We start from the raw sequence: 72,089 nt of genomic DNA, 5'->3' as shown, positions 1-72,089 counted from the left end.
AAATGTTTTATCTGCAAAGAGGAAGGCCACAAGGCCGCCGATTGCCCAAGGAACAAAGGTCCTACTATTGGTAGGACCTATGTTATGCATGCAGAGGAGGTGGAAGCAGAGCCAGACTCGACATTGATCACTGGTAACATAATTGCTTAATATTTTTTTAAATTTCCTTGATTGCATGAAATGTTAAGTTGGTTAGTAGAACTACTTTTGGAGCCAAAAACTTTGAATAAAATAGGTTCCATGCTCTAATTAGATGGATTTAATGGTTGAATTGATTTAATTTAAGAATTGTTAAGGTTAAATTCGAATAACCGAAAGGTAAGGACTTAATTGCAAATAGCCAAAAACTTTAGGAGCTATTTTGGAAGTTCTGGAATTTCAGGGACTATTTGTGTGATTTCGGAAATTACAGGGCCAAACTTGAAATTTTCAAAAATTGTAGGTCCTGTTTGGTGAGAAAACCGAAATTTTTAGGGACTCAAGTGCTAATTTTCGAAATTTTGGTTGGGTAAAATGTGAAATTTCGGGAACTTTTAAGGGTTAATCGGAGAATTTTCGAAAATTATGGGTTTCATTGATGGAATTCCTTGCATTTATTAGGCTTGAACCATTTTGATGGTATATTTTGTCGCAGGAAGGATATTTATTTCAGGTGTAGCCACCTATGCTGTAAGGCCCGAGATTTTGATTACCGTAATCTGAAATGATTTGGTGATAATTGATGTGATTATAGACGAAAAGAGATTAGACCGGAAAAGACGAAAGAAAACACGAAAGATGTGCGAGGACAGAACAACTTGCGCATATGCGAGACAAGGAGCCGCGCATATGCGCGACAGTGGCAGAAGACCTCGCGCATATGCGCGAGAAGTGTGCGCGCATATGCGCGAGTTGTGCAGAAGCTAAATGTGATGTCCAGAGAACCTCGCGCATATGCGCGGCGATAGGGCGCGCATATGCGCGAGCTACCGAGAAGCTAAGGACCGAGACCGGTAGGTCTCGCGCATATGCGCCGGTTGAGGTCGCGCATATGCGCGAGACGTGTTGGACAAAGGGGAAGCCACTTGCCCTTCTTCATGCAAGATATATATACATATAACCATTTCATTCTTCAGAATGCAAGAAACAAGAAACGAGACTCCAGGGGAATTAAATTTTCTTCGAAGACTAGAAATTGAATTGCGAACGATCCGTCCGTCAGATTTTGAATCCGAGCTCAGTAATGCGTTCCTAGCGATGATAGCTACAACAAGACGTAAGTTTTGTTGAATTCTGATATCGTTTGAGATTATGATATTGGGAGAATTTGATTTGACTGATATTATATATTCTGGATATACTGATCAGTATATAATTGAATTCAGATCGAAGAACAGACTGTGTATGTAATTGTTATGATTTTCAGAAGTGATATGACTTAGATTGCGCAGATTTGATATTACGATCTGTTATTATTGAGATTATGAGTGTATTGATATCGATTATGAGTTGTGATATTATATCTGTGATGTTGAGATTGACGGGGTTATCGAGATTGTATTATTATGCCGTCGAAACATCACTAGATTGGTATTGATCAGATTCAGTATTGATTGAGATTGTATCGTTGTATCATTGACATTGATCAGAGTATGTCTTGACTTGATATTGATCCGAACAGATTTTGAATTGAGTTGCATATTGATATTGTATTTCTCGATACGTCATTTCAGATTGAGTGACATTGATAGCTTCGACTTCGAAACTTCGACAAAACCAGATCGACAGAACGAAACGAAAGGTATAAATTGATGTTGATGCGGGATTGCACAACTCGAGTTAGATTCGACTTGAGTTTCCCAAAATCACATACGTTACCTTATTGCATTGATATTTGCAATTGAATGAGATTGATATCTTTGGTCTATTGGTTTATGTATTGATTCATAGGCGGATGCACCTAGTCGTAGACGATTGATCTTGTGACAGAGGTGCCCGATAGTGATGGAATCGTCACTAGGCCATTGCACATTGTCACAAAGGTTTGGCAGATATGCCAGGGCGGATGTGCCTAGTCTGTGGCTGATTCGCCAAGACGTCAGACGTTTGATCGTATCGATATGTTGGGGAGTAGAGCAGCTCCTATCGCTGAGATTCGATACAGAAAGGGCCAAAGTCCGTGAATGAGAACGTACCACCACCCCGATCGGGAGTGTAGGTGGGTGTATGTTCTTATTCAGATCGGGATCCCTAGATTAGGAGGAGTCGAGTCAGAGTCTAAGAGTCACAGAGTGTGATTCAGAGTTTGTATTGATTCATGTTATTGATATTTATTTCATGCTTTTATATCTGTTTATATGATTGCATGTATACATGATTTATACTGGGAATGTAATTCTCACCGGAGTTATCAGGCTGTTGTCTTGTTTGTATGTGTGCATGACAACAGGTGGGACAGGGTCAGGATCAGGAAGAGGATGAGATATTATAGTTAGCGTGGAGATCCGGGCCCAGAACCAGAATAGGATTCAGCACTGGATGTATAGTCGTTGAACCTAGTTGAGATAGAGACATGTAGTACCTGAATTGTACTTTGATTTTGACATGTATATCAGATAGATTACTGTTACGTTTCCGTATTTATAATTTAAAAAAAAAATTAGTCCCAATTTTCTTAATTGTTATAATTGACATTAATAATGATTAAGACATGAATTAGCATCTGGGTCCCCACAGCAGGTGGTATCAGAGCGATAAATCCTTTAGATTGAGATAGAAGCTAGTGAGCGGGGTAGATTGAGTTTTCTTTCCTTGTTTTGATTGCTAGCATGATTTACTGCTTTGTAATACATGTTACTTGATTTATCTAATTTGATTGGTAATATGTATTATTAAAGTGAATCAGAACCGATTCTTGATCAGCAGTAAGATGATCGGAGGAGGACTGAAACAGGTTTGTTGTATCTGGTTATTAACCCTTTTGATAATCAGATTTATCTCCTCGAAGAATCCCAGAATAGGGATAGTATCTTGATTTATCAGATGGATGTGTCAGAAACTCCGATGGAAATACAGTTGAAGAGGTTTCAATCATTGACACCGCCGATTCTGAGGTGTACTGAGATGACTGTTGATTGTGAGAGCTGGATAGATGATATAGAGATATTGTTTGATTCACTTGAGTACTCGGATGAATGTAGAGTTAAACTGATTGGGCATCAGTTACAGGAGGTTGCAAAGAGCGGGTGGATTGCAACCAAAGAAGCCTTAGAACAGCGTGGTACGGTGATTACATGGGAAATCTTCAAAGTGGAATTTTATCGAAGGTTTTTCCCAGTTTCGTACCGAGAAGATAAGAGGGCAGAATTTGAAAATTTGAAACAGGGTCAACTAAACATTGAAGAATATGTTTCTCAATTTTCTACCTTGCTACGTTTTGCGCCTCAAGTTACTGAGAATGATGAAGCTGTGACTAATCAGTTTGTTAAGGGATTGAATCCTGAGATATTGACATTGGTAAACACAGGCCGACCCTATAATTTTGCTAATGCTCTGAGTAGAGCCAAGAGAGCCGAAGCCAGTCTGATGAGACAGAAAGGAGCTTCGTTTGTGCCTCCAGCATCGAGACCACAGCAGCCACCTCTCGGACTTGAGACTGGTAGTAGCAGTGGTGGAAAAAAAGACTATTTGAAAGCCCGAAAGAAACAGTTCAAAAAGTTAGGAAGCGGTTCGTCTAGTTCCAGTGGTTCTAGTCAGAGTTACACCGGGGTCTATTGTAGCACTTGCGGAGGGAGACATCCCATTGAGCAATGCCAAGGAGTAACTGATAGTTGCCGTATCTACAAACGATCAGGACATTTTGGGAGAGTATGTCCACAGAGAGGTTCTCGAAGATTCCAGGGAGCATAATCATCTGGATCAGTGACTCAGACTGATAGACCATCATCTGTTGTTTGCTCTTTCCAACCACCCCCTACTCAGACACAACCAGGTCCAGAAGGAAGGCAGAGTAGTGGCAGTGACCGAGGAACAGACCCAGGATGCACTTGATGATATAGTGGCAGGTAACTGTTCTTTTATGATTATTCCGTGTATGTATTGAGAGATTCTCATACACCCTATGTATGATTTCTGAATGAACTACATTGATGTATGCTTTATCTGTTGAGTCAGTGTCTGCTGTAGTATTTTATCTCTTTACCGTTTGGGGGAGAGTTTTGATATCAGTGAACTCTGTGAAACATCGTATACTACAGTGAGATGAGAATGAGACTGAGTTAGCTTGTATTGTACTTGTGTTGTCTGAGTATGACTGCATTATTGATATTGATATACTGATCAAGTACAGAGTTACCATAGATTGATTCCGGAAGATGGTAAGATTCAGACCTGAAATGGCCGAAGAAGGAATATTGTACGGTAAGGATTCTAGATTTAGAATTCCTTTGATATTCGTATTATCTATGACTCGATCATTACAGAAAGGAGCAGAGGGACTCCTTATGTATTCAGTTGACTTACTGAAGTTGAGTCCATCATTGGTTGATTTGCCAGTGACATGAGAGTTACTGATGTTTTCCCCAGATGAGACTCCGGGTTTGATTCCAGCCAGGGAGATTGATTTCAGCCTTGACTTGATACCAGGTACTGTTTTAATTTAAAACACCGTACCGAATGATATCGATTGAATTGAAGGATTTGAAAAATCAGGTAGAAGATTTACTAGCCGAGAGTTACATCTGATTGAGTATTTCTCTTTGGGATGTATTAGCTATGGTTGTGAGTTGATAAACTCTGTGTTCATAATATTTTGATGATTCTCTGATTAGTTGATCTATGATATTCTTGTATATTCGAAGAATATGACTGATTTTGTTGAATATTTGAGTATTGTATTGAATATTTTGAGAATTGAAAAGTGGTATACATAAACTATTGAGATGTGAATCTTGATTAAGACAGATTGTATTCCGGGCTTGTTATATCTGAAAATGATATATCTGTTGATCCTAGCACAGTGAAGCCGTGAGTAGTTAGCTGAGAACGACATCAGTGTCAGAAATTTGTAGTTGCATGAGTTTAGCAGGCTACTGTATATGATTGTTATTTTGAATTGCTTGAGAATGATTATTTTCTGGAGCAGTATTTGATACAGATTGTATACAATTGAGACTTGATACCGTTCAAGTCGAACCAGAGCTGATTTTGAGAGTTAAAACAGCTCTAAAAGTTGATCAGAATGTTCAGAACTCGATATCGACAGTCAGAGCAGGGCATCGATCCGAATATCAGGTTTGTGACAGCGTGTTAGATGTTAGTAATCGTCTTGTTGTGCCAGATATTTCAGATTTGAAACGACATATATTATCTGAAGCGCACAGTAGTCGATTCAGTATTCGTTCTGGTGGCAGAAAGATGTATAATAGTCTGAAAGGACAGTTTTGATAGAAACAGATCAGATCAGATGTGGCAGAGTTTGTACTGAAATGTCTGAATTGCCGGCAGATGAAGACAGAAAGAAAGAACCAGGAGATTGGTTATATAGCTTATCGATTCCTGAATGAAATGAGATCACATTTCCAGGGATATCGTGATGAAGCTACTACAATACTCCCAAGATTGAGTATCGATTTGAGTTAAGAATGAAAGACTGATCAAGTCTGCAAGTTTTATTTCGTACATGTAGACGTACAGATATGACTAGATTACTGAGATTTCCGTTAGAAAAGTGATCAGATTACACAGAGTGCCGAGAGTTGATTATATCAGACCATGATTTTGGTTAGCCTTACACGTTTGGCAGAGTGTATAGCAGGTTCTTCCATATATCACCCACAGAGTGAGGGATAGTCAGAGCGGACTATCCAGATACTGGAAGATATACTCAGAGCTGTAGTGCTTGATTTTAGCACTAGTTGACAAGATTCGTTGTCGTTGTGAGAATTATCCTACAACAATTGTTATTAAACGAGTACTGAAATAACATCGTTTGAAGTATTGTACGACAAGAAGTGCAGATTACCTTCTTTATTAGAATATTATCGCTGAGGTACCTGAGATTGGACCTGACATGATCAGAGATATGACAAAGAAAGTGCCGCTGATTCAGAAGAAAATGAAAGCAGCACAAGATAGACAAACCAAATATGCCAACGTCAGATGATGACTGTTGATATTTGTAACAAGAATTTGAATATTGAATTGATTTAGAGTAAACCGATTTGGTAGCCGGTAATGGTATTGACTTGCTATGAGCTCTGGATTGATGGGAATCATGAATCAATAGAAGAAAGATAATTCAGAATGAAGACTATTCCGTTGTTGAAAGTTCAAGGGAATGGTTAGGGCATCAAGGAAGCTATTTGGAAGACAGAATCTGAGATGAGATAAAGATTCTAGAATTGTTTCATTGAGGTGAGTTTTCTTCTTAACTTCTGTATATCTCCTTCTTGTATCTGATCTGGTATCTGATATGATTACCTGTGATATACGAGTTGATTACTTGTGATTTCGGGGACGAAATCATATCTTAGGGGGGGAGAAATGTAAGGCCCGAGATTTTGATTACCGTAATCTGAAATGATTTGGTGATAATTGATGTGATTATAGACGGAAAGGGATTAGACCGGAAAAGACGGAAGAAAACACGAAAGATGTGCGAGGACAGAACACCTCGCGCATATGCGCGACAAGGAGCCGCGCATATGCGCGACAGTGGCAGAAGACCTCGCGCACATGCGCGAGAAGTGTGCGCGCATATGCGCGAGTTGTGCAGAAGCTAAATGTGATGTCCAGAGAACCTCGCGCATATGCGTGGCGATGGGGCGCGCATATGCGCGAGCTACCGAGAAGCTAAGGACCGAGTCTAGTAGGTCTCGCGCATATGCGCCGGTTGAGGTCACGCATATGCGCGAGACGTGTTGGACAAAGGGGAAGCCACTTGCCCTTCTTCATGCAAGATATACATACATATAACCATTTCATTCTTCAGAATGCAAGAAACAAGAAACGAGACTCCAGGGGAATTAAATTTTCCTCGAAGACTAGAAATTGAATTGCGAACGATCCGTCCGTCAAATTTTGAATCCGAGCTCAGTAACGCGTTCCTAGCGATGATAGCTACAATAGGACGTAAGTTTTATTGAATTCTGATATCGTTTTAGATTATGATATTGGGGGAATTGTGATTTGATTGATATTATATGTTCTGGATATACTGATCAGTATATAATTGAAGTCAGATCAAAGAACAGACTGTGTATGTAATTGTTATGATTTTCGAAGTGATATGACTGAGATTGCGCAGATTTGATATTACGATATGTTATTATTGAGATTATGAGTTCATTAATATCGATTATGTGTTGTGATATTATATCTGTGATGTTGAGATTGACGGGGTTATCGAGATTGTATTATTATGCCGTCGAAACATCAGTAGATTGGTATTGATCAGATTCAGTATTGATTGAGATTGTATCGTTGTATTATTGACATTGATCAGAGTATGTCTTGACTTGATATTGATCCGAACAGATTTTGAATTGAGTTGCATATTGATATTGTATTTCTCGATACGTCATTTCAGATTGAGTGACATTGATAGCTTCGACTTCGAAACTTCGACAGAACCAGATCGACAGAACGAAACGAAAGGTATAAATTGATGTTGATGCGGGATTGCACAACTCGAGTTAGATTCGACTTGAGTTTCCCAAAATCACATACGTTACCTTATTGCATTGATATTTGCAATTGAATGAGATTGATATCTTTGGTCTATTGATTTATGTATTGAGTCATAGGCGGATGCGCCTAGTCGTAGACGATTGATCTCGTGACAGAGGTGCCCGATAGTGATGGAATCGTCACTGGGCCATTGCACATTGTCACAGAGGTTTGGCAGATATGCCAGGGCGGATGTGCCTAGTCTAAGGCTGATTCGTCAAGACACCGGACGTTTGGTCGTATCGATATGTTGGGGAGTAGAGCAGCTCCTATCGCTGAGATTCGATACGGAAAGGGCCAAAGTCCGTGAATGAGAACGTACCACCACCCCGATCGGGAGTGTAGGTGGGTGTATGTTCTTATTCAGATCGGGATCCCTAGATTAGGAGGAGTCGAGTCAGAGTCTAAGAGTCACAGAGTGTGATTCAGAGTTTGTATTGATTCATGTTTCAGATTTGATACATGTTATTGATATTTATTTCATGCTTTTATATCTGTTTGTATGATTGCATGTATACATGATTTATACTGGGAATGTAATTCTCACAGGAGTTATCCGGCTGTTGTCTTGTTTGTATGTGTGCATGACAACAGGTGGGACAGGATCAGGATCAGGAATAGGATGAGAGATTATAGTTAGCGTGGAGATCCGGGCCCAGAAGCAGAATAGGATTCAGCACTGGATGTATAGTCGTTGAACCTAGTTGAGATAGAGACATGTAGTACCTGAATTGTACTTTTATTTTGATATGTATATCAGATAGATTTCTGTTACATTTTCGCTTTTATAATTTAAAAAAAAAATTAGTCCCATTTTTCTTAATTGTTATATTTGACATTAATAATGATTAAGACATGAATTAGCGTCCGGGTCCCCACATATGCAATGCTAGATTCAGGAGCTACGAATTTATTTATATTCAAGACTTTTTACAAGTGACTGAGAATTGTACCAGAGGCCATGTATACTTGGGTTTTAGAGTTTCGATTCTTTCCGGTGATCAGATGTTTAATTCAAGGATAGTGAAGATTTTGGAGCTTCGTTTGCAGAAGAATGATGTTCAGACAGATCTGATTGTATTACCGATGCCTGAGTTTGACATCATTCTGGGCATGGACGAGCTTTCGTCGAATGGAGCTTCGATAGATTTCCGGCAGATGTCGGTATCTGTTCGACCGCCCACCGATAAGTCCTTTGTTTTTGAGGAAGCAAGGAACAAGCAGATGCCGCACATCATTTTTTGTATCTATGCGAGAAAAATTATGAAGAGAGGTTGCCAAGAATTTCTGGCGAGTATTGTATCAGTATCTGAGCCAGTCAGTCAGAGACTAGAAGATGTCGAGGTTGTCATAGATTTTCCCATTGTCTTTCCTGAGAACGTTTCTGGCATTTCACTAGACCGAGAGGTGGACTTTTCCATTGACTTATTCCAGGTACACTGTCAATTTTTAAGGCACCCTATCGTTTAGCACCTGCAGAGATGAAAGAAAAAAGATCAAATTCAGGATTTGCTGGACAAGGGTATTATTTGCCCGATGTTTCTCCATGGGGAGCACCGATACTGTTTGTGAAGAAGAAAGACGGAAGAATGCGACTCTGCATCGATTATAGAGAGCTGAACAACCAACCAACCTATTATTTGAAAATCCAAAAGAACGCAATTCAAAACATAAAATCGTAAACGTCACCAAACCTAAAAGTAGCATTCTTCAAAATAAAGCATAAACTCTTAAATCCTCTAAAAAACACTCAAAAGCATAAAAGTCATAAAATCTTTAAAGTAACTCAAATCATAAACGTAATTTTGCGGAAAAACTAGCAAAGATCTTAGGGTTATGTTGGAACATTTCATGTTCACAATCTTGATTTTGATGTTAACAAAACTTGTTGTTTTGTTTCTAACAAATTTACCTAAGAGCGCAGAAAGCCGAAATTTATCAGGCTTTGAACTGATCAGTTACCAAGGCAAAACTGAAGCTATCGAGATGCAAACTAAAAGTGCCGACTGATTGCCCAAATTTAACCAGTCCAACTGAAATATCAAAGACCAGTTCCACTGATTGTTTAACTGATAGGTGGTTCAGCAGAAGACCATCAGAAGCCCGACCAGCTGATGAAGAGTTCAACTGATGAAGAACACAACTGGCCAATTCAACTGAATCAATGAAATAATTTCAGCTGACGAGCCAACTGATTTCACCAGACTAGTTCAAGATCAGTTCAGTTGTCTAGTTCAGAGCATCAATTAGGAGCCGATCAGGTTGCAGAATAAGACAAGCTTATCTAAGTGAAATCCATCTTTGCACAAGGGTATGAAAGAAATTGTCCAATCAAAGGACAATAATGAACGTTGCAGCAGAGCTTAAAGTCTAGACGTTCCAGAATGACCGTCAGAAAATACAAGACACAAATATCGTGGAACAAATTCAAACTGCAATGAACATATTTGATGAGTCTTGATGCACGGATACATTCCCCCTATATATACAAGATCAAAACCATCATCATACAGGTGTGGAAAAACAAGTATGTGCGGATGAACACAGATAAGAGAGGGCACGCATAGTGCATATCAGCTTACAAGAAGCAACTACCCAGATTTGAGGGAACACTTCAATGTGTTATCAGCTTAGATTAGAAGCACAATTCCCTCAGTGTGTGAGACCACCTTCGTATTGTATTCATAGATCAGTTCTCACACACGCACACACAATCACTCACATATACACACAGAATTGAACTTATCGAATATCTGAGTGGGTCTTGCACAAAGACATTAAACTTGTGTATGTAGTCTTTAACACATAGACGTTAAACAAGTGTTGGCTGGAAGGTGTTGCCTTTAGTCTTGGCTACGAGTTCGGTTAGGCAGTAGCGTAAGTCCTAAGCTGAGTGAGTTTGTACAAGGTGTTGTATAAATCAAAGTTTTCTAGTGGAACCTACCCCAGGAGGTAGAAGGGGTGACGTAGGAGGAGTTGAAGTCTCCAAACATCCATAAACATATCTTGTGTTTTTAACTGTTTAACTATTGCTTTAAAACTGATTTGATCGGTTCAGCTGATATCGGTTCAGTTTTCACCATAACTGAACTGATACAAGCTCGAACTGATCTCCCTTATTTCAGTTATTCAGTTTACACAAGCTAAAAGCTTTAAACTGATCAGCTTTCTTAACGAATGATTACTTCAAGTATTTTCCGCTTGGTTTAAAACCAAACTCGATTTAATTCATCGGTATTAACATTCTTAGAACACGAGTTATTGCAGCTCATTGAGAATATTGCGTTTGAAGCATCCTTGCAGGTGCCTAGAACCGATCCCATCAAGTTGTCAGGGCATGCCAGGACTGTTAACATACTCAGTTGCAAAAATGACCTGCTCCCAATCACACTTATCGAATGCCTTAAAAACCTAATTGTAACCATTTTTTAGACGTAAACTCGAGCTCAAACCTTAACTTCTATAATTCACTTAAAACTTAGATCGGAGTCCCTGTTTTAGTCCGAATTTAACCAAACTTAAACCATATTTCAAAGGCTCCTAACCAAACCCTGTAGGACCCAATTAAACCATCAACAACCTTGAACACAATGACATATCAACACCCAAAACGAACCATGCTCCTCAAAATCAAATACTCTCAAGTGCAGGACTAACGCATAGGCGCTGGCTTAGTAGCGTCGCGGCACTTGTAAGTGCCTAGGCTCCATGCATCAGCATTTCGGTGCTACAAGAGCCGAAGTTCAGCGCCAGTGTGCTAATCATGTGGACAAAAACTCCAATTATCCACCTCAAAGCCAAACCATACTACGCTCATCCGGCCCAGACTAGGCTTGAACCAACCCATCCCAGACAACAACCAAAGCTTCTTGCACTGCCCTAGCCATTACCTCAACCCCATACCCTCGAATACACTTGAACCACCCAAACTCTCCAAAACCAAGCCACCAACACGGAAATTTCGATCGGTTATCATACCAACACAATCCAGCTATGGTATCAGCAGTTAAAACTCCTTAAACCTTCTTTAAATCGTCCCCCACCCTCAAAGTTGGCCGCCCCTTCAACCATAACAAAAAACGTGAGAAAACAAGTGAAGAAACCTCATATTTTTCATGTAAAAGCCATGTAAATTCGGTGCATAATGGTAGATCGAAAAAATATCATGCATAAACATTCAACATGCATATTGTGATGTGATTGATGAGAAAAAGGGGTATAAGGCGTGCCTTATTGCAAAAACGTATGCAAAATGATGACCAACTGAGCGAGGGACGAACACCGAAGGACGGGGCGACGTTTTTACCGACTTTTCTTGCAAAAATGGGAGCCAAAGCTGCTGGTGTTTCGAGAGGGGAGGGCGGCCGTGTGACACACTTCTTATATACTTTACAAGATTAATGATACTTATACTCAGAATCCAAATAGGGTTTGAATGATATACCTATATTATGAAGCAATTCAAACAAGGGGTATCAATTTGACGGTTATAAAAAATTTGGCATGATATCCCTATATTTTGTAATAACCAAAAACTCAAGCAATAACATCTATACATACATATAATCATCATATAAAAACATACACCGTATCGTTATACATATAGTCATAAACGATGTGAAACTTGTTTCAAACCCTGACATAAAATCCACTATAATACATATACGGAAGCTATACAATAAGACGTCCAGGTTCTTGTCGAGGTAAGGCACATCACAAGCATCCATTGACGAACCGGCATCCTATGCATCTTCACTACCTGATCATATAATACATGAGCTACGTGAGTTTATAAAACTCAATAAGTTGGCACTTATACGTTTCAATATGCATCGAAGAATTATACATATCAAGTTGTGATCAACAATAAATCTTTAAACCATGTGATATCATAGCATATATTCATATACATTTCAGTACTTGAGCCTCATTAGTTGACCCGTACTACCGTGCTCGCTTTATTATATAGCTATTACTGTGTTGGACGTCAAGGTTCCCTGTGACAACCCCACGCCCCATGAACATATATTGGCCAATAGGTTTGGTGGACTTAAAACCACCCATGATGTCAACAAGTTCATATATCATATAAAAATTAGTCATTTTCCTTTTCTTTCATGTTCATGTTCATGACATAACACGTATCTTCAATATTCATGAATGTCTTTCATATTTAATACATAATAATTGAATATGGTGCTATTTTTTCATCAATAAACATACTAACAATGTTTATATAGCAATGATCAATGGAAATCATTTGAAACTCGTAATATTACTCATATATTACTTCAAGAACATGCCAACTTACAGTCCAAGCGTATGAATACTGGTTTGAGACGATGTTTCTCGCTCCTATACTGTTATACATATCAATAATTCAGTCACTATGTCTATACTAGGTGAAATTCATCCCTTTATGCTCCTCTACATATATAACAACCATTAAAGATGAACAATTACAACTCTAGGATGATCTTGAGGTGGAGAATTCAATTCTAGCTTCAAATGAGGAAGAAGAAGAATCACTTGGATGAGGTTTTCTCGAGTTTCTTGCTGTGAAAGGAAATGGAGTAATAGTGGAGATGCTGGGAAAAATCGAAACTTATCTTTTAATATGCAAAGCGGCACTCGGGCGGTAAGATCTTACCGCTCGAGCGTGGAACCTTCAGTCCAAATGCTGAAAATATCATGCAGTGGCACTCGGGCGATAATATTCTACCGCTCGGACGTCGAAATTTCTGTAAACATACTGCATTTGTGGTGCAAGGGCGCTCGGGCGGTAACATCCTACCGCTCGGGCGCTACACATTCTGTCCATGCACACTGTTCATCAAAGATCTCTCCAGAAACGTCTCTTACTTCAATATTCTGAAAAAGTAATGAACATGAAAGTTGTAGTCCTATGTCTTCGCTTGCATCTCCAACTAGTTTCATATCATTTGGAGGTTTGAGTGAAAAGTTATGCTCAATCTATCAAAATGTGTCATTGTAGGAATGACGATACACACGACACACTTCGGGGCGCTTTTGGCTTGTCTTACACAATGATTTGGACAAAACCCAAAAACTTAAAGTTGTAACCTTATATCTTAGCTTTCTAATGATTGTAGCATCGCACAATTTGGATCAATATCCAAATCATTATTCTAAAACCCGTAAGAACTGTCATATTTTTCATCTCATTTCATGCATTTCCATATCAACTTCCATTACAATACTTTATCTACACATCTTACTAAACTATTTAGACATATATTCATTCTTAATACACCATGGACAATATATAAATCATATTCAATCTCACTATCGATACCTCAATCAACACGTGAAGCATAATGAGTCAAATAACCACATACTAAATTACATAAACGCATTATTAATCATTTGTACGAGTAATTAGACATTATAGGCCGGGTGTGTGAGGGAGAGATTAGGGTTTTGGGGGTAGGGTTTGATATTAAAATAAATGTATATTGGGCCCATAATTAAAATTAATGAGGATGTGTAGGAGTCTAAGCCCAAAATATAATAAAATATGCCCACTAAGTCCAATAACACACTCGTAAAATATTTTGTTTAAATTCGTTTTCAAAAATATTATTCAAACCCACCCTCAAAAATTAAAGTCATCCACTTTGCTAAAAATCATCTACAGGTTAAAGATAAGGTTCAACATGTAAAAATATTTCAAAGGGTCGATTTTCGAAATTTTCATAACAAATACACCATATATTAAATAATTAGAAATAGTTATTTAATAAAAACATTTGTCTCAAACTGTCCCCGGTCTCCGTTCCTTGTTCGAGCGTTAAATACTGCAAAAAATCTAATTAAATGCAATCTATTAATTCATGAAATAAAAACACATATTCATGTCATAAACATGCATTTAAAAATCATTAAATAAGAATTTTAATAAAACTCTAAATTCGCATGTAATCAGATTACGTCATTTGAATTTCTAGACCTTATAGTTACAGTTTGATCTTTTTATTTTTTTTAAAATCTATAATTTTTTAAAAACCGACTCAAAACATTTGAAAAAAATTTAAAAAAATTAAAAAGTTGAATATGTTTTTCCTCCGCGCATAAGATTATATAAATAAAATGAAGTTAATGGAATTTTTAACCATCTAAACTAGTAAATCCAACATATTTACATGTAAATTAATTAATAAAATATATGTTAATATGTAGTAAATTTACTTATGAAAAATGATACTAAGTAATTTTTTTTAAGTTAATATTTGAATAATAATTCTATTATTTTGATTTCTTTTAAAAATGCTATCGTGGTGAGATGATTTGGAAAAGGGAATTTGATATTTGTCAAAATTTATTTATCATTAATAAATCTCTATAATATTATATATATAGATGTGATATATTTAATAATTATTAATATAAATAAGAGGAGGTTTTTGTGAGATGGTTTTATGAATATTTATCTGTGAGACGGATTAATGATATCGATATTTACAATAAAAAATAATATTTTAAAAAAAAATAGTGCTTGATAACCAAAATGAAAGATTATTCTCACAAAATAAGATTCATCAGATCCAGTATTTACATCAAAGTACAGTAGTTGAGCGTTGTTTATTTGTGCCATAAATCGAATCTAACTACGACCGAACTACTGTTTCATCTCAGCTGAGGAGAACCCGGCGCATGTTATCACTCACCACAAACCCACCAGATAGCTTCCCCTTGGATCCGGCGGCGATGGCCTTGCCGAATCTCGGCTCCTTCTCTTCTCCCGGGGTCTCCAATGCCATATGTTCGCCCGACGACCCGAATAAGAAGATCCGAAAGCCCTACACCATCACCAAGTCGCGCGAGAGCTGGACGGAGCCGGAGCACGACAAGTTTCTGGAGGCACTACACCTGTAAGTTTGGAGGTTCAAAATTCCCTTTTTCACTTCAAAGTTCCGTAATTTATTGTTCTAAATATGAAATTAGGGTTTTTATTTCTGTGGTGTTTGTCGAGAGATGAGGGATGAGGTCTCCTTATTTGGATTAGTTCGAATTGAAGGCTGCGGTTTGTGCGGTTGCATTAGGGTTTATGAGTTGTGCAGTGTCGATTTGAATTGGAATCACCTGAATTGGGAAATATGATTTCAGAATATCACGAGTTTTGTGAAATTTCATCCTTTTATCTCTTGTGGTTTGAGTTATATTTATTTTTCGTATAACGGTGCAACATTTTAGAGATTAAATGAGTTCAAATGAAGTGGTTTCTCAGCTAAATTACGAGTATATTGTTGATTCAACTAGTTATTTTGACGTCGAGGGAAGGTTCATCGACCTCGTGACTTGCTCAATTTCTTCGAATTGAAAATTGTATACTTGTGGGCACTTCTGGATGCAAGATTAATTGTTATGGAAAATAATGATGGGATTTTATATGTTACCATGTTTAAGGTTGTGAGTTGCTTCATTACATTGTCACTGTCTATTGCACGATGTTTTTAGTTATTAAAGTGTTCTCGTTTTTTACCTTTGTGGTGCAATTATCGGATTATGTTTGTTTTTGCTGATAACAGTTTTGATCGTGATTGGAAGAAGATTGAAGCATTTGTTGGATCAAAGACAGTCATTCAGGTTATTTCTTATCTTCAGCTAGCCTATATACTCTACAGCTCCATTTGATCGTTTTGTAACGCAAATAGTCAATGCATTATTGTCCCCATTGCTTCTATATTCTTCCTGGACTATTTTTTGAGAAGTTTTTGGTGTGAAGGAAACTTATTTCCTTGATTGTTTGTGGGTCGAGAAAAGTTTTTGTTTTATGCAAGTACGTCCTTGCTAGGTTTAATAGGAAAATTAACCTTTTATTCTCCGCTGCCGAAATTCATTTTTGTTTTATAGGTTATACTGCCACTGGTTTTTCGCATGTTTTGCCATATTGAGTCCAATATTTATGCATTCGTCATCGAACAATTTTTTTTTAACATAGTTATGGCTAATATAGTAATATTTTGTGACGTTGGACTTTAAAAGCAAAATATTTCTGTCACTGTATATATGAGATGGTTAATAACTTTTTGTAGATTCGTAGCCACGCACAGAAGTATTTTCTGAAAGTTCAAAAGAGTGGAACAAGTGAACATTTGCCTCCACCTCGGCCAAAAAGGAAAGCTGCCCATCCCTATCCGCAGAAAGCTTCTAAAATTGGTATGATTTTTCTGTTCAACTGTGAACTGTGAATGCTGGAAGCTGGGAAGTATTATAGCTTAAAAATTGGCTTGATATGTTTTTAGCAACGGCGGTCACGCAAGCAGTGTCAGCTTTCCAGTCATCCCCTGCTGTTCCTGATCCTGGATTTGGAAGGAGGCCCAATTCTTCACCGTTATTCATGCATTCTGATGCTGCAGCATCCAACCATAACTGGACAGACAATTCTGTGCACACTACCAGTTTGTCACATGCAACTAGAGGTCCGTTATTTTTTGTTGCTTATATGAAAAGTTATTTTATTGCTTTAGCGTAATAGTATTGGTAGAGAGGTCCAAATATCTGTTGTGTTGCAGATGATGTAAAATTTGCTACACAGTCACTGCCCAGTAATTACTATTGCAGCAGCAATGAGAGCACTCCACGTACAAGGCCAACAGGTGAGGTGACAGAAAATATTGATATAGACTGCGAATGAATGGTGATGTCTATGTTGTATTGGGTTTTTGTTTCATTATACATCGACCGAATCTATCTTGGTCATTTCTTGAATATCTCGTGAAATTCATTTGCTGCTTTTTTAAGTTGATGGTATATATTGCTCTTAAATTCTTGCACTGCCCGATGTCTAAATCATTATTATTTCCTGGATACCAAAGTACACTGTTTCCTTTATAGGTGGATGGTTTTCTGGTAGCGATTATCCACTGTTTCGTCTGATATTCCTCACCATTGTCTGTGTCATGCATTCTGCTTTTCCTTTGAACTTGTTCTTTTTTACTAATAATAGGTCCGAGCTTTTCATTATCATGTCTGTCATATCTGAATATGATCGATAACTTATTGATTAAATGGGATCCATTGACCTAGTGGTATCGATACCATCTTTAAACTGATGCCTTCAGTTGCTTATTACCTTTTAATTCTGTCTTATGCAGTTCTTCCTGATTTTGCTCAAGTATACAGCTTCATAGGAAGTGTCTTTGATCCAAATGTGACGGACCAATTGCAGGAATTGAAGAAAATGGACCCAATTGATGTTGAGACAGTATGATCTCATTTTTACCCAATTGAATTTATTATTTTGATAAGTGAATGTAAAAAATTCCATATAAATATGTTGTTCATCTGCATTTAAAATGTTTCAAAGAAGTCATGAGTGACACTGTAGATGGAATCAGGAACAGAGAATTGAATTTATTAAATTCTCAATGTTTATTTGCCTATGATAACATATTTACAACTTGTCATTCCCTCGCTCTGTCCGATAGATAATACTATCATCTTTGTCAAATTCCAAAATCAATGCTTTAGTTTTTTTGTGAATGCCTTAGCATCTTACAATCCCTTGGAATCTTGAGCAGGTGTTATTGTTGATGAAAAATCTATCCATCAATCTGGCCAGTCCTGATTTCGAGGATCATGTAAGTGCTAATTTAGCATTTGATTCAGCACAAGTTTATCATGCAGTCTCTCCTTCCTATTTCCCTATACTTGCATATGCATCTTCCGTCTCTACTATTTGTGCTGTCTTCTTTTGGTTTCTGTTATCAATTAAATCTTCAATGCGTAAGATGTACATGCAATGTTTGCCATTAATTCGTCTCCATCTTTCCTTGAAGGCATGTATTAAGGTATAATGAGCTGGTGATATTTTTTACTCACAATATCATTTTACTATTGCAGAGAAGGTTACTTTCATCATACGAGATCGACTCGGAGAAAGATAGTGCTTATGATGTAATTGATCACATCCTTGGTAGTGAATCTGAGGATGCGACGTAATTTATGATTGTATTGGTGTGCGTATGCTCCTTTGGTCATTTTAGAAGTGAGGTGCACCATGGATCCATCAGTGCATGAATGGCGCATTCATCTTAATTGGATGCCAACTCTCTTTAATGACAGGATAGGGGCAAACTTTTGGAGACTCCCCACTCCGTAGAAAAGTTGTCAATATTATGTATTTGTTTGTATTGTTTCTCGTCACAAGTTTTGTATCTCTACTATGTATTTAATGGTTATGTACATATTGTAGCGTACATATAAATTATTTGTCTATAAATGCAAATTTTGCGTTGGTACTGTAGTTAAATTGATGTGTTCAATTAGTTTGATTGTACTAACAGGCAAATTTCAAGAAAATAGGCGACGTTCTACATCACCTTCCCTGGGTTTCGATTTTTTGCCTATAACCTAAAGGCAGCTGGGATAAATAATTGTAAAAACACCTCCCCCGTGGATGTCATTGTAAAGTTCACCGCATTGCGGTTTTTCAGTCGCTACCCAGATGGTAGTATCTTGAGGAAGTATCCAAGATTCTTATTATTTTCCGGATATAGGGAGTCATTTTAATTCTTTCCTTAAATCAAGTTTTTCAAAACCAAATCCTTTGATACAAATCTATCGTAAGTGCAAACCATCCTTAATATCACGAGGCAGAAATGTCGATGTATACAAACACATTATTGTAAGTTCTCCCTATACATTTCAGTTTCCGAATCTTCGATCTAGGAGCTTATTGTATTTTAAACCTTTAGCTGTATATACTCCTAATATTCAGAACCAAGATACGTAGGACCGAGTAAGGAGATTACTTAGCAAAAACAGCAACGAAACGCCGATCATTGTTGTAGTGATGTTCTACCGTCTGGTTGTGTTCTTGAATACGGAATACTACAACAGAATTTGTCAGCATATAGCATGCTAGACGCCTTTTGATCATCAAATCCACCTGTAACAGCACGATCGGATCAAACGGATTGGGTGAAGAATCTAAGTTCACAATGCATTGATGACATGGAAGATGCTTGACGATCTCAAATCAACAAATATTATATACCTGAAAGTGATTACCCAAAGCCCCGAAAGGTTGCTTTATCTGAAGAATTCCACACATACGGTCGCTTAATCTGATTATGTTGCTGTGGACAGATATACGGTTGCTGTGAGTAATGTACGTCAGAGTCATTAGCTTTTGGTTTTCTTAGAGCGGTTCCGTGGAAAGACGTTGGACCAGCATTAGAGCAAGTATGGTGATATGGACTAGGTGGTAAATATCGGGTGATGGTTGGGGAGGTTAATGGATGGTGAAAGTTCACTCGATCATTCCCTAGATGGAAATATGGCATTTTTGAATGGAGCATATCATGTGATTGATGTTGCAGAGAATGCAGCTTCCCCCAAGTAACCAATCTTGGGGCGTCAAGGAACGGTTGAACTTTAAAACTGTGTTTTGAAGAATTTAGAGCTTCTGGATTTTCTGTGATATTAGCCGCCAAATGTGATGTTGATGAATCATCTTCCCCACAATTACAGTTAATTGAAGATGTTGGGAGAGGAGGAAATATGAAATCATCGTTTGTGATCAAGGTGTCTTCATCTGGCAAATTGATTTCAGCACCTGAATTGGCTTCTTCATCTGAATTGTACAAAATATTGAAGTCCAAATTTTCTGGTGAATGGTTTTCAATTTTTGAATTTGATATGTGATCATAGACTCGCTCCAGTTGGAGAATTTGTGATATTTCAGCCCATTCATCATCAGAGGGGCATTTGTTATCCTTGATTATTCCCAACTCAACATTGTCTTCCCCTCCTTTATTTGTCCAGGAGGCTTCACATTCACCAAGAATCGAATTTAAGTAAATTTCTACATCTGAGAAAGGAAATTCATACTCAGAACTGTCATCTTCTGTTGTGCAACGGACTAAATCTCCTTGGTTATTCTCTATTGTGGAGAAACATGGTTTCATAAAGACTTCCATTCCATGTTCTGAACAATAATCCAGAAGTTGTGGTGTCTTCTGCATTGATCATGAAAGAGGGAATGGTATATCATCATAACGAGCGATGAAATAGCATAATGCCTCACATTCTTGGTTTAATTTCTACTCCTTTTACACCAATCTATTGTGATAGATCAGTTACAATGTATTTCTCGAAGGAGCGAATGCACTGACAAAAAATGGCGATTATATGATAGTATAAAGGAGAGAAAGTAAAGAATAAAGCAACACCTTGGAGTTTTCTTTACCTAAGTAAAAGACCTGCTATCAGTAATGTTTCTGAAACCTACACTATATGATAACCACAAAGATATATAACACAAATAATGAATCTAATAAGGCAAAAAAGCCAGAGACTTTATCCAAAAGAGGAAGTATGAGTACCTCAATAATATTTGTAGGGCAACCACTATTAGTTTGCAAATGACTGGGGGGAGGATTATTTGGCGGTGCTGTAGAGCTTCGGTTGCTGGAATCTGTAACACTAAAACTCCCCATAATTTGGGTAGCGCCAGATCCTTTGCTGCTATTTTCTTGAGCAACACAAGCTTCTAGAAAATTAAAAGCAACATCAGAAATTTCCACAAATCCCATAAATCTGTCAAAGGTTACTTTTGCTTAAGCATGTTCTCAACCTTACCGGTCTTATCCAGCACAAAATTATCAGCAGTTGCAGCCTCACATTGCTCAACGGTCACTGACCGCGATTTCTCCAGGAAGCGTTCCTTCTTTTTTGCCAAATCAGTTTCCTCAAGTGAAGCATTAGAGTGAAATTTCACATTATCAATCTGTTCAGCCAAAATGATCTCAGCTCGTCTCAACATTATATATATCATGGAGCTCACATTCATGTTTATTTAAACGGAAATTCAATAAAAAAATGCCCCCCCACCCCTCAACCCAGAACAATATGCATCTATGCTGGGGATATGATATCTGGAATTTTCTTTTTAAAAAAAACAACTTAATCCGTCTGATTACGACTAAATACAGTGGCAGCAAAACTTTATGTTCGAGGTTCTTAAATCTTTTGCAGGCATTTCCTTTCTTCAGCAGTTAGGGCCAGAGAAAGCATTTTCCAAATTGTATGTCAGGCCCAAAAAGGTACAGCGACAGGGACAGAACTCGACGGTATCAGGATTAGTTGAACAGATAGAGGCTACTAAGAAAGCTTCAGAAAAAAATACCAGACCTTGAGACAATGCGGAGGGCGGTAAGGGTTGCCACTCTTTCGGAGTTGAAATTGGTCACATTTAGGGGACAAACTTCCAGCCTGATATCCACTTTGTCCGAGTAAAGGCTGAAATGTGGCATCTCTCTTCTCTGTGATACGGATTAGATAAATTCGTAACCAATGCTATCAGAAACCCATAAGAAAAGATAGCTTCCAAACCATGCTGAACAATATAACAGTTAGGTAGGTATCCAAACGACTGCTTTGATTATGCAATTGTCAAACATTACAAGCAAGACTTATTTATAGAATCATAATAATTGTTGAAAGAAATATGTTTCTTAACAATAGGCCTTGGTGACTTTTTGGTTCTTCTACAATAAACATGAGCAGTCTGGGCCAAATAGATTCAGATACTTAGAATTCGTGGCACACATCGTACAAAAACATATTTATCATTAAATCATGAAAATATCTACCATTCCTCGAGAAATATCCAGAAAACCTGGTAAAAAATTAAAAGTTCTACAGATATTATTACGGGACATGAAAGTTCTACTATTTGAAAACTGTTGTTGCAGGTGATTACAAATAATTGCTGACCTGAAGGGAAAGTTATTTGTGATTGACTCCCTTTACTAAGAACGAATGTCTGACAATCCCACCTTTCAGCTGGTAAATTAAAATTCCATCTCTTGGACGGCAACGGACACCAGAGTGATGGATTGCTAGATCTCCTTTTGCCTTCTATTTTATCCTCAGATGCACCGTCTAGTTCACTACTTCAAATGAGCGTCAAATTAGGAATCATTAAATAACACAGCCACTACATTTCTAACACAACTCCGGCGTCAACTACGAATACTGCTACAAAGTCTGAATTCATAATCGTTCAGATAAAAGCTAACTACTCCTGTGAAGTTATGAAATAAATAAATAAATAAAACACAAAAAGAAGACCATGGAGCCTAGCTAGCGATACATAGTATACAGTTAAACAAAAAAAAAATTCAGCTCAATGCTGGATCCTTAGCATAAATCAGGTCGTTTAATCTAACCTCTGGATCACAAACAACACCATAGAAGGAGTTTCACTTACCGCAAAGTTAACAGATCAAAATCTGGAGGTAATTTGCCGCGAAACTCCGCATCGCAAAATTCCAAAAGAAATGCTCTCGTATACTTATTATTCGACTGTTTGAACCTGCACGGTCAACAATATAACATCTCCGTCCGCGGAATATCGGCACAATTAACCAAATCACAAACTAAGATGCACGCATGAACTCAATACAACGTCATAATGCAAAAAAATTCAAGCATTGCCAACACCGTTAAACTACAATCAATTGGCGATATAAATTACACTGGAAACTGCTCCGAACTCTGCTCCAACCCCGGAGTCTCCAACTCCGGTAAGCTTCGTTCTTCAATTTCTTCGCTCATCTCACGGAGCTCGATTACGCTTTGGAAAAAACGAAAATGTGACTAAAATTTCCGAGCGCGCAGATTTGTGCTGAAAATAGTTGTGAATGGAGTTTAAACAATAGGTTTGATCGTAGCGTTTTGAGGAAGAAACAGTGATGTAGAAAGTAACCGCATGCACCCTGTGATAGCCAGTCTCAAGGTCTGAGTGAAGTTTAACGCATTCTTGCCGAAAATTCACGTGAGATAATTTTTAATTTACGAGAAATATATTTTATTCAAGTTATTCATAAAAAAATATTATTTTTTATATCATTGTACTATCGATAAGATTAATACATCTCAAGATAAAGATTCGTGGACGGCCTGCTCTGCGTTAGTAGTGCATTCTCAATTATTTTGCGAGTTCTCATCTCCACGTCATAAATCAAATATTGCATTTACATTTATAACCCTCGCTGTCATTTTATTAATATTCATGTATATTTATTTCCATTAAAATAAATTGATTGTACATTTTATTTTTTATCTTTAACTTAATATTGAATTTATATATATATTTTTACAAACATCGAGTACAAATAATTTATTATTAATTAAAACTTTATTTTTAAAAAAAAATAGTTCAACATAGCAATACGAAATTATATATATATTACGAAATGATACAAAATAATTTATAAATTATTCATTAACTCTCAAATAATGATAATTTTTTATATGATGTTGCAGGACCCATCATGAATAATGTTTTTCGTTGTGTCTTGGGGGAATGTTATGTGTGTTAGAGTCTACAGGATCTCGAGACATTGTGAAATAAATGAAGCGTTCGGTGTAGAGTTTTTTTTGGTGGGCATTGTCGCATGTGGTCATTGTCCCCGTGATAGGATGGATGACCAAGATTTGCCCATGCATATATAGGACCCACTTTTTTTTTTGAAATTGTATGTGTGACAAGATCTTACCCGTTGAAATGAAGGGAGGGTAGTGCTCACATAGGTAGGATCTCATTAACCAAAAAAAGGTTTATTTCATCCTACCCATGTGGGCATTGTCCCCATGATAGGATGGATGACCAAGATTTGCCCATACATATATAGGACCCACTTTTTTTTTGAAATTGTACGTGTGGCAAGATCTTATCCGTTGAAATGAAGTGAGGGTAGTGCTCACATAGGTAGGATCTCATTAACCGTAAAAAAGATTGGTGTTGAGGAGGTTAAAATGAGTCATAGAAAAAATGATGTATTTATAGAATTTTTCTAAAAAAATATTGTTGTAAAGGGTAAATTAATTGTTGCATTAACGGACAAAAATTGAAGCTACGTTCATTTACCAAATTGAAGGAACGGTCGTTTACCAACGAGTTAAACAAAACTTTTTATTTTTTTAAAAAAAAAAAAAAAAAGCTGAGCTTGCAGCATGGATGGCTTGGCTGCAACTAGTTAGTAGCCACCCGCTGAACGCACGATGCAGCTCACGCTACCTGCTTCGGTTTTTAATTTTTTTGAAAAAAAAACAATGGGAAAGTCCGGACACACAGTGGATATTTCTTAAATTGTTAAATGAAATTAAAATAATAATACTATGAAAATTATACTTATTTTTTAATATAATTGTTGAAAATATAAGACAACTTAATTCTCGGGATCTAGTCTTAAATTTGAGATGCTATACTGGGGAAATAGTGTTTTTCTATCACCACGATTCGAACATCGACATCTTCCATAATCGATTTAGGATTTGTGCCACTTTACCGTATGGGTAATGGCAGCTAATAATTTTTCTCAGAGTTTCTAAATCACTTGGTTGTAGTTTCCTAATTCGTTGCATGAGTTTTTACAATTCAATGGATCTATGTGTTGGAGCAGTATTTTAATTAGGCCCAAAAATAAACAAGCCCAAGTCCAAGGAAAATAGAATGAGCTTATCAATAATTTAAATTAATTTGATTAAGTCAAAAAAACGTGCAAACAAGAGGAGATAGTGGAGCAGATAGAGGAGATCATGAAAGAATGGAGAAAACTGACAGCAGCCAGAAGAAAATAATAGGCCGACACAAGAAAAAAAAACACACAATTCTACGCTCAAAAATATGCAAAAAGCTCTCTGCTAATTTTCAGTTTTCAAGCATTAGTTTTCAAGCTTTTCAGTAGTTGTTCTAGCATTTTAGGTCTTCTCGTTTTAGATTTCACAAATAATTTATTATATTTTTCATGTTTTGATGAATTCCTACATTTTTTGTAAATTCAAATTTATGTTAGGGATTTATTTACATTTTTGCACCTGGCACGCTCGCAAATCAAATATTGTGCAGACAATTTTTGGCACGCCCAGTGGGACCCTCACTATGCCGTCAAGAAGAAAAGAAAACGTCAGTCAGGAGAGCGGGGAGTCTTTGGCTAATCAAGACGGAACTCAGGTTCAACAGCCCGAGCAGCCTGTTGTTGAACCACATGCCGAAGAAGTTGATTTGCAAGTCCCGACTACGTATGATTAAGTTTCAAACAGAGTGATGGAGAAATTGACTACTATAAAGATTGAGGAAATTTCACAGACATTATCTAAGGTAATGTCTGACTGTTTGAAGACTCTACTGAGTAAGCCAAATTAGTCTATCCGTGGGGAGCAAAATACCACTGCAAAAGAGACTGATCAAGGAAGCAACTAGGTCCATGAATTTGACTATGGAGTAGGAAAATCAAGGGCTAGCGATCCTCGCCGCCCAAAGTTCACTCTCACAAGTCAGCCAGAAAGAAGGTATACACCGCCTCACAGGAGAGAAGCGACCTTAGGGGGAGAGACCAGCCATATTCACGTTCTCATGGAGTGGGGAGCTCGAAACAACCAGTTATTCAAGTGTACAGCGTGATAAATCCTCTGTACCAACCAGGACCTTATGATGATATATCACACATGGATTATCCATGAGTAGATGGGGGCTTCCCAGGAGGTAATGTTGGTTTAAGTGTAAGTTTCATTCTCGGGGGACAAATTATTACCATCACCCACTCTCAGCTCGGAACATCAACGTAGTTGATCCGAAAATGGTGAGAGAAACTGTTCAAGAGCTATATGGGGCGGCCTTGAGGCAGATAGGCCGCTCGGAGTTCCACAAACCATATCCAGACTGCATAGACGTGAATAAACCATATCCAAGGGGTTATAGAGTTCATGATTTTAGCTTATTCTCCGGGGAGGATGGCCAGTCCAGCATGGAACATATAGCCAGATTCACCATCCAGTGCGGGGAACTAGCCAACTTGGAGAACTTCAACAATTTAAAGTTGCGTCGATTCCCGAATTTCTCTAACAGGAACTGCATTTTCTTGGTATGCTTCTCTCCTCAGAAATTCAATGGTGAGTTGGCAATAGATGGAAAGACAATTTCACATTCAATTCTATAGAACAGAGCCAGAAGTGTGTATTGCCGATTTATCCAGGGTCACCCAAAAGAAAGGAGAATCTATGGAGTCTTTTATCGACAAGTTCAAAAATATGAAGAATAGGTGTAAAGTGTTTCTACCTGAAATCGAGTTCGTGAAGATGGCACAAAAGGGGCTGGATTTTGAATTAAGGAAGAAATTTCAAGGTATGGAGTTCAAGGATTCCTTTGAGCTGGCTGCCAAGGTTGCTGATTACGAAGAACTGTTGCGAGAAGAGTCGTACAAAAAGAGACTGCTATGGGGTCTTATTATTAGGAGGTGGAAGATGTGATATTGACAGAAATTCGATCAGCTGGTTCTTGTACAGTTCCCATGCTAAAAAAGAAACCATCAGAACCTGAGAAGAAGAATAGCCCCCAACTCCCCAAGGATATGCACTACACGTTTGACATGTCAAAAATCGATGAAGTTTTTGATTTCCTCGTAAAAGAAAAATTCATCACTTTTCCACCGGATCACAGGGTGCCGCCTAAGGAGGAGTTGAAAGGTCGAGAATATTGTAACCACCACAACTCTTACAATCACGCTACTAAATCTTGTTGGGCTTTCAAGAACATTTTGCAGTACAGAATTAACAAGGGAATCTTGAAGTTCCCTGACAAACAAGAATCCATGGCAGTGGATGATGATCTTTTTCCCCCAATAGCTTCTATTAATGTGAATGTGACAGATTTGAGAGATCTTCTCAATTAGAAAAGAGTCTTGAGCCATACCGCGTCCTTGGGTGACAATGGAGCCGACGGCAGATAACGATTGAAAGGATCTTAAGGGCGGGGATCCTCCACACCGGCGGTGAAGAGTATCGAACAAGGGGGAGGTAGAGAGATTGAAGAAAGCGGGCTTGGAAGTTTGAATGTGGAGAGTGAGTAAAGCATGAATGAAAGAAACCAAAAGACAGTGGTGTGAAGTCCAGTAGTGAATGAGCTTGAGTTATTCAGTCCACTATCATAGCCCAACTAACAGACAAATAAATCATGGGCCGCTACAAATAAGGTTGAACTGGGCTGATATACAATCATTTTGGCCCAATAAGCCAATGCTTGCGGGGGCATTTGTTGGAGCAACATTTTAATGAGGCCCAAATAAACTAGCCCAAGTCCAAGGAAAAAAGAATGAGGGCATCAATAATTTAAATTAATTTGATTAAGTCAAAATACATGCAAACTGGAGGAGATAGTGGAGCAGATAGAGGAGATAATGAGAGAATGGAGAAAACTGACAGTAGCCAGAAAAAAAGAATCAGCCGACACAGGAAAAAAACAAACAATTCTAGGCACAAAAATCTGCAAAAAGCCCTCTGCTAATTTTCAATCTTCAAGCAGTAGTTTTCAAGCTTTCCAACAGTTGTTCTAGTATTATAGGTCTTCTCGTTTTAGATTTCAGCAATAATTTATTATATTTTTCATGTTTTGATGAATTCCTACATTTTTGTAAGTTCAAAATTATGTTATGGATTTATTTCCATCAATTTCAAATAGCTTTCTTCATTTTGGCATTGCATTTATTTTAGGAGACTAGAACTAATGGTCGTATTTAGAATTCACGTCGCTCGAATAGTTAGAAGTTAGATTTTTACTGTTTTTCACACAAGTTGGTGCAACTTCGCACCTGGCACGCCCGCAAATATCAATATTGTGCAAACATTATGAGTTATAAATAGACTTGTCAAATTGGGTCGGGTCCGTCGAGCTGGCCCGCCCCACTATAAAAATTGATTGGGTTGGGTAGATAAAATAGTAGCCAGTTTGGAGGCGGACCAAACAGACTGGGTTTTTTTTAAAAAATATTATAAAGTAAAATAATAATTATAAAAATATTGCAAAATGTGAAGGTTTATAATAGTATAACAATCCGCTGCACACTGCAGCGGATTCATCCTTTTTAAAAAAAATTAAAAAAACAAAAAAAAAAGAAAAGTGAGTGGTCACGGATTCTTTGAATCCATGATCCGTGACAGACTGTCACAGATTCTTTGAATCCGGATCTACACCGTGTCCATTCCGCGTCTACACCGTGTGTGTTCCCACTATAAATAGAAATGTTCCTCTCCTCAAAATCGTAACCCTTTCCTTCTTTCTTTTCGACCGAAAATATTTTTTTTCGGTGATAATTCTCGCATTCGGATCTTTTCTAATTCGATATTGTATTAATATTAATTGTTGATTTTATCATCCTTTTCATTTGAAGATATATAAAGAGGTAATGTTTAATTTCGTTGATAATATTATAATTATATATTAAGAATTAATATTTTTTTTGTGTAATTTTTTTTTATAATACTTGTCATTTATTTCAGATATTAGCATCGTCCGTTGATATTATTACAAGTTCCGTACAATTACGTTGGAGAAGGTAATTTAAGTAATTTTTAAATATTTTGTTTGTATTATTTATATTATATTAACATAATTATAATTTTGTACACTAACATTATATGATTAAGTATAATTTAGTTAAATATTATATTTTTAATATTAATCGCGATATTAAAAAATAGTTGGAATATTAAAAAAATAATAAATATGATATTGTGATTTTTGAAATATTTGAAGGATAATATTTTTAATATAATTAAATTAATTTAATATAAGAATGAATTAATATTATTGTACTTAATACTAATGAAATTATAAAGTATTTTGTTATGTTTTTTTAAAAAAATTATATATGAAATAGTGTTTAGTTACTATAACTTTGAGCACGTTAATATAATTTATGTAATATTATAAAAAATTTATGTTAATGCAAAGTAATATAAGAAATTGATAATTCTAATTAAATTTTTTTATCAGATTATATATTTTTTAATAACTTACTTAAAAGTTTAATATAAATAAATTATATTAATTTTTAATTTGTGTTGTTATATACAAAAAATTTTTGAAAATTATGTAATAAAATTACACCGAGTATTTGGTGAATTCATCAGTCCTTCAGATCAAGTTTTCGGCATTCTTCTTGCGTAACTCTTTATTTTTCTTCACTCCGTGGTATTATTTGTTAGTTATAAAGAATCTGTGATTCTCCTCCTTTTATAAATTGCATTGATCGTGTGATTATTGGAATTCCTAATTTGATTTGATATTTTTCTGTCAAATCTTAGAATTTTAGAGAATTGCGCCGAGTATCAACAATTCAGAATTTGATTTCGAAGAATTGTGCTGAGTAACAGAATTTGGGAGAATTGCGCCGAGTCTAAGTCGAATATATATTTTTTCATTCTATATTGAATTGTTTTATGTATATTATATCTGATAATTTTTGTAATTGATTGCAGATATTAAACTCCGGTAGCTCATTTAATTACAAATTCCGCTGAACGACATTTGAAAAGGTAATTTCAATAATTTCTTATATTATAATTTTATTATTTATGTTGTATTAATGCAATTATAATTTTTTTCGGTTGCATTATACTATTTTATATAATTTTTTTATATTTTATATTTTTAATATTAATTATGTTTTATATTTCGCACAGACATGGATACTGTCAAGGCCTTACTTTACGTAGGTGGCTATGTCATTATTGAAGATGGTAGCGTTGGATATAGTATCCCCGCGACCAGGCCCATTAAAATCCCCCGCTCTACTACATTTTCTCAATTGGTGAGTTATGTGCATCGGAAGCTGGAGATCGACCCATCAAAATGCTGCATCAAATTGTCAACGAAATATTGTTATAGCTTGTTGTCTCGTTACATTGAAGAGCATGTCTATATCACAGATGATGATAGTCTACAATTTATGTTTGAGTTGCCGACACTGGATTGCATGTACTTATATGTTGATTCATTGCCAGTGTTACAGAATGTAAGTGATTACGATTTTGATGCATTCATGCCAGTAATAACGCAAGGTTTGGGAACAGTAGGTTTGAATGAAGCGGGACCTTCTATGCATCACGTCGATGAACAGTCAGCTCAGACCTACTCTGGGATCGACACTGGTCCTTGGGATCACCATATCACAACTCACACTGAAGAAGACTATGCATGGGGGATGAATAGAACACGAGAATTGGATTTTACCTCAGGGGGTTGGAATCATCATATCACGGTTCCATCAGGAGTTGATGTTGCATGGGGTTCTAGTAGAACAGGCCAATTGGATTCAAATTCATGGGCTCCTGAAGAAAATACCACAAATGTCAGAGAATTTGATAATTCTGCTGAACACATGGATGAGCAAGATGATTTATTTGGGGACAGTTCGCATCATGTCATTAATAGCGATGATGATTTTTATGCTACATCAAGTGACGGAGAAGATGATCAACAGTTTGAGAATGCAAATGAAGGGACATCGGCGGGTGTGTTAATGTTGGGAGCAACAATGACAGAGAACATTCATATTGCACCAGAGCAACATTTACGTGAAATTCCCCAATTTTTCAATGAAGTCTACGACGAACAAATTCCAGATTCATTTGGTATTCCTTCTTCTTCACGAACAAACTTTTACAATCCTGAAAGGCCAGAGCTCGGTGTAAAAATGGTTTTTAAGAGCAAAGGTGATTTAATAGCTTCAGTGAAGGATTTTTCTGATCGGGTTTTGAGACGTGAATATATCGTTGTCAAAAGTTCTCCGACAATTTGGAAGGTCAAATGCAAGAACTGGTCCGAAGGTGGCAACTGTGGGTGGGGACTTCGAGCATCGTTCAAAAAAAGTTTAGGCTACTTCATGATCACAAAATATGGTGATGATCACACATGCATGTCAACCCAAGTCGGTATAGATCAGCACAACCTTGATGTAAACATGAAAGCCAGCACACTTTTGGGAATTGTGCGTTGTGATCCTGCATATGAGATCAAATATGTACGAGAAAGTATTAAAGAAAAATATGGGTATGATATATCGTACGCTAAGGCATGGCAGAGTTTGAAACGCCCAGTGGAGGTAATCTATGGCACATGGGAAAGCTCTGCAACTGTACTTCCTAAATATATGGGAGCTTTGTCGAAGTACAATCCAGGAACTATTGTAGAATGGAAGCATCTTCGACCGTATGACCATCCACATAAAATTTTGAACTTCGTGTTTTGGGCCTTCAAACCATGTGTAGATGGTTTTCGACATTGTCGCAACATAATCAGCATAGACGGTACTCATATGTACACCAAATATAAGCACAAACTACTCATAGCAGTAACTTTGGATGCCAACAACCAGGTTTTGCCGCTAGCATTTGCGCTTGTTGATGAAAAGAATTATGAGTCTTGGCATTGGTTCCTCAGTAATGTTGCACGACATGTTACTAGAGGGTGTAATGGTGTGTGCCTTATATCTGATAGACATGCGGGTATAACAAGTGAAGTGCAAGATCTCCCTGATTTCAAGCCTCCTCGTGGTGTTCATCGTTTTTGTTTGAGGCATGTTTGCTCTAATTTCAACAGCAAGTTCAAAAACATTCACTTGAAAGACTTATGTTGGGAAGCAGGGATACAACACCAAGTATCAAAATTTAATGCAACAATGGAGGCAATTAGAACAAATAATGCAGCAGCTTTCATCTATTTGTCAAACATTCAAAAAGAAAAATGGTCATTGGCTCATGAGGGGGGATGGAGACGAGGGATAATGACGACGAACATGTCTGAGTGCATTAATGGTGTATTGAAAGGGGTTCGACGTCTTCCAATAATGGCAATAGTGGAGCTGACATTACAGCGATGCGTGCAATATTTCATTCAACGGCGAGCGCGAAGTGATAAGATGCTGGAAAAAAATCAACCATGGACCGACTTTGCGTACTCTAAATTTGATATGTGGTCAAAAAAGTCAATTGAACATCGAGTTGTAAGATTTGACCAAAGGGATAAAACAGCATCCGTCGCGACAGGAGGAAGACCTGGTCGGCAACATCACGTACAAGATATCAACATTTCTACGCGTGATTGCACATGTGGTAAATTCACAATATTTGGAATTCCTTGTTCACATGTTATATGTGCAGCAAAATGGTTTGGTTTGAATCCCGCACAGCTTGTACAACCATGGTTTACACTTAGCGAATACGTGAACACATACGATGGAAGATTCTACCCTATTCATGATGAACAATATTGGGATGAACCTACATTCCAATTACAACACAATAGTGTTCGTCGACAAAGGAGGCATGCTGGTAGAGATCGCAGGACACGCATAAGAAACGAGATGGATCAACCATCATCGAGGGAGAGACAACGTGGGAGGTAAAAGATCTACAATAACGTATTGTACCTTATTTTGAATACATAACATGTGAAGTTATTAATGTAATTACAAAATTGTGCATTAAAATTTTATATTTATTAATAATTGTTGTTCATTGCAGGTAGGTGCAAGTGAGTAGAGCGAGTTATGGTGCCATATACTTATGTTTGGGACGCAGATTTTACATTTTAATAGAAGTAGTAAATAAATAGTATTCGATGTTTTATTGTTATAAAGATGTTTTAATATCAAGTTTGTTGACTTATTTGACTTGATTTAGGAATTATACTTATGTTTTTTCATTATAATAATTTTATCCGTAAATTTATTAGTACAAGAATAATAAATCAAAAATACTACATTTAACACTTTCAAAAATTCAATAATAATTTGTATACACTATTGAAATACAAATGTTGCAGCAACAACTTCAAATGCAAATAAAAAAATTGAAAAACATACGACAATACGACGTAAGTAATTTTGCATATCTAAATAAATAGTTAATGCTGATGGTAACGATGCCCCCCAGTGCCACACGGTGGTCTTCTAATCACTCTCCGTCCACGACCTAACATTTGTTCAGCATCTCCATGCGTACTTGTTTGGGCTGTAGATGTACTTGTATCGGCAATGTTCCCACCAACTTCATACCCTTCTGTCTCAGAATATTGTTGAAATGGTACGGGCGACGTGTTAAATGTAGGGCGACTATCATTCATACCCGGTCGAAAGTCACTTTGTAAAAATTCAGTAAAACTACCAGCAAACAGAGTGTAGTAACCAGTTTCATACGATGGAAAGCTTGAAAACACTGGCGGAGTAGTGTATGCCATATTTGAAGATGACGGTCCGGGTTGAGTGTTGCAACCAGCGGCATTCGATGGAAAGCTTGAAACCACTGGCGGAGTAGTGTATGCTGGGCATGTCTGTGACATAAATGCATATGTTATGTAACATTAATTTAATACAAGAAATTATATTTACGTACATATGTAGACCAGTTGAACATGTCTTACGATAAATTGCCGGTAGTTTGCATCAATAGGATGGTAGCCAATGATGTTCGAAGGTACCACTGGAGGCGAGAGCACTATCTGTGAAATGCGATGATACCAACGAACATACTCCACTGTGATGGCGGGTGTACCAGGTATGACATAATCACCATCAATCACAAAATTATATCTGTTATTCCACATTTCTACAAAATCTGTGTGATATGTTGCCCAATCAAAGTTGTTCCGGCCTTGTTGAGTCAGTTAATTGTCAAAGTTAGTAGCAGGTGGCGGAATACCCTGACGCATTCCAAACTGTCGGAGACACCGCTCTGGTCTATGCATCTCAACTATATGAAAATTGATCAATGCGCATGCCGACCGACATAGATGAATTCTGTTTCCATCAAGAATTCTGCCAACCTCCGGGAACTCCATATCATAAACTGTCCATAGAAACTGAAACAAATAAAACGAAAAAAAGATTAGCAATTTGATAATATATAATTCAGACTGAATTTGTAAAAATATTTCAAACTCTAAACAACTAATTTATATATCTACCTGCCCTTCTACCATCCTATCAAGCATATCTCTCATTATACGGACCGAATGATGGGCCGTGTGTGTCCAAGAAAATCCGCGTCTCCACCTGCAATTTATAAAAGTACACAATATTTTCATTTAAACTAAATAACAAATAAATAATAATAAATGTTAATTATTTCTTATTAGTACCGTGCGCCGTATGGTGGGAATGGTAGACCCTGAAGCACATCCGCAGCCTGCTCTTCTGAAATAGATATCTGTTGCGCTCTATCAGGGCAAAGAAGAGTAATTCTAGACCACACTCAAATCTACAATAACATACAACAGAAATAGTCAAATCATAAGAAAAAATAAGTACAACAAATATAATGACCGTAGAAGTGTGAAAATACCTGCAATATCTGAACTGGGCCACACAAATCGACCTTTAATTTCATTGATGTGTCGCACAACTTTCTATAAAGATATGCCAACACAGCAGAACCCCAGCTATACGTATTCACTAATTCTATTTCCTCAAGGAACTGCAAATACATAAGTTTCACAGTAGCACCTTCTGAGTCCGGAAACATACATCCACCAATGATCAGTAATGCAACACAACGGGAATATTGTGCCACGTCCTCTTCAGTGCTTTGATCATTAATCATATTATTTAGGCAATGGTCTAGCAAAGCGGTCAGATAAAGATGTGCGCCTTTAATCTGAGAAGATGTAGGCGTAAAACCCAACCAAGTAGCGCATCGCTGTTGTAAGGTATGTTTGTTGTACGCGGTATCTACACCAGTGATGGGAATGCCATCAATATTCAACCCCCAAATAAGAGCAACGTCCTGCAGAGTGATTGTTGCCTCGCCCACGGTAAGGTGAAATGTGTGTGTCTCACGACGCCATCTCTCAACAATGGCTGTAAGCAAATAATTATCATATTATTTAATAGGACCACACTGAATGACATCATAGAAGCCCATGCGTGCAAGATATAGTCGGACACGGAGGTGAATCCCAACATTAAGCAATCTCCAAAGACATTTGTCAGACCGTCGTGGCGGAATTATTGCATCTATGTTTTCAGCGTTGATATTATTTGATATGTGTCTACCCCGCAAATACAACACATTATCCGTATTTTCAGCCATCTTGCAAACAAAAAATCATTTGTTAATAGTTATTTATTAGTAATAGTTATTTGTTATAAAATGTTTACAATAGCAATATTTATTTATTAAAAAAAATATAACATGTAATTACAATAAATAAATTAGTAATACTTATTTATTATAATAAATAAATTAGTAATAGTTATAAAACGTATACAATCATTGTAATTAAATTAAGTATACTTATTATTATACAATTAATATTATAATAAGTATTCGAATAAAAAAATTACTTCATGCAATTAATATATAAGTAAAAAAAATTAGGTGAGTCAATTAATATATAAGTATTAATATTATATTATAATTATAATTTTTTATCTATTCTTTTACACATAGGATTCAGTGTAAATAATGGCTTATAATATATACGATAACAGATACATATGACTTCTGTGCCAGGAGTATAATTATAACCATGAGTTTTAACATTTAATGTTAAAGAATCTAATATATTAATATCAGACAAGGATAAAGATAAATTCGGATAAACATCAAAATATACTGGACCATGAGCCAGACTAGATTGAATTATTCCCATAAGGGATTGTTTCCAATTCAAATTTCTACCATCTCTTAAAGCTTCTATGAAGCTTTCTGGTAGTCCTTCTAATGTTAAAGGTCTAAAAGCAATTTGAATTAAACCTATATGCATGAATCTGTAATTTTTCCTATAAGGTAAAATATCTTTATTGTTTAACAATTTAATAACCATCTCATTATCATGAAGAGGTACTGATGATTCTCTAGTTTTAACTACTTGTTTAAAACCAATTTTTTCAAAGGTTCCTAACTTATAGATCATTTTAGATTCTATCTTAGGAATAGTCCATTTATTCAATAAATCTAAATTATCAGGTAAATCATATTCTTCATTCAAACTGTTTTGAACAGTTTCTTTAAAACCGAAAATATTCATTTGAATAAAAAGTGCCAAATTATTATCCAGACTATTTCCATGGCTCTGATACCATCTGGAGCTTGGGATCAAAATGAGGAATCTGATACGCGGCGTTGTTACACCAAACTTTTTCTTAGTGGCTTTCGCACACATGGAGATTATTGGTTTCCAGCCTATATACCATTTTCAACTCTTATTGAGCTAAGAAAAGGAAAAATTTAAATCCCAGAATAAAATGAATATAAGATTCATATTTGGAACTTTTACAAAACATAAAAGGATTTATAAAAGATATACCAAAGAAATTAAACAACAGAGGATTTTACCGAGGTCCACCTCAGAATCATAAATTCATAAAAAATCACCCATGAACGCCTTAAACGCCATTTTTCGGCTAAGCAGGCTAAAGGGCTACAACATGAATTTATTTTTCCTGGTTAAACTCGAACCTTGTGTTTACCATTTCCTGGTTCATCTCTTTACCTTATGTTCTAACCAAAGACTCTTATATTACATTAAATTCCAAAAATTTAAATAGATCTTTTATTATCTCAATCTGATCTCAAGAACAAATAAATATAGATCATGTCATAGTAAGATAATAATTTAGCACGAATACTTTAGCCTGTCATTCAGGCTAAACTTATGAAAAATAAAAATTTAAAACAGTAAATAAAAATAGAAAATAAAAATAGTAAGAACTTACAAAGTTGTTATCAGAACTTCAAACTTTTATTGACAAGCTTCAGAAGGGTTTTTACAAGAGAGAGAATAGAGAGGAGCAAACTCAACCGTGTCCCTCTAAAGACACAGAATGAACCTATTTATAGATAGAAGAGCCGGACATCAAACCCCGGATTCCATCTTAAAATAAAAACAGTAAATGGTTACAAAATTCAAAAAGTAGAAGTGATATGCCACCCACTTTTTGTCACGATATGTCATGATAAGATGTGATATTCCACCAACTGCAGATTCTTCTCCTGATGATCTTAATCATCTTTAATATTGTCTTTTAAAGAATTTTTCAATTTCTCAAAAATGTCATTTATTTGAGAAAATTGAGAAATATCATCCTCCGGGTCTTGAGCATCTTGCATCTTCATTAGATGAATAAATTGATTTTCACTGGATTCGGACGCCATAGATTTATCTGATTTGGAATCAGAACCTCCAAGATTCTGGAAAAGATCTTTTTTCATTTCTTCAATATAGATCTCAATCATTTTGTCTTTTGAATATATTTCAGAATATTTCTGAGTAAGAATCTTGAAAGGACTCATAGAGTCTTTCTCATTTTCTTGTTGATTATTAATTTCTTGTTGATATAAAGAAATTTTTTCCTCCATTTGATGAAGAGTTTCATAACCATATGGTTTTCCAGTTTCTGGATCATCTCTTAATAATTTGTCCCAGAATTTTGTGGAACTGACCCTCCATATGCAAGGGATACCTTCATCAGTGTAACCGAATTCTGGCTGCCATTTCCAGATCCATGGGATACCAAATTCCATGAAAAATAGACATAGAGTCTTACCATCGATCCAATGTTCAGAAAATGATTTTGTAATACTTGGAGAAACATTTAACCAAGTATTCATGGGTTTTATAAAAACCTCTGGCAAATTCTTTGCGGATGGACCAAAAATCTTCCACCATATTAAAAACCAATTTGGAACTGGGTAGTGAAAAACATTTTCACAAATCTTTAAAAACCAAGTATGTTTTCTTTTCTCATTTTCATAAAACAAGGTTTTATTAAAACTTTCAATATAATCCCAAAAATTGAATTTAAAACTCATTTTATAATTTTCAGAATAAAATTCTTTTTCAACTGATGGAGATATACCACATTCTTCAATAGATATAATCTTCTTAATTATAAACTTTGAGAAGTTATAACTTCCTTTCTACTGAGTATTACTGAAAAAGTGAGTTATGTCAACACTTTTTGTAGATATCAGAAGATTTTCATAAAATCCTCTTTGCTTGTAGGAACCATATACATATGATGTATTGGTTAGATATCTTTCCATGATAGTCCATGGAGTTTTTTCCCATTGGGTATCTTTTTCTTCTATAAGAAGAATCAATTCTCGATGTTTTATCTCTGTATATAGAGCTGAATCATTATCATCATCTTTTATGATATTAGCATATGATGCTGAAGATTGAGAATCTGTATTACTTCTCTTTTGTTTCAAGAATTCTTGAAATTCATTGTATAACTCATTATTTTGCTCAGTATTACTGGCTGATGAACTGGATAAGTTTTTGGCTATAAGCCTCTGTTTTCCATGCTGTGCAATGATATTTGGGGGTTTTCCCCTACCTCCTCGCCCTCTATAAGAGGACTCTCCTCTTCCTCGGGAATACATATCTGTAAATGAAAACATTAGGATAAATATTCTCGAGTTAAGAAATCTGGCAAGTGATTATCTTCACCTTTCTTATAAATGATTTCAAAATCAAAAGGAGCTAAATGAGCTTGCCATCTTGCAAACATTTGTTTAGAAACATCATGTTTAAAATCTTTATTAAACATAAATTTTGCAGATTTGCAATCAGTTTTTATAATAAACTTTTGATTATATAAATCATCTTGAAATTTTAAAATACATCTGACAATAGCTAAGATTTCTTTTGCTACTGTGGAATAATTTTTCTGGGCATTATTTCATTTACCAGAATAAAATCTAATAAGATATTTTTGTTTATTTTGGGGATCTTTTTGTTTTAAGATTCATCCAAAACCTATATCTGAAGCATCTGTTTCCACAATTTTATCCCATTGGGGATTAGCAAGCATAAGACAAGGAAGGTTTTTAACCTTTTCCTTAATATTTCTAACAGCTATTGTATGTCTTTCAGACCAAGGTAAAGGATTTTTTTTAATCTATCATATAAGATAGCAGAATCTTTAGTAAGATCTTTAATATAAGAAGAAATATAATTTAAACTTCCTAAAAATCTTTGTAACTGAGTTTTATCAGTTATAATATCGGGAAATTTTGAACCAAATTCTATACTTCTCTGTATAGGAATTATATTTCCTTTCTCAATCATATGACCAAGAAATCTAATATTAGTTTGAAATAAAATCATTTTAGATTTTGAGATAACAAGTCCATTTTGAATAACAATATTTTTAAATATATCTAAATGTTTAAAATGTATTTCAATATCATTAGAAAATACTAAGATATCATCAATATAAACAATTATAAAATTGCTGTAATTATAAAAAATATCATTCATAATTTGTTGAAATTCAGAAGGGGCATTTTTAAGGCCAAAAGGCATTACTGTCCATTCATAATGTCCTATTGGAACATTAAAAGCAGTTTTATATCTATCTGATTCTTTTACCTGAATCTGCCAAAATCCTGATCTTAAATCAAATTTTGAAAATATAATAGCATTAACAAGTCTATCTAATAAATCTTTTTTATTAGGAATAGGTTTATAATTTATGACTAATCTTGGAACACCTCTTTCCTGTTCAGAATGTTTGTTAACATAAAAAGCAGTACATGACCAAGGAGATTGAGAATGTTTTATCAATCCTTTTTCTAATAAAGAATGAATTTCATTCTTACATAATTCTAAATATTCAGAATTCATTTGACAAGGACGAGCCTTGGTAGGAATATTCTTTTCATCAAAATTCTCTTCATATGGAAGAGAGATAATATGCTTCTTTCTATTCCAAAAAGCATTTGGAAGATCATTACATATTTCTAATGAAAACTTATTATAAATAAGTTTGATTTTCTCCTGTAATTTAGGATTCTGTAATTTATCATCTACCGTTAAAATATTAACTTCTTCTTTTAAAGAATTAATCTGAAAAGTTTTCCTATTAATCTTTTCTTGTAATTCATTAAGAATTCTATGAACAGGTTTAGTTATGAACTTAAAGGAAATAAGATTGCCTTGAAAAGTACCTATAATACCTGTTTCATCAACATAAGTTAAATGATAAATTTGATAAATAAAAGGAAGACCAAGTATAAGTTGGCTAGAAATATCTTTTGCTAATAAAAAACTGGTTTGAATACAGTTTTTATATTTGCAAATATAAACCTTTGGTAATTTATAATTTATTTCTAATGGTTCTCCTCCTGCATGAGAGAGAGAATGAGTGGTTTTATGAAAATATTTTGTAGGAATTAATCCTTCCTGTATAACATTTAAGTCTGCACCACTATCAATCATAGCAATGAAATTCTTTTTATAAGAATTTTCAATTAATAATGTTATATTAATGTACCATTTTTGAGATATGATCATGCTCAAAACAGATAAATGTTTTTTATCTGGATCAGGGAAAGAAATATCTTGTAGATTATCAAAACTATCAGAATTATTAACTGAATTATTATTATTATTAGTTTCAATGATTGAAACACGATAATTTAAACTATTATTATTGTGTTGTAAAATTTTTACTTGTTCTTTAAGATTTTCTATTTCTTTAACTAAATCCTGTATAGTAACTGGATTCTGTTTACTATATTTCTGTTGAAGAAGATTTTTAACTTCTTTCATAGAGTAAGCTTGTTCTTGTTTAACAAGAATATTATTATTATTATTGCTAGTTGAGCAGTATTCTCCATTTGATCAATAATTGTGGATTTTAAAACTGGATTCTTAATCATTTTAAGGAATTCTAATATATTATTGTTAGTTAATACATTAATATTTAAATCCTGAAATTGAGACATGAGTTTATAAAATTCATCATTTTTATTTTCTATATGATTTAAACAAGATTTTCCTTGGATACAATTATTACATTCATTTAAATCATTAGAAATATCTGATTCACTATCTATTATTTCTTCTGAAATATAATATTCTGAAGAATTCTCGGTTTCACTGTCAGAATTATTATTTGAATCCATTATTATTTTAAATAATGTTTCTTTTAGATTATCATCTATATCTAAATTATTAATTTTGTTTTTAGCCCAACATTGATTAGCATAATGACCTGGCTTTTTACATTTCCTACAAATTATTAATTTGTTTTTGTATTTTTCTTCTTTCCGTAAATCACGGCTTTCTTTTCTTTTCTTCTTTTTATCTCTTTGTCTATCAGACAAATATCTTTTCTTTCTATAAAGTTTTTCATCTTTTTCTTTAATTTTCTTCTTACCTGTATTAGGTAAGTCCATACCAAATTGATCACAAAATTTACCTAATTGTTTTTTCTCAAGTAAATTATGTCTTTTAATTTGATTATTTAATTTTAATTCATTACAGAGAGCTAAACCCTCTTTAATGCAAGTATTAATTAAATTTCCATAAGTATAATTATCATATGGAATATTAATCTCATCTTTTCTTAATACTTTTCTAATTCTTTCAGCAAAAAGAAAAGGTAAACCATCTATAAATTTAGCTTTCCAGAAACTATTATTACAATCTGGTATCTCATATATACGAGATAAAAAGGTATCTTTATACCATCTAAAATCAGTAAGTGTTTTACATTTTAGATTACTTAATAAAGTACGAATCTTTTCACTGTCATCAGTGAATTTTCCAGTAAAATGTTCAATCATAGTCATTATTAATGAATAAACAACATTTTCTGATTGAATATTATTCTCTATCTTAATAGAATTAATAATATCTTCCTTTTGGAATTGATTTAAATAGTTATCCCACCAACCTTTAAGTTGTCCAGTAAAACCTGATATAATCATCTTAGCAATATTTTTATCAGTATTGCCTGAAGTTTTACACACAGTACTATACATAAGCATTCTGTGAGCAGTATTATAAATTTGTTTATCACTAAAACCATCAATATTCCATTCATAAATACTTTTCCCATTATAACTATTAGCAAATATATATTCTTGTTCTTCAATAAGAACGTCCATGGGAGTAGGTCTATTATAATAATATTTGGTTTGGGTAGGTCTATCTGCCCATTTAATTTTATTAATTTCTTCTTCAGAATGATCATTATCATTATCAAACTCTTTATTAAGAGTATTCAAATTCAGATTTTTAAATTTTTCTTCTAATAATTTTTCTATATCAGAAACAGAAGATTTAAATTTAAAATCCTTGATATCTGGAGGGGATTGAATAGAAGAAGTAGCAATAGAAACTATATTAGTTTCTTCTTCTTTAGTTTGAATATGAACATCTGGTTTAATTTGATTGATAGCCAGAATTATTTTATCAATACGGTTCTTAAGAGAAACTATCTCTTCTCCTATTATCGTAAGATACAAATTTGTATAATTCTGCTTTTCAATTATCTGATTAATATGTTTAACAGTTATCTGTAACATATCATTATCAAATAATTTTGAAAAAGCAGTAAAATTTAAAATTTTATTATTCTTTTCTATAATAAAAGATTGTTGAGGAGGATAGACAGATTTTTGAATCTGTCCTGTAGAAAGTTTATAATTTCTTTCAAGAATAGAAATATAATCTATAATAAATGTTTTAAAAAACCAAGGAACAAAATGAATCAGTTTATTCTGGTTATCACAATATTTATAAAATTCCGCAACAATATAATTAAACTCATCTTCAGAAAAACTTTTAAAGTACCAATTTCTGAAAGATTCCCATTTGGGTAAATAAAATTCTGCATTGATCCTTGCCCTAGCAAGAGATCCTTTAGTAAAATCAATTTTAGTTTTACTATCCATTAAATACTAAAATTCATATCTGAAACTGTATCAGTTTCTCTAACTTTTTGAAAGTTACTTTTATGCACAATATTATTCTGATTAATAATTAATTCATCTACTGTATCTTGTACAGGAGACTCAATATCTTCTCTTATCTGAGAAGTAGAAGTTCTAGAAGTTTGAGGAATATCCACCAAATAATCTAAAGGCGAAATAAAAGAATTACTAGATCTTGATCTAGTATAGATAGAAGATGGCAATAATCTTCTTTGTTCATTATTAAACTGTATTTGTACAGATCCTTCATTATTTTGTATAACTTGTTGTAAATCCCTATTTATTATAGGATTTTTAGGAACAGCTTGTTCAATTATCCAGTTTTCTGGAAATTCAATTTCTTCCCATTTTATAGATCTACGGGTTGTAATATTAGATCTATTAAAATTAGTTTCTATAAGAATAGTTTCATTTAATTTTTTATCTATTCTTTTACACATAGGATTCAGTGTAAATAATGGCTTATAATATATACGATAACAGATACATATGACTTCTGTGCCAGGAGTATAATTATAACCATGAGTTTTAACATTTAATGTTAAAGAATCTAATATATTAATATCAGACAAGGAGAAAGATAAATTCGGATAAACATCAAAATATACTGGACCATGAGCCAGACTAGATTGAATTATTCCCATAAGGGATTGTTTCCAATTCAAATTTCTACCATCTCTTAAAGCTGCTATGAAGCTTTCTGGTAGTCCTTCTAATGTTAAAGGTCTAAAAGCAATTTGAATTAAACCTATATGCATGAATCTGTAATTTTTCCTATAAGGTAAAATATCTTTATTGTTTAACAATTTAATAATCATCTCATTATCATGAAGAGGGATGATTCTGTAGTTTTAACTACTTGTTTAAAACCAATTTTTTCAAAGGTTCCTAACTTATAGATCATTTTAGATTCTATCTTAGGAATAGTTCATTTATTCAATAAATCTAAATTATCAGGTAAATCATATTCTTCATTCAAACTATTTTGAACAGTTTCTTTAAAACCGAAAAATATTCATTTGAATAAAAAGTGCTAAATTATTATCCAGACTATTTCCATGGCTCTGATACCATCTGGAGCTTGGGATCAAAATGAGGAATCTGATACGTGGCGTTGTTACACCAAACTTTTCCTTAGTGGCTTTCGCACACATGGAGATTATTGGTTTCCAGCCTATATACCATTTTCAACTCTTATTGAGCTAAGAAAAGGAAAAATTTAAATCCCAGAATAAAATGAATATAAGACTTCATATTTGGAACTTTTACAAAACATAAAAGGATTTATAAAAGATATACCAAAGAAATTAAACAACAGAGGATTTTACCGAGGTCCACCTCAGAATCATAAATTCATAAAAAATCACCCATGAACACCTTAAACGCCATCTCTCGGCTAAGCAGGCTAAAGGGCTACAACATGAATTTATTTTTCCTGGTTAAACTCGAACATTGTGTTTACCATTTCCTGGTTCATCTCTTTACCTTATGTTCTAACCAAAGACTCTTATATTACATTAAATTCCAAAAATTTAAATAGATCTTTTATTATCTCAATCTGATCTCAAGAACAAATAAATATAGATCATGTCATAGTAAGGTAATAATTTAGCACGAATACTTTAGCCTGTCATTCAGGCTAAACTTATGAAAAATAAAAATTTAAAACAGTAAATAAAAATAGAAAATAAAAATAGTAAGAACTTACAAAGTTGTTATCAGAACTTCAAACTTTTATTGACAAGCTTCAGAAGGGTTTTTACAAGAGAGAGAATAGAGGGGAGCAAACTCAACTGTGTCCTTCTAAAGACACAGAATGAACCTATTTATAGATAGAAGAGCCGGACATCAAACCCCGGATTCCATCTTAAAACTAAAATTGCAAATTGGTTAAATAAAGCTATAATTTGACCAACAACAATACCAGATTAGTAAGGTTTTTCCCTCGACAAAACCATAGCAATATTTACATATTTTACCGAAAAATTTATTGGTACTAAATTGGTATTATTCAAGTGTTGTCAAAGTTTTATTTTCAATGATTTTTTTCTTCTAGCTAATAATTAGAATAGAAAGATTGACAGTCTTTTTTTCCCCAAATATTGTGTTTCTAAGTTCTACGTTGTGAAATTTAGCAATATATCCCTTCTCTGCTTAAATTTTTGTGTATAAATATATAACATAATCTAATTAACTTACCTCTAATTATATATGATCTACGTGGAATAATACTTATTTATAACATGTAATTCCAATAATATAATTTATAATTTTTGTAATAAAATTAAATATAGTTATTATTATTATTTTAAACTACTAACATGCGGTCATAAAGTTCTCTGTATCACAAAAATTCTAAATTATAGTATTATAATTCCAATATGACAATTAATAATAAAACTATTGTGATTACTTAAAACTACTATAATTAACTAACAATAATAAATATAATAAACAAAAATAATAACATTACCTCTTAGAACTTGCTGAATGAATGTGAGGAGGAAGATTACCGAAAGGAAAAAAATAAGGGAACTTGCTGAGGAGAGGAGTATGACCGAAAGAAAAAAAAATTGAGGAGGAGAATGACCGAAATAAATAAAGTGAGGAGGAGTGTACGACCGAAAGAAAAAGAAATAGCAAGAGAAATTGTTGAATGAATGTGAGGAGTTCGGAGGTGTGCACTCATTTTAAAGAAGAGAGTAGCCACGGATTCTAATAATCCGTGGCTACGGGTTAATTTTTTAAAAAAATTTAATTGAATCCGGAAATCTTTCTTCCGGATTGTAATATTTTCATAAACATCTCTATTTTGTTATATTCTAATGCATATTTTTTAAATTAATATTATTTTTTAAAAAAAAACCCAACAGGACTGAGCCTGTTTGGGTTGCGGGCCAAGACAGGACGTGCCTAAATGGGGCCGGCTGGCCCGCCAAATTAGGATAGAATTTTATATTTAGTAAGGAATGATATTCTCCGTTCCTTTGATGTCCTCTTCCTGTTCCTAATTGCCTTTAGTTAATTGTATTAATACTAAACTTATACAATATACAGAACTTTAACAGAAGAAATTGACCAACAGCCACTTGCTAATGTAAGGAATCATACCTGAATCAAAACTTATATCCATCCTATTACACGTTTTTTTAAACTAAAAAAATAATATATTAGCATCATCAACTAAAATAATAGAATTTTATATTAATATCATTTTATAATATTATCTATAAATAAATTTAATACCCAGACCTGAAAAAAACTCAAACAACCCGACGGGGAAAAAATAATATTAATTTATAATATCATTTTACCGTGATATTGTATAATATTAATATTATTTTATATTATTGTTTACTACGATATAATATTAATATCATTTTATAATATCATTTTACTGTGATGATGTTTAGCATTTTTTTCTTAAAAAAATAAGCGGGTCGGCCCACCTAACCCGCGGCCCAAGGTCGGTTGGGCTGGGTTGGCCATTTAGAGGCCTGCCAAAATGGCAGGCTGGCCCGCCCCGCCCCACCTAATGGCGACCCGCCCGCCAGTCCGTTTTGACATGTCTAGTTATAAACCAGAGTAGTTTACTATTGTGACTAAATCTGAACATGATTTTTTTCATAGGGCGTTCGACTTGTTGAAGTAGATGAGTATTATATCAATAATTATGAGTTTGATCTCTCTTACTAACACTTTCTCATGTGAGTTTGTCGCATAGGGTTTGCCCAATGAGTTTTACTATCTAATATAATTTACATGTTACCGTGTTATCCCAAAATTTATCTAGCGCACACCGAAAAATAACGATTGCAAGTTCCATCGTAATTAAAAAAAACTCTGAATATTATTTGATTTGAGAACATATATTAAAAATCTAAATTATTTTTAAAATGAATAGAGTTCTCGGTCTTGATTGGAATAAAATATAACCTAAGGTTGCGTTTGTATCGGAAACTTTAGATTTCATGTAATATTTGAAAGAAGAATTTGAAATTACTTCATATTATATTAAATTTAAATTTAATCTCAATGTCTGAAAAAATATCTGGCTAATTTGAAACACATTATCGAGGTTTTGTCAAACAAACAAAAGCATTTATTATTATGAATGATTTGAAATTTCTAGCAAATTTGAAATTTCTATCGGCAATAGGTGGGGCCAAAGGTGGTAGACTATTTAATAGTCAAAAAAGGAAGCCAACGTGTATTAAATGCGGCAGAAGTTTGATTGAAAATGAGAATAGGCATTTTTAACGCGTATTCACACGGATAAGGGGCTCTATAAATAGAGCTTCCCCCTTCATTCTGAAATCATCATTCTTCGAGTTTTCTCTCATCTTATAAGTATTTGAGTGCTTAGTTCTATAATATTTGTGAGGTGTTTGTTCTCCTGTATTAAAAGAGTGTGTGTTCTCTTTGGAAACACAGTGAGTGAGATGTACATCACAAAATATTATAGTGGAATTCTTTTCATCTTGCCCGTGGTTTTTACCCTAATAATTTTTAGGGGTTTTCCACGTAAATCTCGGTGTCCAGTTTATTCTTTATTTTCGGGTTTTATTATCTCAAATTCCGCACGTGGGACCAACAAGTGGTATCAGAGCCTTGGTTTAAAATTTCTTAAAATTCTGAGTATGCTCTATGGTTACAGCATAGACTGATCTTCCACATCAGAAATGATTTTTTGAGATTTTTTATTAAGGTGGAATTAATTTTGTCCAGTTTACTAAATTCTTGTAGACATAATGGCGGGAAGGTACGAGATAGCAAAGTTCAACGGAAGCAATTTTATGCTGTGGAAAAATAAAGATACAAGCAGTTTTAAGAAAGGAGAATTGCTTGGCGGCTATTGGAGATAGACCGGTGGAGATTACGGATGATGGAAAGTGGAATGAGATGAATGATAATGTCGTTGCCAATTTACACTTGGCTATTGCAGATGAAGTACTATCATGTATCTCTGAGATAAAAACAACCAAAATTATCTGGGATACTCTGACAAAGATGTACGAGGTCAAGTCGTTACACAACATGATTTTCCTAAAGAGAAGGCTTTATACTCTTCGGATGGCGAAATCCTCATCGATGACCGACCATATCAATACACTACATACTCTATTTGCCCAACTCACTTCCATGGGGCATAAAATAGGGGAAAATGAACGTTCGGAGCTTCTACGTCAAAGTCTACTAGATTCATATGATCAACTTATCATCAACATTACCAACAATATTCTTATGGGCTTTCTAAGATTCGACGATGTCTTAACTGCGATTCTCGGAGAAGAAAGCCGGCGCAAGGATAAGGAAGATAGGTTGGTAACATCAAAGCAAGCAGAGGCTTTATCGATGATAAGAGGAAGATTTATGGACCGTGACTCCAGTGGGAGCCAAAGACGAGGTAGATCAAAGTCGAGAAGTAAGAAAAAAAATATTTACTGCTTTAAATGTGGCGGTAAAGGGCACTTCAAGAAAGAATGTACGAGTATCGGTAAAAGTTCTCAAGGAAATGTGGTCAGTACTTCAGGCGGTGGTGAAATATTATTCAGCGAAGCAGCAACTATTGCAGAAGGCAGACACAAATTTTGTGACACAAGGATTATGGATTCAGGAGCGACGTGGCACATGACGTCTCGAAGAGAATGGTTTGATCATTATAAACCAGTCTCAGAAGGATCTGTATTCATGAGAAATGATCATGCCCTTGAAAATCGCTGGGATCGGTACTATCAAGATTAAAATGTTTGATGGCACCATTCGCACTATATAGGAGGTACGACATGTGAAAGGACTGACAAAAAATCTTTTGTCCTTGGGGCAATTGGATGACATCGGGTGCAAAACTCGTATCGAGAACGGGATCATGAAAATTGTGAAGGGCGCGCATCGTCAGTCCTTGGGGCAATTGGATGACATCGGGTGCAAAACTCGTATCGAGAACGGGATCATGAAAATTGTGAAGGGCGCGCTTGTGGTTATGAAGGCGGAAAAAGTTGCTGCAAATGTGTATATAATTTTGGGAAAAACACACAAAGAGGCGGAACTAGCTGTTGCATCAATTGGTTCAGGAGAAGAATTAACAGTGTTATGGCACAGAAAGCTCGGGCATATGTCAGAACGAGGGTTGAAAATTCTCTCAGAACGGAAGCTGCTGCCGGGACTTAAAAAAGTGTCACTACCCTTTTTGTGAGCACTGTGTTACCAGTAAACAATACAGATTAAAGTTTGGCACTTCTACTGCCAGGAGCAAAAGCATATTGGAGCTGATTCATTCGGATGTTTGGCAAGCACCGGTTGTATCCCTAGGAGGAGCGAGATACTTTGTCTCGTTCATTGATGATTTCTGTAGGAGATGTTGGGTGTATCCGATCAAGAAGAAATTAGATGTTTTTCAGATCTTCAAAGATTTCAAAGCGCGGGTTGAACTTGATTCAAAAAAGAAAATCAAGTGTTTAAGGACTGATAATGAAAGAGAATATACCAGTGACGAGTTTGATGCATATTGTCAACGTGAAGGCATCAAAAGACAGTTCACGACGGCTTACACACAACAACAGAATGGAGTGGCGGAGCGGATGAACAGAACCTTGTTGGACAGAACAAGAGCTATGTTGAAGACTTGCAGGTCTAGAAAAGTTATTTTGGGCAGAAGCTGTCAAAACCGCTTGTTATATTATCAATCGTTCTCTTTCAGTGGTGATTGATCTGAAGACTCCGATGGAGATGTAGACTGGGAAACCGACAGATTATTCTCATTTGCATACATTTGGAAGTCATGTGTACGTTCTGTACAATGAGCAAGAAAGATCAAAGTTGGATTCGAAATCCAGAAAATGTATTTTCTTGGGTTATGCTGATGGAGTAAAGGGATTTCGCTTGTGGGATCCTAATGTTCACAAGATTGTCATCAGAGGGACGTTATCTTCGAGGAAGATAAAGTAAAGGGAGACAAATGCACATTGAATTCAGAAACTACTATATTTCAGGTGGAAAATAAGATGGAAGAAGGTCAAGTTTCTTGTGAAGCAGTACCAGAGCACGAAGAACAAGAACATGTTGAGTCTGAAGTTTCCAATGTGAGGCAGTCAACTCGAGACAGTAGACCACCAGTTTGGCTTTCAGATTATGTTACTGAAAGCAACATTGCATATTGTCTATTATCAGAGGATGGTGAGCCATCAAATTTTCACGAGGCTACTCAAAGCTCGGATGTATCCTTGTAGATGATAGCAATGCAAGAAGAATTGGAGGCATTAGACAGGAATAAAACTTGGGATCTTGTCACACTACCACGAGGGAGGAAAGCCATCGGAAATAGATGGGTCTATATGATCAAGCGTGATGGCAATAACCAAGTAGAGCGGTATCGTGCTAGATTGATGGTAAAACGGTATGCTCAGAAAGAAGGCATTGACTTCAATGAGATATTTTCTCATGTGGTTTGGCTTACAACAGTTAGAGTGGAGCTGGCATTGTGTGCGGTGTTTGACCTACATCTAGAACAGCTAAATGTGAAAATAGCGTTTTTTCATGGAGATCTTGAAGAAGAATCTATATGCTCCAGCCAAAAGATTTTGCGGAAAAAGGCAAAGAGAACTTGGTTTGCAGGTTGAACAAATCTCTGTACGGTCTCAAACAGGCGCCGAGCTGTTGGTACAAGAGATTTGATTCCTATATCATGAGCCTTGGATACAACAGATTGAGTGCAGACCCTTGTACGTATTTCAAGAGGTCTGGTGATGATTATATCATTTTGTTGTTGTATGTAGACGACATGTTGGTAGCAGACCCAACAAAGATCAGGTCCAAGGATTAAAGGCACAATTGACTAGGAAATTTGATATGAAGGACTTGGGACCAGCAAACAAGATTCTAGGGATGCAAGTTCACCGCGACAGAAGTAACAGAAAGATTTAGCTTTCCCAGAAAAATTATTTGAAGAAAGTCTTGCAACGCTTCAACATGCAAGATAGTAAGCCAATATCGACCCCTCTTCCTGTTAACTTCAAGTTATCCTCCGAGATGTGTCCTAGCAGTGAAGCAGAGGGGATAGAGATGTCTCGAGTACCATAAGCATCAGCAGTGGGAAGTTTGATGTTCGCCATGATCTGTACAAGACCGAATATTGCTCAAGCAGTGGGAGCAGTTAGTCGGTATATGGCGAATCCTGGACGAGAGCATTGGAGCACTGTTAAGAGGATCCTTAGATACATTAAGGGTACCTCAAATGCTGCATTATGTTATGGAGGATCAGATTTTACACTCAGGGCTATGTCGATTCAGATTATGCAGGTGATCCTGATAAGAGAAAATCTACTACTGGTTATGTGTTTACACTTGCAGGAGGAGCAGTAAGCTGGGTTTCAAAACTGCAGACAGTTGTGGCGTTATCTACAACAGAGGCAGAATACATGGCAGCTACTCAAGCTTGCAAGGAGGCAATATGGATTAAAATGTTATTGGAGGAGATCGAGCACAAACAAGAGAATGTTTCCTTGTTTTGTAATAGTCAGAGTGCCTTGCACATCACAAGGAATCCAGCCTTTCATTCCAGGACGAAACACATTGGAGTACAATTTCACTTTGTACGAGAAGTAGTAGTAGAAAGAAGCGTGAATATGCAGAAAATCCATACAAAGGATAACATAGCTGATTTTATGACCAAGCCAGTGAACACTGATAAGTTTGAATGGTGTAGATCCTCAAGTGGCATAGCAGAAACGTAAGCAGCATGCAATGGCAATATTGAAAGAATATGTGGAGATGTGTTTGATTTTCAATCAAATCTCCAAGTGGGAGAAATGTCGGCAATAGGCGGGGCCAAAGGTGGCAGACTATTTAATAGTCAAGAAAGGAAGCCAACATGTATTAAATGCGGCAGAAGTTTGACTGAAAATGAGAATACGCGTTTTTCACACGGATAAGGGGCACTATAAATAGAGCTTCTCCATTCATTCTGAAATCATCACTTCTTTGAGTTTTCTCTCATCTTATAAGCATTTGAGTGCTTAGTTCTATAATATTTGTGAGGTGTTTGTTTTCTTGTATTAAGAGAGTGTGTGTTCTCTTTGAAAACACAGTGAGTGAGTTGTACATCACAAAATATTATAGTGGAATTCTTTTCATCTTGCCCGTGATTTTTACCCTAATAATTTTTAGGGGTTTTCCACGTAAATCTCGGTGTCCAGTTTATTCTTTATTTTCGGATTTTATTATCTCAAATTCCGCACGTTGGACCAACAATTTCTAGCGTCAAATCCATAGTCAAGTGAAACCTAAAATACTTGGTTTATAGTTGTGATTTTTGATTAGTGATGATTACCGCTAATGAAAAAACAAAATCTAGAAAAAATGTATATCCAAATTAAATAAAGACAATATGATTTTTTTGTCAATTGAATTTTACCGTAAGATTATTAAATAAATAAATTTAATTACTACTATAGAAATATGAATTTAAAAGGAAATCTCTATATTTATTTCTGATAATTCAAAACAAGTTGATTAAAATTAATTAAATTCATAATAGATGGATTAAGTGGGAAAGCTTTTGTCGGTCGTTTCATTGGGCCTCATTTGGGTTTTCGACAGGGGTCATATAAAGCCCATCAGGTAATTAACCCAAATCTCTAAATATTGAAACCGTGTAGGGTTTTCGTTTCGCATCCCCTCGTAATCTTCTCTGCGTTTGCTGCTGTGTCGCCAACTGCTCAGTACTCAGTAGTCATGGTGAAATTGCTCATCTCAATCATCACTAAGCGCTATTTTTCTGTTATTTTTCATGTATTATACATGATTTACGTATCAATTTATTTGTCATTGTAATGAATTTTCTGTTTCAGATCATCCCGGAGAAGAACAGGAGAGAGATCTCAAAATACCTCTTCCAAGGTCAGGTTTTTGTTGCTGTTATGTCCTCGCTTCGAAGCCCGATATGGAAATTTATGTTTGTGCTTGTCAGTTTTGATGCTTATTTTGGTGTATTTGTTCGGAAATTTCTTTAGTTTGTTGGATGCAGTGATATGTTGTGTTGACATGCGAAGATTTATGAATATGCTATTTCTTACAGGATTTTCTTTTTGTGTATTTCAGAGGGTGTGTGCTTTGCGAAGAAGGATTATAATCTCGCGAAGCATCCGGAAATTGATGTGCCCAATCTCCAGGTTATCAAGCTGATGCAGAGCTTCAAATCGAAGGAATATGTGCGTGAGACATTCGCGTGGATGCATTATTATTGGTACCTTACCAATGATGGCATTGAGTTCCTGCGCACATACCTCAATCTGCCATCGGAGATCGTGCCTGCCACGCTGAAGAAGTCTGCCAAGCCCCTCGGCCGTCCAATGGGTGGTCCCCCTGGTGACCGTCCACGGTAAATAAATATAATTCTATTTGGTTGCGTATTTATGACTGCTGTGGGATTGAGTCTGGTTTTTATGTCCTGCAGTTTGATTTTACTTCTTATTGTAGCTGTGGTATGTATTTGGGATCTTAAGAACGAGCTATGTTTGTTTTCTTGGTCGTTTTTATGTGTTAGGTATATTCATGGGTTAGTTTGTCTTTATTTTGTTTTGGAGGAATGGACTTTTGAACGTGTTTAATAACATTTCCTCAGATATGTTAGTTTAAGTACTTGGTTTTGTGGTACAGTGGACCTCCCAGATTCGAGGGTGACAGGCCAAGATTTGGTGATAGAGATGGCTACCGCGCTGGGCCAAGAGGACCACCAGGTGAATTTGGCGGTGACAAGGGTGGAGCACCAGCTGATTACCAACCTGCCTTCAGGGTAATCCTCGTTCTCTTGTTCTGATATTAATTTTCATTGATCAGGGTTTTCTTCTTTTCTCATGATATTTGTCAATATTATTTTTGGTTTGATAGCATAGTCTACCCATAAGTATTTCAGGAATCAGGATGCATAATTATTTTAGTATGGCAGTTAACTTCTTTTTGTTAGACTAAGCAACTATGCTTAATGGGATCAATCAATTTTGAGTATTTATCAAGGCTTGTTTGAGCTTGTTATGTGCACAGACATCATGATTACATATCGTAGTTTGTTATTGGAGGTAGTTGAATATCACCTTTCCCTCTTAGAACTTTGGTCTTAACTGAAGTGGGCTGTGGGGGTGCAGAATGTTTCCGTTGAGAATAAATTTTCTGGTATGCATGGTAATTTTTGTTATTGGAAATAGTTATATATCACCTTTCCTGTTACATTTTGTTTCTTCACAAACCGGTTTTACTTGTGAGTTTGTACTAAATAGTTATTTTCTTATACTAGACGTGAAAATGAATAAATCGAACTCTGTTTCATATCATATAGAAACATTAATTTTCTTTAACCTAGCAGGGTTCTGGTGGACGTCCTGGTTTTGGTCGAGGTTCTGGTGGAGCACCTCCCAGTTGATGTTTTTTGTTTGTTTTTGTAGCTTTTACTTTCGGTGATCATGAATACAGATGTTGGAATCTTGTGGTGCCTAAAATTGCATTTTCAATCAAACGCCTACACTATCTACAGTTTGCTTTTTATTTTATTTTGTATCAGTTCAAATGGCCAGGGTGGATACTCTAATTTTGAATTCTGGGTTGTTTTGGTGCTTGAGAAGGGAGATTCTGCTTCAGATTTTACTTCCCTTATATTTGTAGAGGTGGAAGCTCGGGTATCGGGTACCCAAAGTAGTCGGGTTATTCTTTCAAAATGTCGGGTTCGTATTTGTATACGGACCCTTTTTTCGGGTTAGTGTGGGTACCGACATATATTCAACATTGCAATTCTTGTTATGTTTCAGATTTTGATGTAATTAATCATATTAATTAATAATTAAAGGAATATTACTCGGGAAAATATGAAAATGCAGTCAAGAGGTTTATGACCATTTTAATTGAAAATATTTTCAAGCTTTAGAGATTAACGAGGAAATTTGGGGTATTAAACAATTAGGGTAGGGCTCGGGTGGTTGAAATGATTATCCGATTTGTTGGGTATCTTATCCGACAAACCGGACATGCTTACCCCTGCTTGAGGTTCCAACTTTCAAGGTGGCAGGTAATACACTTTTAGAGGTACGGGCTTGTACAATTATATGCTAATTGTTTTTTAAAAAAATTCAAGTTAATTTTTACTTTTTGATAAAATTAAACTATACAAATTTTAATTAAATTATAAATATGTCATAGTGTAAAATTTTTAAATTTAAAAGCCATACTGGGTTAACAAAATTTGAGAGATTCAAACATAAATCTGCCTCAATTTTATAAAGTATTTTATTTCAAAATTGAGGCAGATTTATGTTTATCATCGATATCATAAGACTGTAATTTAAGTTTTTACCAACTCTCTTTATTTGATATCAGAGCTTCTATCTCATGGATCTGTCAATTGTAGAGAAGAACTGTTAATCCATTCACAGCTTTCGTTCGTATAGTTTTTCTTTAGTAATCACGTATAATTTCTTTTTTGCATTGTATCTTTTTTATTTGTTCGATTTTGTTTGGTTTTGGTATCATGACTACTCGTAAAGACGATTCTCTTCAGTCGATTAATATTTAATTGGATGAAAAAAATTATTCGTATGGGGCATGTTATGAAGAATTTCTTGCGGGAGAAATCGATGTGGGCTGATGTCACAGGTGTGTGAGACAAGCCTACAGACCAGACAAAGCCTGACTATGCTGCGTCGTTGGATGTTTGGGAGGCAGATAATTTGAAAATTATTATGTGGATTAATAATTCTGTTGCGCACTCAATTCGTGCTCAATTGGCAAAATACGAGATCGCTAAGAAGGTTTGGGATCATCTAGCACGCTTGTATACGCAGTCTAATTTTGTTAAAAAATATCAATTGGAGACAGATTGTAATGTCCGGTTACTCGTACAAATGATTAATAATGCGTTTATGTGATTTAGTATGTGGTTATTTGGCTAATTATGTTTCACGTGCTGATTGAGATATCGATAGTGAGATTGAATGTGATTTTTATATTGTCCATGGTGTATTGAGAATTAATATGTATCTAAATAGTGATGGTACGACGTGTAAGTAAAGTAGTGTAATGAAAGTTGGTATGGAATTACAGGAAATGATATGAAAATATGGTAATTCTTACGGGTTTAAGCATAATTATTTGGATATTGATCCAAATTGTGTGAGGCTACAACCATTAGAAAGCTAAGATATAAGGCTACAATTTTCATGTTTTGAATTTTGTCCAAATCATTGTGGAAGACAAGCCAAAAGTGCCTCGAAGTGTGTCGTATGTATCATCATTCTTTCACTGACACATGTTGAGAGAATGAGTATAACTTTTTCTCAGACCTTAAAATGACATTAAACCAATTGGAGAAGCAAGCCAAGACATAGAGATACAACTTTCATGTTTAATACGTTTTCAGATTATGAAAGGGAGAAACATTTCTGGAGCAATCTTTGATAAAACTGTGTGCAGGGACAGAAGGGTTAACGCCCGAGCGGTAATATCTTACTGCCCGAGCGCCCTTACACCAAAAATTCAGTACTTTGGCAGAATGTTCCGCGCTCGAGCGGTAAGATCCTACTGCCCGAGCGCCGCTGAGTATAGAAAAGGATAAGTTTCGAATTTTCTAAACATCTCCTCCGTTTCCTCAACTTCCTTCACAACAAAAACTTGAGAGAACACAACAAACTCTTCTTCCACGTGATCTTTTCTTCCTCTTCTTCATCATTTTGAAGTTAGAATTTAGTTCTTCATCACAACAACATCCTTGGGGTGTAAGTTTTCATCTCTTTTAATTGTTATATATGTAGGAGTGACTTTCATCTAGTATAAACATAGTGATTTGATTATTGATATATTTGACAGCATAGGAGCGAGAAACATCGTCTCAAACCAGTATTCATACGCTTGGACTGTAATTTGGCATGTTCTTGAAGTAATACACGAGTAATATTATGAATTTCAAATGCTTTCCATTGATTATTGTTATATGTACATTGTTAGTATGATTATTGATGAAAAATAGCACCGTATTCCATTGTCATGTATTAAATATGAAAGACATTCAACTAATGAGGCTCAAGTACAAAAATGAACATGAATATATGCTATGGTGCGAAATGGTTTAAAGATTCATTGTTGATCACGACTTGATATGTATAATTCTTCGATGCATATTGATATGTATAAGTGCCAACTTATTGAGTTTTATAAACTCACGTAACTCATGTATTACAGGATCAGGTAATGAACATACATAGGATGCCGGTTCGCCAATGGATGCTTGTGACGTGCCTTACCTCGACAAGAACCTGGACGTCTTATTGTATAGCTTCCGCATATGTATTATAATAGATTTTATGTCAGGGTTTGAAACGATTTTTATTACTATATATATAACGATACAATGTATGTTTGTATATAAAAACATGCTTATACGTATGTATAGATGTTGTTGCTTGAGTTTTTGGCTTTTACAAAATGTAGGGACATCATTACAAAATTTTTATAAACCGTCAAATTGATACCCCTGATTTGAATTGCTTCATAATATAAGTATATCATTCAAACCCTATTTTGACTATGAGTATAAGTATCATAAATCGTGTCAAGTATAAAAGAAAGGTGTTACACAGATATTTGTGCCCTTAAGCCGAAAGGTATGAGCATCCAAGATTTTTATTATGCTATGTCGAGACTCTGGGATCAATCGGCATTAATCTAATCTGCAGAAGATCGAGCATTCTCACTTTATATTGTTCGGAGAGAAGAAAGATGATTGGTACAGTTTTTTATGGCACTTCAGAATGATTTTGAGGATTTGCGTGGGACGATTATTCATCGCAGCCCTCTTCCTTCTGTTAGTTGAAGAGATCGTCTTAAGTCTCATGCTGACAAGGGGACAATCCCAATTACACCATCTGTCTTTGCAGCTCCCCAACGACCTCAAGCTAATCAGCAAAACATGTCAAATACAAAGGTTTCTCAAAATGAGTGTGTTTTTTGTAAAGAGAAGGGGCACTGGAAAGCTCAATGCCCATTATTGTTGAGTAGAGGAAAAGCACAACAACAACAACAACGACCACATAACACTCCACGGAAATCACAACAGCAGAACCCATCTTAGAACACTCCATGGACACCTGATAATCTATCAAACCAGTGGACATATCGACCACTTCGGTCTAGCAATGCAGTGGTTGCACCGTCTTTGGATCCGTATTTATTTGAGCAGTTTCAACAGTTCCTTATTTCACAGCTTCATGTAATGTCAGCTTCTTCACATATAGGTTTGTCATTCTCTGGCACTTCAGGTATATCTTCCTCCGTGTGATCTTGGATTCTAGAGCATATCATCATATGTCTCCTGATTTGTCCTCTTTTGTTTCTCTGTCTTACAATTCTTCAATTGAAATTGTGACTGTCGATGGTACACCGATGTCATTAGTAGGTGTTGGTTCTCTGGTTACGTGTTGTTTATCTCTTCCTGATGAATACTATATTCCCAATCTTACACTTAATCTTGTTTCGGTAAATCAATTATGTTGTGTCTGGATAATTAGTCTACTTCTCTTTCTCAAATCTAGATACTTAATCTACTTCTCTTTCTCAAATTTTTATGTGCAGGACCCGCGATCCCATAGGTTGATTGGGACAGGCCGTAGACAGGGGGCAATTTATGTTTTGTATCATCTCAAAGTACCAGATTGTGGCGCCCCAAACCTCGCCACGTAATCATACAACATGTGACGTTATATGCATAAAATTTTCTTTAAAACGACGTAATAATATAAAGCATATACGACAAAATAGTGCAATCATCACACTATCTACATCAGTGCAGCAGAAACAGTATAATAAATACATACACACAACTAAAATAACAATAACTAGACACACCTAGTCCTTCACCTCTATCATGTCTCACAGCATAGTCCTGTAACCTGTCTAACAGAAAAAGTCCCCAAAGAGTGAGCATACACAACAATCATCATCGTAATATATAACAGTTATATTAACAACATAAAATATAACTGAAATTATAACAGAAATACCCCCTTTGCCGTTTCTGGACAATCAGCCATAAAAAATCTCAACAATAGCACACTGCAACAATAACATCGACGATACGTCGCACCCCAATTCCGGCGACAACAATATCGTCGAACGAACAACAACATAAACGATACATCGCACCCCAACTCCGGCGACAGCAATATCGTTGAACGAACAACAACATCAACGATACGTCGCACCCCAACTTCGGCGACAACAATATCGTTGAACGAACAACATCAACGTGACGTCTCCCAACAACGACAGCCAACAACATCAACAATAATAAACAACAACAGATATAATATCAAATCACCCAATTCCAGTGATTTATCATCGTTCAACGCAATAGAATTCATCAATACTAAACAATAACAACATATGCTCGTACGTCAACACGTACCTGATAATCGAGTATATATAAAATCTAGCTATTTCTTTGATCCCGATGCTTGTGACATATCTAAATAATTCAACAATGATTATCAGATCATTGTCACCGTATCAACACAATCATAACAGCCTCAATATACAACATCAAATAGCCCAACAACAATTAATTCAACGAGATATAAAACTCGATTATAAATTCTTATCGTTCAACAATTTCATATTCTGGTGTATTTAATTCACAATACTAACATAAAATACACCCTAATAATAGGCTATTTTACAACATCCGTTAAACTACGAAAATTTTATATCAACGTGTAGTCTATACTTCGTAGACTTCGAATATACGATCAGAATTAATAATAACTGACAAACAACTCTTCAATCTCAATCCAAAGATTAAAAAGCCTTAATTATAACAAATTATGAATAATTCAAAATAACACCACTGTAATCTTTTCTACTTCGTTAAAATCATACACTATTCAATAATCTTCAATTTTAGTGTGATTTAACAATTTATCAGATTTATTCCAGAAATCGACGAATTTCAAACATCATTAAAACTATAAAATTTATACTTCAAATCGAAGACCTCATGTCAACGATCCCAGGACTGAAGTCAGTTCGTCGATTGGATAAATGATAAGTCGCACGATTGAAAAGAAAATCAAAAACCTTATCTCCTCTTTTTCTCTCACTTCTCATCTGTTAACATATCTTCTGATGAGTTCGGTGGAATTCAATATTAATTTCACCGACTCAATTCATTTTCTTTTTTTAAAAATATTATATTATATTAATAAAATAATATAATATATTATAATATAAAATATTTAACATTTTTTACATCGGTAGATCTTTTTGGACTAGTCAAACGATCAAATTTTTCAAAACTCGAAACATGAAACTTCTATATCTTTGAGTTTTCTACATTATATCCAAATTTCAAATCATTTGAACTTCATATGATCAAAATATGTCATATTTTTCTCTTTAAAAATCATTAATTATTTAGTAATATCACATTACTAAATCAACAACTTGTGATATTTAATGCAGGGATTTTATTTCTACCCCCCTTAAATGAATTTCGACCCCGAAATTAATCAACAACAGTAATAACATGCATAAATAAAGATACGTCATATCATCAGAATAAGTAGGGGTAGAGCTCCCTCATATGCCGCTCTGTCTCCAAAGTGGCCTCTTCGACACCTCTATGCTCCCACTGAACCTTCACCATCGGTATAAACTTACTACGAAGCTTCCATTCAGATCGATCCAAAATACAAACTGGTCTCTCAACATAAGACACATCAGGATCTAACTGAACCTCAGAAATATCCAACACATTTGAAGGATCCGGCTCATACTTCCGCAACATCGACACATGAAACACATCATGAATACCAGATAAAGATGGAGGTAGAGCCAATCAATAAGCCAAAGTGCCTATCCGCTGCAATATCTCATATGGGCCAACATATCTCGGTGCTAACTTTTCTTTCACACCAAATCGTACTGTGCCACGAAAAGAAGAAACTTTCAAAAATACTCGATCGCCCTGCTGAAACTCTAAGGGTCTTCGTCTTGTATTGGCATAGGTGGCCTGTCTATCTTGAGCTGCTTTCAATCGCTGCTGTATCAACTCTACTTTCTGTTCCATCTCATGAATCATATCAGGACCGGTAACTGCAGCTCGATCAACATCATCCCAGTATAACGAAGATCTACAACGTCTCCCATACAATGCCTCAAATGGAGCCATCTGAATACTACTCTGATAACTATTGTTATACGCAAACTCCACCAATGGAATAGATGACTGCCAAACAGATTTAAAATCCATAACATAAGCACGCAACATATCCTCCAGCGTCTGAATAGTAAGCTCAGTCTGACCATCTGTCTGAGGATGATAAGTTGTACTCAATCTCAACTCTGTCCCCATCGCAGTCTGCAATCCTTCCCAAAAATAGAAGTAAATCGATGATCTCTATCAGAAATAATAGACACTGGAATCCCATGCAACCGTACAATCTCTCGTATATACAACTGTGCCATCGTCAAGTATGTACTATTCATGCTATAGGGTATAAAATGTGCAACTTTCGTCAATCAATCAACAATCAACCAAATAGCATCAAAAGTTCCAGTGCTTCTTGGCAAATGAGTCACAAAATCCATCGATATGTGCTCCCATTTCCAAGTCGTCACGTCTAAACTCCTCAATTCACCTCCTGGCCTTATCCTCTCAGCTGTGATCTGTTGACAATTAAGACATCGACGTACAAAATCAATCACATCACGTTTCATTCCCTTCCACCAAAACTGAGAACGTAGATCCTTATACATCTTCTTGTCACCAGGGTGGATAGAATATCGACTACAATGTGCACGCCGCAACAGTCCCTGGTGCAACTCAGATGCATCAGGAACTACCCATCTATCGTTCATCCTCAAACTGCCATCATCAGCCACTCTAAAACGATCTTGTTTCCGAGAAACCAACTCTTTCCATCGCTGAACTCTCTCATCTGTCATCTGTGCATCACGAATACAACCATATATATCAGGTTCAACTAATAAGGTAGATACCTGGATAGGAATCGTCGAGATATCAAAATCATATCCCAAGGAACAACAAAACATCATCATAGCCGATAAACGACTCACATCCTCTACATTACAGCTCACTTTACGACTCAATGCATTAGCTGTAAGATTAGCTCGACCAGGATGATATTCAATCTCACAGTCATAATCCTTTAACAGATCTAACCACCGTCTCTGTCTCATATTCAACTCTGTCTGTGTAAACAAAAATCTCAAACTCTTATGATCCGTATAAATCGTAAACGAGGTACCATACAAATAATGTCGCCATATCTTCAAGACAAAGATAATGGCTGCCAACTCCAAATCATGCACATGGTATCTTGTTTCATGTGGTTTCAGCTGTCTTGAGGCATATGCCACAGCATGTCGATCATGCATCAAAACACATCCTAAACCATGTAATGATACATCAGTATAAACAACAAACCTCTCGTTTTCTGTAGGAATTGATAACATCGGTGCAGTCGTCAGTCGGTGCTTCAACTCCTGAAAACTTCTCTCACATGCTTCAGACCACTGAAATCGCACACCTTTCTGAGTCAACTGTCAAAGGTCTAGCAATCTTTGAAAATCCCTCGATAAATCGACAATAATAACCTGCTAAACCCAAGAAACTACGGATCTCTGGTACAGATGTAGGTGCATATCACTGTAATACGACTTCGACCTTCGTTGGATCAACAGAAATCCCATCTCTTGTTATAACATGACCCAAGAAGACCACCCGATCCAACCAAAATTCACATTTACTGAGTTTGGCATACAACTGTCTATCTCGCAACACCTGTAACACTAAACGCAAATGCCCTGCATGCTCAGCCTCACTCCTGAAATATATCAATATATCATCAATAAACACAATAACAAACCGATCGAGATAAGGCTGAAATACCCTATTTATCAAACTCATAAACACAGCTGGAGCATTCGTCAACCCAAACGGCATAACTAAAAACTCATAATGCCCATATCTGGTCCTGAATGCTGTCTTCTGAATATCCTCCTCTCTAACTCGTAACTGATGATATCCTGACCTCAAATCAATCTTCGAAAACACTGAGATTCCCTGTAACTGATCAAACAAATCATCAATACGAGGGAGGGGATATTTATTCTTAATCGTTACCTTATTCAGCTGTCGATAGTCAATACAAAGCCGCATCGTTCCATCTTTCTTTCTCACAAATAAGACTGGTGCACCCCAAGGCGATACACTAGGGCGAATGTATCCCTTATCCAACAAGTCCTGCAACTGGGCTTTCAACTCTCTCAACTTTGCTGGTGCCATTCTGTAAGGAGTACGAGAAATAGAGGAAGTACCTGGCATCAATTCAATCCCAAACTCCACCTCACGGACTGGTGGGAAGCCTGGAATCTCATCAGGAAATACATCAGCAAACTTAGCGACTACAGGTATCTCCTCTATTCCCACCTCCTTCTTCTTCTCTGTCACATCTACAACATAAATAAGATAACCCTCATGTCCATGCTCCAAGAACCGAGACATCCGGATAGCAGATACCAATGGAACATGGGGACGAGAACCCTTCCCATAAAATGTCCAACGCTCTTTCTCATCTGTATAAAAATATACCACCCGCTGATAACAATCAACAGTTGCACAATATCTCCTCAGCACATTAATTCCCACAATACAATCAAAATCAGTCATCTCCAAAATAATCATATCAGATCTTAGCTCGTAGCCCTCATAAGAAATAATACCATCTGATATCATAGATACAACTGATATATCAACTCCAGAGGGTGTCGAACAGAAAGAGACATAGACAATGGAGACGGGCGCATATGATGCTCAACCACAAACCTCTTCGATATAAAAGTATGCGAGGCACCTGTATCAACAAGAATATAAGCAGGATAAGAACACAAATAACACTTACCCGCTATCATCTCCTCTCGTGCCTCCTCTGCCTGCTCTCGTGTCAAAGCATACACCTGTGCCTGAGGCGGACCAGCTCCCTGCATAAGTGGATGTCCACCAGAAGGTCGTGGTGTAAACTGCTGAGGCTGTCGTCCTCCTCTCTCTGAGGATCTACCTCTATCACTCTTGGGCTCTCGTTGTCCATCACGACTAGGACACTGTCTCGCTATATGGCCCACACCGCCATACTCAAAACAGGTGATCTTGGTCTGCGTGCACTGTCTGATCAGATGAGGTCCCCCACAACGAAAACATCTCACTGCTCTGGACTCCCCTCTCTGCCCCTGACAGACTGAGAACTGCCCCCACGACTCTCAACACGTTGCGAATCAAATCGGCGCTTCCCAGATGAGGATGAAGAAGATGAACCCTTCTGATATTTAAAAGACTATCCCTGTGGTTGTAATGACTCCCTAGTCGGCTTTGATAATCGTCCCTGAGCCCTATACTCCTGCATAACCAACTCAGCCATCTCAGCCCTCGTCACTGCATCCTCAAATGATACCGGGTTATTTGATTGCACACGATCAAATAACTCTAACTTCAACTCTCTCAAGAAATGCCTCATCTTAGCATGAACATTCATAGCAACATGTGACACATATTTCAACAGTGCAGAATATCGAGTCTCATACTCAGCAATAGACATACTACCCTGTCTCAAATCCTCGAATTCCCTCTCTTCCTTTTGTCTGGCTGCTATAGAAAAATATTTATCAAGAAAACGAGATCGAAACACATCCCAATCAACATTACGGTCATGTGCTCTCAATCCGACCTTAGTCGTCTGCCACCACAATAATACATTCCTTGAAAGTTGAAATGTAGCCAATCGTAACCAAGCAGATCTAGCACACGGAGCAGTCACAAATATATGCTCTACCTTCTCAATCCACTCCTCTGCTCGCTCGCCAGTCTCAGAGCTGTCAAATCTCGGCAGAAGATAACTGCTAAACTATGCCAAAGTCAACTCACCAGGCAACAAAGGCTGATCTGCAGGTGCCTGTCACATAGGAGGAGGTGGCAATGGATTCATCTGTCCAAACCCACTGTCAGCCTCGTCCGTTTCCTCATGTGGATGTACCTGTTCTCTAGCTATCATCACTGGAAATCAAATTGTTAATCATAACATTTAACAATTACAATCCAGTAATCATCATCACACCTTTCGCAATAAAGCACACGCAACTAAAGAACAATCAATCATACCAAGAACTCATCAAAAACAAGTCAAATGCATAGACACACGCAGATAATATCGCCATCCAACTCCCTCATCACAAACCCAACTCCTAACCAATCTAGACATCTAACATATGCTCTGATACCACCAATGTGGCGCCCCAAATCTCGCCACGTAATCATAAAACATGTGACGTCATATGCATAAAATTTTCTTTTCAACGACGTAATAATATAATGCATATACGACAAAATAGTGCAATCATCACACTATCTACATCAGTGCAGCAGAAACAGTATAATAAATACATACACACAACTCAAATAAGACAATAAACTATACTGTCTCTATCTACTATCAACTACATGACTGTTTGAATAGACACACCTAGTCCTTAACCTCTATCATGTCTCACAGCATAGTCCTGTAACCTGTCCAACAGAAAAAGTCCCCAAAAAGTGAGCATACACTACAATCATCATCGTAATACATAACGCTTATATTAACAACATAAAATATAAATGAAATCATAATAGAAATACCACCTTTGTCGTTTCTGGACAATCAGCCATCAACAACCTCAACAACATCACACTGCAACAATATCATCGACGATATGTCACATCCCAACTCCGGCGACAGCAATATCGTCGAACAAACAACAACATCAACGATACGTCGCACCTCAACTCCGGCGATAGCAATATCGTCGAACGAACAACAACATCAACGATACGTCGCACTCCAACTCCGGCGACAGCAATATCGTTGAACGAACAACATCAACGTGACGTCTCCCAACAACGACAGCCAACAACATCAACAATAATAAATAACAACAGATATAATATCAAATCACCTAATTCCAGTGATTTATCATCGTTCAACGCAATAGTATTCATCAATACTAAACAATAACAACATATGCTCGTACTTCAACACGTACATGATAATCGAGTATATATAAAATCTGGTTATTTCTTTGATCCCGATGCTTGTGATGTATCTAAATAATTCAACAATAATTATCAAATCATTGTCACCGTATCAACACAATCATAACAGCCTCAATATACAACATCAAATAGTCCAAAAACAATTAATTCAACGAGATATAAAACTCGATTATAAATTCTTATCGTTCAACAATTTCATATTCTGGTGTATTTAATTCACAATACTAACATAAAATACACCCTAATAAATTAACTCCAATTAATAGGCTATTTTACAACATCCGTTAAACTACGCAAACTTTATATCAACGTGTAGTCTATACTTCGTAGACTTCGAATATACGATCAGAATTAATAATAACTGACAAACAACTCTTCAATCTCAATCCAACGATTAAAAATCCCTAATTATAACAAATTATGAATAATTCAAAATAACACCACTATAATATTCTCTACTTCGTTAAAATCATACACTATTCAACAATCTTCAATTTCAGTATGATTTAACAATTTATAAAATTTATTCCAGAAATCGACGAATTTCAAACATCACCAAAACTATAAAATTTATACTTCAAATCGAAGACCTCATTTCAACGATCCAAAACTGATGTCGGTTCGTCGATTGGATAACCGATAAGCCGCACGATTGAAAAGAAAATAAAAAACCTTATCTCCCCTTTTTCTCTCATGTCTCATATGTTAACATATCTTCTGATGAGTTCGATTGAATTCAATATGAATTACACCGACTCAATTCATTTTCTTTTTTTAATATTATATTATATTAATAAAATAAAATAATATAATATAATATAAAATATTTAACATTTTTAACATCGGTAGATCTCTTTGGACTAATCAAACGATCAAATTTTTCAAAACTCAAAACATGAAATTTTTATATCTTTGATTTTTCTACATTATATCCAAATTTCAAATCATTTGGACTTCATATGATCAAAATATGTCATATTTTCCTCTTTAAAAACATTAATTATTTAGTAATATCACATTACTAAATCAACAACTTCTGAAGTTTACTTCAGGCATTACACAGATATTGCAGCATCTAGTGTGGATCTCTCTTCTTTTCGCTTGAATCATTCGTCTTCTGATTTTTATTTATGGCATAATCGTTTAGGCCACGTTTCCGCGTCTCGTTTGCATTTTTAGCGTCATAGGATCACTAGAAACTTTGAAAATTCATGATATTTCTGATTGTAGTCGTAAGGTCCAGGAAATTTAAATTTCGTAACCTGAATGCATGCGACCTAGGTTTTATTTGAAATATATGTTTATTTATTATGATGCATTACATGCATAATTATTGCTGATAGGATTCTTTTCACGATTATTTTTAAAAGTTCATGCATTAGGGTTTCTAGATGCATATCGCGTTCAATCGAAGAACAGAGACCGGGAAATTATCATAAAAATTATTTTTATTACATGTTTAATTTTTATTTAATACTATGAGGTGTTTTTAAAAGTGTTTTCGAAAAATAGGCATTGATGGGTATTTTTAATCGTTGGGTCGTAAGTTTTATCGGTACACAAATTTTAACGATTCAGATGACTTTTTGAGGGCTTGGGCGATATTTTCAAAAACGTATCAAAACGAAATATTTTTTAGGAGCATTTTTGGGCTTGTTTTATTGCTAAATGGGCTCAAAAATCATTTTAGTCCTTTTAAAATTATAATTAAGGGCTCATTAGTGCATTTTAAATAAACCTAAACCTACTTTCACTAACCCTAAACTCCCCTTAACCCTAGCAGCCGTCCTGAAAAGGCCCTAGAACTTCTTGCTTGAAAATTTGCGGAAAATTAAAAATTTTCTTTTTAAAAGAACTTAAATGGCCTCATTTATAAAATCACTGGTGAATCAAGTTCAATATTTCAAAATATTGCAGCGGAAGAAAATAAAGTTTGCCAAAAATCACAATTTAAAAATATCCAACGACTGATAAAATGTTTGTGGAATAAAATAACAACTGCTGCTCTGAGGTCCTCGGTTGCCACTACTGCCGACCCAAGCTGGCTCACTGGTCCCCGCCCTCGGCCCTGGCCTCATCAGTACCTACAACAATCAAGTCTAGTGAGCTAAAGACTCAGCATGCATATATCGCAGGTAACGAGTAAAAATCTGAATTAAAATATGCATGAGATAGCATATCCTGTCCTGAGGCATGGTGAAAATAATCTGTACTGAGCAATTATAATACGTGCATAACTGAACTGATAATCACAGAAAAAAAATGTTTGCTCCTTGGAGCCTGTACTGAAATAACTGGTAAAATTTGCTGTTGAGATTATGTTTTACGTCTGTGGCCACTGCACTAAGCTGAACTGATCAGTAACTGGCTACCGGGGAGTCTGAAACTGAACTGAGCTGGCCGGTCACTGGCGATCGGGTGGTACCAAACTGAACTGAGCGGTCACTGGCGACCGTATAAAATAATACTCCCACATAGTGAATGAACCACAAGCCATATCGCATAAATCTAAAAAATAATCATTTTCTATTTAATGCACGTAAAATAATTAACTGGCATAATGAAAATTCCTGTATATGTTACCAATTGGATTGGATTGGATCGTCCCCAGGCTCGCTGCAACCTAACTGTCATGAAGAATATGCAATAGCTTAAACTTGACCAACTATGCAATTTACGTTCAAAAGATGCGACTATGATGCCTAATGACTTCGTATTTAATCATGACTCCGAGCCAACCTGAACCGACACTGAACCGACGTATAGTCATGATTAAAATATGCTAAAAAATCATAAAATAATGCTCCTAAAATGATAGGGTCGAAATCTAGGTGGAATGGAGGCCAAAACACGAAACGCTCTTTCGAGAGTCAATTTGGCACATCGCACCGTAAATTCTCGTACGACCTCAAAAATGATCCGAATCACGAACGGTCTAAAACATGACCTTCCCAACTCAAAGGGGCACTGTCCCGTCAAAGGACATAGGATAAAAGCCAACCGAGAACTCGAACGAGCCACCGAATCAACACCACAACTTGCTGTAAAATTCCAGCAACTGTACAATCGTGTAACTTGTGTAGTTTTCGAGACTACCGGCCATTGGGGCGTGAACCACCGACCAGAGACTCTTACCAACATCCCAAGGAGTGATTTGAACCATGGCTAAGGGCCCTAGGCCAGCCACAATCCGCGTCACACCATAACTCAACCGAAACTCCAACCGAGAACCAACGTGCATGCGTGTGTAGTGTTTTGCTTTGATCGATGTCTTGCGTCGTTCCAGTGGCCATTTGATTGACCATGGCACGATCTAGACATCTAAGAGCATGGTATGAACCATGGATATGGGCCATAGGCCAACCAAGATCCATACCAAGCAACCCAAAACCGAATTTCATATGCTGAAATTTGAAGGGGCCGAAGGGACATGGGGCTGTTGTGATGTTTTTATTAAAACCGATGAGCCATGGACCAAGCCACCAAAAGGGCGACTTAGTCACGTCTTAGACATGCTAGGGGAGTGATCTAACCATGGCTATAGGCCCTTGGGGCAGCCAAGATCAGATCCTTCTTCCTTGCCATTAAAACTGAATTTCGAAACTCATAATGGACCAAATGAGAGGTTGCTGTCCATTTCTGAATTTCCAGCAACCAGGGGCTTGAATGAACGGACAAATCTGATCCTAATGCATCCTATTACGTGTATAGATGTTGCCTTGGGAGCCTGGAGTCGAACCATCCACCTGAATATACACAAACAAGCACAACCGTGAAGAGCATCATGAAGGGGCCGAAATCTGCACTTTGTATTTTTCTGAAAATTCTTGATATATTTCGGTTATGCTATAAAATGATGATCATGTAACGTTAAAAAATATGATAATAGGACTTGATTGAGGTTTTGAAAGGATCTAGACATGCCTTGGTTATCGTTTGAAATAGAAACGAAAAAAAGAGACGAGACGGCGCGGAGGAGACGGAGTTGCTTGCTTCTCTACCTTTCTTGGCTCTCGATTTTTCTTGCCTTTCTCCCTAGCTATGGCTCACGATTTTCTAATCTGAATACACTCTAAATTTCGAAAAGGAGAGGGGAGAAATGATGGTTATGAAGGTGAGGAGAAGGGTGCACTATAATAGGATCATATCAAGACTAAGTCTTCTCATTTGAATTTTGAATTCTAGTTTGATATCAAAAGATTTTTTGGTGCTTGCTAGTTGTAGTGGCCGATTATTTCCATCCTAATCTAGACTAGGATCATGCTAATTAATTAATAAATGGAGGTTGATAGATAATTGGAATTATTAGCATGCTAAAAGATGGCAAAGAATTGGTCAAGGATGAGTTGGCAAATGAGTTGATCAAAAATCTAAGGGGGGCCGAAATTTTTAAAAAAAAAGGTAGGGGAGATGTTGATTATCTAGTCAACTAATAATCCTTAAAAGCCTTACTAATCCTTTAATTAATTTAGTGAGCTAACCCCTTAATTAAGCAACTTAAATGGGCTTATTTCTTAATCATCTCAAGCAACTTAAATTAAATCCTCACACCTTCTTTTTAACTTAAATGAACTTACTTGCTAGCTAAATTAACTTCTGGAAATATTTCTCAAATCTTAAATTCTATCTCAAAACTCCAACTCCAGTCCGGCCTCAATAAAATAACTGAAATGCTAAAAATCAAACTACTGAACTGAAAAAAAAAATAATTAACTTCAAAGAAATGCATTTAAAATAATCATGCAATGAAGTCAACTAAATTTTAAAAATCTAGAATTATGCATGGCTTATACGTCTACTGATTTACGGGTTCTACAATCCTTTCCCCCTTAAAATAAATTTCGTCATCGAAATTAGAACTCACCGAATAACTCGAGGTAACGCTCCCTCATCTCTGACTCAGACTCCCACGTAGCTTCCTCCTCAGAATGGTTAAGCCATTTGACTTTGACTCGCTTAACCAGCTTGTTCCGAAGTTTCTTCTCCTGCCTGTCTAGGATCTGCACGGGTCTCTCCTCATAAGATAAGTTCGGAGTAAGCTGCAACGGCTCGAAATTCAGCACATGCGAAGAATTTGCCATATACTTCCTCAGCATGGAGACGTGGAACACATTGTGTACTCCGGCCAGATTCGGCGGAAGAGCCACACGATACGCTAGCGTCCCAACTCTGTCGAGGATCTCAAACGGTCCAATGAATCTCGGACTGAGCTTCCCTTTCTTGCCAAATCTCATGACACCCTTCATAGGTGCCACTTTCACAAAGACATGATCGCCCAATGCAAACTCTAAGTCTCTCCTCCGCTGATCGGCATAACTCTTCTGTCGGCTCTGAGCAGTCCTCATCCTATCACGGATCTTGGCTACTACCTCTGCTGCCTGCTGAACAATCTCTGGACCCAACTCTGCTCTCTATCCTACTTCATCCCAATGAACAGGAGATCTACACTTGCGTCCATACAGCGCTTCATACGGAGCCATACCTATAGATGACTGGAAACTGTTGTTATAGGTGAACTCTACCAATGGTAAGTTCGACTCCCAACTCCCGGAGAAATCAATGACGCAAGCACGGAGAAGATCCTCTAAGATCTGAATAACTTGCTCTGACTGCCCATCTGTCTGCGGATGGAAAGCTGTGCTAAACAGCAACTTCGTACCCAAAGTTGAATGCAAACTCTTCCAAAATGAGGAAGTAAATC

The 72,089-nt window shown here is 36.0% G+C and overlaps 5 protein-coding genes and 1 long non-coding RNA gene across 6 annotated transcripts; 4 read left to right on the top strand and 2 right to left on the bottom strand.

Moving 5' to 3' along the window:
• Positions 1-15,302: 15,302 nt before the first annotated feature.
• Positions 15,303-18,967, top strand: LOC142533380 (protein REVEILLE 6-like). Its single transcript, XM_075640123.1, has 8 exons — positions 15,303-15,599; positions 16,257-16,314; positions 16,764-16,887; positions 16,974-17,150; positions 17,244-17,327; positions 17,826-17,935; positions 18,252-18,311; positions 18,574-18,967. The coding sequence occupies exons 1-8, from the start codon at positions 15,382-15,384 to the stop codon at positions 18,670-18,672; spliced, it is 930 nt and encodes a 309-aa protein (XP_075496238.1). The 5' UTR covers positions 15,303-15,381; the 3' UTR covers positions 18,673-18,967.
• Positions 18,968-19,311: 344 nt separating this feature from the next.
• LOC142533379 (uncharacterized) lies at positions 19,312-23,441 on the bottom strand. The gene is made up of 8 exons (XM_075640122.1): positions 23,216-23,441; positions 22,949-23,053; positions 22,453-22,628; positions 21,868-21,998; positions 21,316-21,463; positions 21,060-21,226; positions 19,730-20,693; positions 19,312-19,621 (listed from the first exon to the last, which is right to left on the bottom strand). The coding sequence occupies exons 1-7, from the start codon at positions 23,293-23,295 to the stop codon at positions 19,740-19,742; spliced, it is 1,761 nt and encodes a 586-aa protein (XP_075496237.1). The 5' UTR covers positions 23,296-23,441; the 3' UTR covers positions 19,312-19,621; positions 19,730-19,739.
• Positions 23,442-26,321: 2,880 nt separating this feature from the next.
• LOC142532247 (uncharacterized) lies at positions 26,322-27,413 on the top strand. The gene is made up of 3 exons (XM_075638563.1): positions 26,322-26,634; positions 26,687-26,904; positions 26,976-27,413. Exons 1-3 carry the CDS (start codon positions 26,322-26,324, stop codon positions 27,411-27,413), a joined length of 969 nt encoding a protein of 322 aa, XP_075494678.1.
• Positions 27,414-30,899: 3,486 nt separating this feature from the next.
• On the top strand, positions 30,900-32,924 carry LOC142532246 (uncharacterized). Its single transcript, XM_075638562.1, has one exon. The coding sequence runs from the start codon at positions 30,900-30,902 to the stop codon at positions 32,922-32,924; it is 2,025 nt and encodes a 674-aa protein (XP_075494677.1).
• A 1,269-nt stretch (positions 32,925-34,193) lies between these two features.
• LOC142533418 (uncharacterized) lies at positions 34,194-35,381 on the bottom strand. The gene is made up of 4 exons (XR_012816752.1): positions 34,861-35,381; positions 34,658-34,776; positions 34,484-34,571; positions 34,194-34,378 (listed from the first exon to the last, which is right to left on the bottom strand). It is a non-coding gene; the product is annotated as an uncharacterized LOC142533418 (long non-coding RNA).
• Positions 35,382-52,893: 17,512 nt separating this feature from the next.
• On the top strand, positions 52,894-54,888 carry LOC142533782 (small ribosomal subunit protein eS10z-like). Its single transcript, XM_075640672.1, has 5 exons — positions 52,894-52,986; positions 53,100-53,148; positions 53,350-53,629; positions 53,908-54,043; positions 54,611-54,888. Exons 1-5 carry the CDS (start codon positions 52,984-52,986, stop codon positions 54,665-54,667), a joined length of 525 nt encoding a protein of 174 aa, XP_075496787.1. The 5' UTR covers positions 52,894-52,983; the 3' UTR covers positions 54,668-54,888.
• The last annotated feature ends 17,201 nt before the right edge of the window (positions 54,889-72,089 follow it).

Source organism: Primulina tabacum, chromosome 18 (genome assembly GCF_025594145.1).
Source record: "Primulina tabacum isolate GXHZ01 chromosome 18, ASM2559414v2, whole genome shotgun sequence".
Lineage (NCBI taxonomy): Eukaryota > Viridiplantae > Streptophyta > Magnoliopsida > Lamiales > Gesneriaceae > Primulina > Primulina tabacum.
Note: the sequence above shows the minus strand (reverse complement) of the source record. Positions and strands in the feature narration are given on the sequence as shown.

What these genes read in the sequence shown, in the direction of transcription:
- LOC142533380 (XM_075640123.1), top strand. Translation starts at nt 15,382, where the DNA reads ATGTTATCACTCACCACAAACCCACCAGATAGCTTCCCCTTGGATCCG. An exon ending in TTTCTGGAGGCACTACACCT is followed by an intron (nt 15,600 to 16,256) that starts GTAAGTTTGGAG and finishes TGCTGATAACAG; the next exon opens with TTTTGATCGTGATTGGAAGA. An exon ending in GATCAAAGACAGTCATTCAG is followed by an intron (nt 16,315 to 16,763) that starts GTTATTTCTTAT and finishes AACTTTTTGTAG; the next exon opens with ATTCGTAGCCACGCACAGAA.
- LOC142533782 (XM_075640672.1), top strand. An exon ending in CTCAAAATACCTCTTCCAAG is followed by an intron (nt 53,149 to 53,349) that starts GTCAGGTTTTTG and finishes TGTGTATTTCAG; the next exon opens with AGGGTGTGTGCTTTGCGAAG. An exon ending in ATTACCAACCTGCCTTCAGG is followed by an intron (nt 54,044 to 54,610) that starts GTAATCCTCGTT and finishes TTAACCTAGCAG; the next exon opens with GGTTCTGGTGGACGTCCTGG.
- LOC142532247 (XM_075638563.1), top strand. Translation starts at nt 26,322, where the DNA reads ATGGTGAGAGAAACTGTTCAAGAGCTATATGGGGCGGCCTTGAGGCAG. An exon ending in CTCTCCTCAGAAATTCAATG is followed by an intron (nt 26,635 to 26,686) that starts GTGAGTTGGCAA and finishes TCTATAGAACAG; the next exon opens with AGCCAGAAGTGTGTATTGCC. An exon ending in CCTTTGAGCTGGCTGCCAAG is followed by an intron (nt 26,905 to 26,975) that starts GTTGCTGATTAC and finishes TCTTATTATTAG; the next exon opens with GAGGTGGAAGATGTGATATT.
- LOC142533379 (XM_075640122.1), bottom strand. Translation starts at nt 23,295, where the DNA reads ATGAGCGAAGAAATTGAAGAACGAAGCTTACCGGAGTTGGAGACTCCG. An exon ending in ACAAATAACTTTCCCTTCAG is followed by an intron (nt 21,999 to 22,452) that starts GTCAGCAATTAT and finishes TCCGTATCACAG; the next exon opens with AGAAGAGAGATGCCACATTT. An exon ending in TTTTGTGCTGGATAAGACCG is followed by an intron (nt 21,227 to 21,315) that starts GTAAGGTTGAGA and finishes TTAATTTTCTAG; the next exon opens with AAGCTTGTGTTGCTCAAGAA.
- LOC142532246 (XM_075638562.1), top strand. Translation starts at nt 30,900, where the DNA reads ATGGATGAGCAAGATGATTTATTTGGGGACAGTTCGCATCATGTCATT.